The sequence below is a fragment of the Dermacentor albipictus genome, chromosome 2, assembly GCF_038994185.2.
Source record: "Dermacentor albipictus isolate Rhodes 1998 colony chromosome 2, USDA_Dalb.pri_finalv2, whole genome shotgun sequence".
Taxonomy (NCBI): Eukaryota; Metazoa; Arthropoda; class Arachnida; order Ixodida; family Ixodidae; genus Dermacentor; species Dermacentor albipictus.
The window spans coordinates 129,918,725-129,990,813 of record NC_091822.1 but is presented as its reverse complement, the minus strand read 5'-3'; the positions used below and the strand labels follow the sequence as shown (position 1 = coordinate 129,990,813).

Below are 72,089 nucleotides of genomic sequence, written 5' to 3'. Positions count from 1 at the left end.
AAAGCAGTGAAGAAGAAATTAGGAATTGGCAAGAATCAGATGTATGCATTAAGAGACAAATCCGGAAATATCATTACTAATATGGATGATATAGTTCAAGTGGCTGAGGAGTTCTATAGAGATTTATACAGTACTAGTGGCACCCACGACGATAATGGCAGAGAGAATAGTCTGGAGGAATTCGAAATCCCACAGGCAACGCCGGAAGAAGTACAGAAAGCCTTGGGAGCTTTGCAAAGGTGGAAGGCAGCTGGGGAGGATCAGGTAACAGCAGATTCGTTGAAGGATGGTGGGCACATTGTTCTAGAAAAACTGTCCACCCTGTATACGCAATGCCTCATGACTTCGAGCGTACCGCAATCTTGGAAGAACGCTAACATGATCCTAATCCATAAGAAAGGGCACGCCAAAGACTTGAAAAATTATAGACAGGTCAGCTTACTGTCAGTTGCCTACAAACAATTTACTGAGGTAATCGCAAATAGAATCAGGAACACCTTAGACTTCTGTCAAGCAAAGGACCAGGCAGGGTTCCATAAAGGCTACTCAACAATAGACTATATTCACACTATCAATCAGGTGATAAAGAAATGTGCGGAATATGACCAACCCTTATATATAGCTTTCATTGATTACGAGAAAGCGTTTGATTCTGTCGAAACCTCAGCAGTCATGGAAGCATTACGGAATCAGTGTGTAGACGAGCCGTATGTAAAAATAGTGAAAGATATCTATAGCGGCTCCGCAGCCACCGTAGTCCTCCATAAAGAAAGCAACAAAATCTCAATAAAGAAAGGCGTCAAGCAGGGAGATACGATCTCTGCAATGCTATTCACAGCATGTTTACAGGAGGTATTCACGGATCTGGATTGGGAAGAATTAGGGATAAAAGTTAATGGAGAATACCTTAGTAATTTGCGATTCGCTGACGATACTGCCCTCCTTAGTAACTCAGGGGACCAATTGCAATGCATGCTCAATGACCTGGAGAGGCAAAGCAGAAGAGTGGGTCTAAACATTAATGTGCAGAAAACTAAAGTAATGTTTAACAGTCTCGGAAGACAACAGCAATTTACAATAGGTAGCGAGGCACTGGAAGTGGTAAGGGAATACATCTATTTAGGGCAGGTAGGGACGGTGGATCCGTATCATGAGACGGAAATGATCAGAATAAGAATGGGCTGGGGTGCGTTTGGCAGGCATTCTCAGATCATGAACAGCAGGCTGCCATTATCCCTCAAGAGAAAAGTGTATAATGGCTGTGTCTTACCAATACCCACCTACGGGGCAGAAACCTGGAGGCTTACGAAAAAAGTTCTACGTAAATGGAGGACGACGCAACGAGCTATGGAAAGAAGAATGATGGGTGTAACGTTAAGGGATAAGAAAAGAGCAGACTGGGTGAGGGAACAAACGTGAGTTAAGGACATCTTAGTTGAAATCAAGAAAAAGAAATGGGCATGGGTAGGACATGTAATGAGGAGGGAGGATCACCGATTGTCATTAAGGGTTACAGAATGGATTCCAAGGGAAAGGAAGCGTAGCAGGGGACGGCAGAAAGTTAGGTGGGCGGATGAGATTAAGAAGTTTGCAGGGACGACGTGTTCACGAATAGTACATGACCGGGGTTCTTGGAGAAGTACGGGAGAGGCCTTTGCACTGCAGTGGGCGTAACCAGCTGATTATTATTATTATTATTATTATTATTATTATTATTATTATTATTATACAAGAGTGGAGGCGTGGAATTCCTAAAATGGTAAAAATAGATTATGCGGCTAAAATGTTACCTCAGCCAAACCCGGGTGCAGTATAACTACTATTTGGTGTACCATCCACAGGTGAATGCCCCGTGGAAGGAGCGAACCTTCAGCTCCAGCTGACGCATTTCATTAAAAAAAAACCCGGCCAGCCAAATCTATCATGGACGAGAAACTTGAATGACTAACTTTTTGTATTAACATTAAAACTTCATATATCCATAATACCGTGCCTTACAAGGAAGTGTGTGTAGGCTGTTGATGAAGCCAAAATTTGCGCGCACTCTGGTAAACCGCGCTCGGGGCCGGCATATGAGGCAGTGGTGAATTAACGTCTTCAGGACGACCCAAAAAGAAACGCATAGGAGAGGCTTGCCTGTGCACGCTGGGATAAATAACCCTTGCCATAGTCTTTATCAACGTACTCAACAATAAACATCTGTGAGGAGGTATTGGTACGTCATGCTACTATTTGAGCTCGAAAAACATTTTTCGTGGAATGTCAAGGACAATTCACTATCACACAGAACTCAGTCTAGTTACACTTCTGTTCCGAAAGCCGGCTTGGATAGAACCAAAGAAAAAAAACCCTTAAATTTGCCGTGTGCGTTTCATTCATCAAAGGACGCCATGGTGTTTGAACTGAGATCTGGCCTAGTTTTTTTTTTTACATACTCAGCATGCTCGCGTGAAAGTAGAGAATGAATACGGTAAATGAAGACGGAATCATGAATCAATTTCATCGATTTGCATAATACATGGCAAAAATATATATTTTTGTGCGCTATAGATAGGCGACCACTCGCGCCCACGCCTATTATTAACGATGTACGCAAACATACCTGATATTCATGTTTCCCTTTTTTCCAGTGCAATCCTTCTCAAAATAGAACGTGTTCTAGGGAATACTGCTTCTGCGTACTTTTGAACTACAATACCGAAGGGGAATGTTACACCTATTCATGGCCAGGTATGGAATACGGGCCGCCGCCTTCATACTAAGAGATAGAGGCGGCCGCACGAAGATTGCCGAATGCTGATAAATAAAGCACTTTTATCATTCACGACAGCAGCAAATAAGGTGCATGTAAGGGAAAAGTATTCCATTGGGAATTTATACCAAACTCCTGACGTCAAATTTACATAACTACTAACGACAGAATCGGACTGTAACCCACAGCGTTATTTGAATGAACCTATCAAGAGCTGTCCTCATTTATAGGAAGTAGCATTTATTTACCTTGTAAGCTATTAGCATTGCTTACTTTAACAGGTGTTTCTCCTCCAATTTAATAGGCAGTTTTAGTACTGCATACACTGCGTACGCAACGGCTCTGCGTCCATAAGATCGCTACGTCCTGCAAAGTGCGCAAGTGAAGAACGCAACACGAACTGTACATGCTGCGTACGCCACCGCTGCGTACTCGCGCATCCGATCCTTGCGTGCGTACGTGGGGATCCTTGCATGCTGCTCTCGTGGTTATCGTTTGTTCGGGAGAGCGCAACACAAGAGTTTGGCAAAACAGTGGCATAAAAGGAGACCAGCAGAAGGCTGTATCTTAATCGCCTAAGATTTGGCCTTGCTACACGAAGCGAACGCGCTGAAGCCATTCCCGGTTCTTGCACGGTGAGAATGCATAGCAAAAGATAGGAACTTTGTTTTTGAGAGAGTGTTCATTGTGCGCTGTTTGCGCGAAAGCCTCGACCTCTGTTGACGCCGTTCCGTGAATGGTCATGCCAGGCTCATAAAGCGAGTACACGGTTTTTATTTTTCTCGATATGATCCGTGTATTGCATTTGTTATAAATGTAGAGTCCTTGAAAGACCTAAATAACGTAGCATGAAGTGGCATACACGCCACATCATGTTGGCGAGATCAACAGCGTTTATAGGTCGACCGATGGTTCGACGCACTGGCGGACGCGACCAGCGCGCTCCGACGCGCCAGGCGTCTAACAACGCTCGCCCACTTACTAAAAAAAAAATGGCTGTGGCTTAGCTAAGGTTAAGCCCAGGATGCGAAGCATACTAGCCTTTATTTTAGTTGTTGAACCACTGTTTAGCCTGGTGAACTGCTGTTGCTTGGCTATATTTGGTTCGGCTAGACGAAGAAACAACTGCGTTACTCTGCTTCGCCTTCAAGAGTGGAAAGCGACAGCGTTCCCGTCGACCCGCCAGCGACTACGCGCCCCGCATTGGAAGCGGTGAGCGTCGAGCAACGCAGCGTTCGGCGCGGCAACGAAATGTGCGCCTGAGCAAGCGACGCACGCCTGAGCCTTAGAAACAGCTCGTTTCTAAGGCAACACCGCATTCACTAGAGGCGCTTTTGTACCGCTTTGAAGCATCGTACTCGTGGCTCAGTTGTAGCGTCTCCGTCTCACACTGCGGAGACCCTGGTTCGATTCCCACCCAGCCCATCTTGCGAGAGTTGAGCGACGCCGCGAGCGACGGCGCGAGTTGGAGCCCCGTTTCTCCTCTGTCGTGACGTCACGGTGTCACGTGGTATGGCATGGGGTCAAAGGTCATTGAAGGCGACACCGCCGCTCCTGAGGAGCTGGGTTGAGCTCTCGTAATATGCTTCGCATAAAAATGCTACGCTATAGTACTAAAAGCCCTGACGTGACACGCGCTCCTATGTTCCGCAATGCGCTTGTGTGCGGCGTACGTATCGTCGTGACGCAGTACTGACACTCTCTAATGACGTGAGATGAGCGCCACAAACAAGCATTGATTGTTTCGTTGTGGCTAGCTGAGCTAGCGCAGGTAAAGCATACAGGAAGTTCCAGCTATGATGCACCAATATTTAAAAGTGCGCCATTTACACGTAGTCAGAGAGTACCAAGTTACTGTTATGTCGCTTGGAGACATTCAGATGTTTTTCTGCATTGCGCCTAGTTACATTATTAGTCGGCATTGTATAATCGACTTGTCAAGTATATAAATCGAATAAATGTGTGAATGAGAAAATTACAGAGCACCACGACAAACTCCTGATATAGCTTTATATTGCTCAATACATGTTACATAAAGGTGTTTTTCCAAGGTTGAAAAAAGTTCGCCAATACACACAAGATTGCCGCGCTACTGGCCACGCCTAGAACTTTGTGGGTATTTAGGGGCTTGCGTCAAGCTCGGAAAAACAATTTATGCAGCACGTAATGAGCAACAGAAAGCTGTATCGGGAGTTCGTCTTGCTGTACAATTTTCTCATTTGCACTTCTTATCCAACAATAATACTTAAGATGATAAATTAATTACCATCCACTCTGTAATTAGGCGGCATGCAAAAATTACACTATCTCCTAGCGACGGCAGACAATATCAACTTGGTTCTGTCCAGCTACGTGGCCTTTGCATATTTGTAAATCTTGGTGCAATAAAGTTGGGGCACCTTGAATAAGCAGACGAGGACGGTGGCGTCGGCCTTTGCGATTGTTCAGCTTCCCCTTTCTTCGCTTGCGGAGGCTGGTCGAAAATCACGGTGGTGTTGAACGGTGTTCTATACGGAACATTTACCAACACCGCTAAAGTATCCGGGCACCACCCTTCGTCGACGTTGTCGAACTGTGACGCGCTGGAGTGCGCGGACCACAAGACAGGCTGGTTAGCTTGTTCAAGTTTGTCGCGTGGGAAGCTTTTGCATCTTCCCCTTCCCCTGAAGTGTACATGGAGGTCAGCACGTTTCGAGGTGGTTGACATTAGTCTCGAGAAAGAGTTGCTTTGGGGCACCGAAATGTCGTTCGGCGACGAATAAGCGAGGAGCAGTGAAGCACGGAGGCGGCTATCGGAGGGGAGATAGCCCAGCGAGTGTCCCCATTGGCCAGACATGACGACACCTGTACAGGCTCGTGAACTGGGCGAAAATGGCGTGTCCCCGAGGAACTGAAGGCGTTATAAGCCACCGAACCACCAGAAACGAAGAGGCATTCAGAGTCGTCTAGAGACGTGCTTCTTGCTGCGGACCGCAGTGGGCCGCGACGGACACTCGTGGACTTCACAAAAACGAGAAATGTGTAATTTAAGCTAAGCTTTTATAAACTAAGAATTGAATACCTTGTCTAGACAAAGGACGTGGCGTCCGCTTCGGTAGTTTCCTTACGCCAGTAGCATGGACCTAGCTTCGGAAAATGTGCATTTCAGAAAACACCCGATTCACCGTGTGCCTTCAAACCTATAGATATCATGGACCAACATCCGTATCATTCCTTCTAAATGCACTGAAATGTCTTCATACTTAGATGATTATGAATGCGACATAATGGCACTTACAGAAACATGGCTCACCTCTGAAATTACGGATGATGAATTTCTCTCTGATTCTGGCGATTTCATTATGTATCGCAGAAATAGGGACGATCGAGGAGGAAGGGATATTGCTGGTCACAAAATATAGCAAATTGAGGCGACCCTAGTCTTTGACTTAGGTTTGTCTTAGTGGCACTCGCACCTAGGAACTGGTGTTGTTTAGGTTAACTTTACGCGAGCGCTAGCAATGAACCGAACTTAGAGGCAACTGTTAGCCATTAATTAGCCGGTAAAATATCAAGCCACCTTATCGTGTGTGATGTCAATAGTTACGTCATTACTTGCTCTTTCTACTTCACGGTTTCTAGGAATTTCACCAAAGTCAGGCTTTCATGGCTGGTCCCAAAGTCTGCGATTCTGCGCTTTGGTGTGCGGTAATCAGTGATTTCTAATTATTTCTAATTGTTCCAGACACTTCAGTAACTCAACATCTAACTAAAGCTATGCTCTGATATCGTATAATAAAACGCATAAATCTTGTACTCATATTTTTTCTCTATTTTTTCTGATTTATTTTTAATGTCCTCGGTGGTGTGAGGAGGTGAACCGGAAGTGCTGCACAAGAACAAAAGTGTCACTCGTTGCTCGTGGCACTAAAAATACACCTGGTAATTTTCTGTGCCGATGCCCTCGGGTCTCGCAATTCTGTCGGTCTGCATATCATTGCCCCAATCGAATGGAATTTATGGTGTATGCTGCAGACCACCCGATAGCTGCTCTAATTTCCATTCCGAATAACACGATAACATGACATCTATTCGATCGAAATATTACACAGACGACATTTTTGTTCTAGGTGACATTAAATTTCTGCACATTAACTGGCAAAACATGCGAGGCCAATTCCGTGCATCTTGTGGGTTTGCTCAACAAAGACTTGCTTTTTAATTTGCACAATTATCCTACCAGCCATTGCGCATCAATAACCATTTGGGTCATATTCAAACGGCCGCACCTGCGAATGTTAACGCTGTAACTTTTGGGAATAAACTCAGTGACCACCGTTCATTAAAATTCACCGTTTATACGCTTTCATGCTTGCGCCACCTGAATACTGAACAGACAGACAGACAAGAAACTTTAATTGGTCCTAAGGAACTACCGTGTCGTAGTCGCGGGCCGCACCTGCGCCGGGGGCGGAAGACCGTGATCTTCAGCCCTGTCGCAGGCCCTTTGGACAGCCCGAAGCTGGACTTGAAGGTCGGTGCTCTTGACGGCTTCATCCCAGTCTTCTTGCCGGTTTAAAGGCGAGTGGCGCAAAGCAGAACATTGCCACAGCATGTGGTTCAAGGTCGACCGTTCCTCGCCGCAGTCTGGGCAGCGGGGATCCACACCTGGAGAGTAGTGGCTCAGCCTCGAGCGAGACGGAAAGGAGCCCGTCTGCAGCATTCTCAGCACCGAGGCCTGGGGTCTGCCCAGCTTCGGGTGAGGAGCCGGATACTGTCTGCGTCCCAGCTGGTAATGAGTAGTGATCTCGTGGAAAGTAAGCAGCGGGTCCGTGGTTCGGTCGATCCCCTGCGAAGCCGGGCTCCTCGGACTGGCGCGGTTGATGAGACCTCGCGCCTGGTCGTGGGCCAGCTCATTAGGGTTGATCGAGCCGGGGGAGACGTTCCGGCCCATGTGAGCCGGGAACCAAGTGATGACATGACCGGCCGTGCCTGTCTTACGGGTCCTCAGCACCGCCGCAGCCTCGGCCGAGACAGAGCCGGCGAGAAAGGCCATCGCCGCCGACCTGGAGTCCGTGAAGATATGCGTGCGCCCGGGTTCGCACAGAGCCAGCGCCACTGCGACTTGCTCTGCGACGGACGCCGTCGAACGTTGTATAGACGCCGCATTCAGGATCTTGCCCTGGGGGTCAACCACCGTGGCCACGTACGAGTTTGATCCGGGATACCGCGCCGCGTCGACAAAGGACGAGCGCTCTGGGGTTTGCAGGGCAGTCTTGATGAGTGCTCGGGCTCTGGCTGCGCGCCGGGCCTCGTTGTGTTGTGGATGAACATTCCTCGGGAAGGGGGAGACTCGAAAGGTTTCCCTTTCACTCTGGCAAAGCGGGACGGCGCACGACTCCTCGGCCATGGCTGCCAGACCCGCCATCTCGAGTATTCGGCGGCCGGCCTTGGTGGTAGAGAGGCGAACGATCTGTGCCGTTTTCTGCGCTTCGACGACTTCGCTCAGGGTGTTGTGGACCCCGAGTTGCATCAACTTCTCCGTGCTGGTCGTCATGGGGATGCCGAGGACTCGTTTGATACTCTTCCTCATGAGTGCGTCGACTGAAAAAAAATATTTGGTTAAAAAAAAGCAAACGTCAGCGTTATTAGCAATAATTTGGAAAGCTTCATGTCGTTATTCTTGGCAACTTTTTTCGAGCCTACAGTGAACAAGAATTGGTGTCTGTACAAAGAAAAATGGCTGTGGCTTAGGTAAGGTTAAGCCCAGGATGCGAAGCATACTAGCCTTTATTTTAGTTGTTGAACCACTGTTTAGCCTGGTGAACTGCTGTTGCTTGGCTATATTTGGTTCGGCTAGACGAAGAAACAACTCATGCATTACTTCTTCGCCTTCAAGAGTGGAACGCGACAGCGTTCCCGTCGACCCGCCAAGGGGTGTAAGACAATGGGCTACAGGGCAGCGACTACGCGCCCCGCATTGGACGCGGTGAGCGTCGAGCAAAGCAGCGTTCGGCGCGGCAACGAAATGTGCGCCTGAGCAAGAGACGCACGCCTTAGAAACAGCGCGTTTCTAAGGCAACACCGCATTCACTAGAGGCGCTTTTGTACCGCTTTGAAGCGTTGTACTCGTGGCTCAGTGGTAGCGTCTCCGTCCCACACTCCGGAGACCCTGGTTCGATTCCCACCCAGCCCGTCTTGCAAGAGTTGAGCCAAAGCCACTTCTCCTCTGTCGTGACGTCACGGTGTCACGTGATTTCATGGTCACCGCCGCGCCTGAGGAGCTGGGTTGAGCCCTCGTAATATGCTTCGCATAAAACAGCGTTAGCATCGGGATATGCAATCGAGGTCACCAGATTCTTCATAAAGAACATCGTTCTCCTGTCATGGTGCACCCGAGGTCCTTATTACGGACAGAGGTACGGCATTCACATCTGAACTTACGCAACAGATTCTGCCCTTGAGCTACACGAGCCATCGGCGCACTCCAGTGTACCACCCGCAGACAAACGGCCTTGTGGAGCATTTAAATAAAACCCTCGCCGACATGCTCGCTATGTATGTCGACGTCGGGCACAAGACTTGGGGCCAAGTCCTTACGTACGTGACGTTGGCTACAATACCGCGCCACAGGAGACAACGCAGATGACGTCATTCGAGCTTGTCTTCGGTCGCCAAGTGGCCACGATGCTTGATGCGATGTTGCCTCACGTTGAAGACGACAAGATCCATGCAGACGTTGCCGGCTTCCTTCAACGCGCCGAGGAAGCTCACCAGCTAGCCCGAATGCGTATTAAAGAGCAGCAAAACGTCGACGCCCGACTCTGCAACTTACGACGACGAGGCCGAAAGTACGCACTTGGTGACCGCGTTATGGTGCGGACACCGATTCGTCGCCACGGGCTTAGTGAGAAGCTCCTGCGCCGTTACTTCGGTCCCTACAAGATAACTCGACGACTTGGACCGCTGGTCTACGAGGTTGTGCCCGATGGAGTGACACAGTCACAGCGACGTCGCGCGCAACCTGAGATGGTGCACGTAGCGTGCCTCAAAAAGATTTTTGAGCGTAAGCGGACTAACAGACATTCTTTTTTTTCGTTTTCCATGGTTGATTGCATGCTTACAGGTTTCTGGTTTTCTTTAGCATCGGGGCGATGCTTTTTCACGAAGGGGGGGGGGGGGGGGTTATGCCATGTGCGTTTATTTCGGCTTGTAGCGGCGCGAGCTACGCAGCTCGCGTCACTGCGACACGTTTTGATCATAAACGCAAAACGTATAAATACAGGACCACCGCTAGCGTTGGCTCAGTCCGACGAACGCCCCAGACGCACTTGCTGCTTTCCCCGTCACCGCGTTGTTCACTTGCTTTAGGGAACAGTTCGCCAATTGAACTCTCTTTAAGTCTGCAGCCGACGCAGTGTCCCTTTCTTGCTACCTGACCAGTCACAAAGGAGGTTCCCCCCCACACACAGTGCTAACAACTTCAAAGGCTGTTCTTTCTGTGATAATGAACCAACTGGCCTGTCAGTCAATCCTTGAAAACCTGTAAACTCAACCTGAGCGCACCTAGCTTTTTGTGATGTCATCAATATTATGGCTCCGTGAGCATGTTCCATGTAGCAAGTCCGCTTTCGATATTTATCCACGTAGTTTTTTCGAAGGCAAGTAGTTTAAAGTTTTTAATGTCGAGATAGCACTGAACGTGTGCCGCCGGAAGCTTCCTTGGTCACAGAAACGATGCACGACGCAATGATGGTGCAGATCAATAGCGTCGTGGCATCATGTCAATGTGCTGCCGACAGGGGAAGGAAGATAACGAAAGTGAACAGCTTGCTAGCTGCTCATGGAGCGGTTCCAATGGTGAAGGTGCCATCGTGACGAAATCTGGGGTGCCGATATGGACGGCTATTGCGTTTTTTTTTTCTTTTACAGCGTAGCTGTTAAGGCATGCTTGCCCCGCTATCGTGTCGGCGGGTAGAACAAAATCCCGAAGATAGTGCAATGCCGGCCCGAGCCACGGCGGAGGTGACGAAGGCGTTAAGAACTCATACGTGGGCAGATCCCTGACATTGCGCAAGGCCGGGCCGACCCGCGGCAGAGGGGCAGCACGTTATTAAGGGGCCCACACACACAGCTTAATATTGCTACAGGGTATGCTCCCACTGACGAAGAGCTGAGCAGGAAGAAGACGAAGACGACGATTTAGAAGCTAGCGCGGGCTGTTGCCTCTTGGCTAAGCGCAGCGTATTTTCCTTGTAAATATATTTGTACATAGCTTGTCGTCTGCGTCTTTCTACGTAACATATTTGGTGGAGGTGGACGTTCCCTGTACCTCGTCACGGAGCTTCGCAGTGGCCGGTACGTCGAGCCTACCTTCATGGCTCCCGGCGACGCCAACCCGACTCCACCGGCTCCGACACCTGCTGCCACTTCGACGACCTACATCACCCTCTCCGCTCCCCGTGATCCTGGCGTATTCTCGGCAAAAGATGGGGAAGACGTCGAGGACTGGCTCAGCCTTTACGAACACGTCAGCCGCAATAACCGGTGGGACCCCACTATCATGCTCGCCAACGTAGTCTTTTACCTCGGTGGCACACCTCGAGTTTGGTTTCGGACGCACGAAGAGGAGCTCACCAGTTGGGATTCGTTCAAGCAAAAGCTCCGAGACTTGTTCGGCAACCCCTACGGTCACAAACTTGCCGCGCAGAAGGCGCTTTCCGGCCGTGTGCAGACGTCAACAGAGCCCTATGTCACGTACATTCAGGACGTCCTGGCTCTGTGCCGCAAAGTTGATGCACACATGCCTGAGTCGGACAAGGTATCCCACATCCTCAAAGGCATTGCCGATGACGCCTTCAACTTGCTCGTATTCAACAACGTCGCGACGGTGGATGCTGTTCTCAAAGAGTGCCGCCGACTGGAACTCGCTAAAAGCAGACGTATCGATCAGCAGTTTGCCCGTCTGCCCAACACCCCAGCGACTTCTTCCTGTGCCGACGCTCCTCGTCCCAACACCACCGGCGATATTACCAAGATCGTTCGGCGTGAGATTGAGGCCGCCTATCCGGCTGCCTTCGACTCCAGCCCCACCAACGCACCGGCAGTCACGGTTTCCCTGATCCAGGCAGTTGTCCGCCAGGAGTTCGAAAACATGGGCCTTCACACCATCTGCTCGGCCCATCACCCTGATACCCATCCGGCTTCTTCGATTCCGCCCCGTCCCGCATCGTCTTACCCACCACGTTTCCGCAACCCAGCTGAATGGCGCACTGCTGACGACAAGCCCATTTGTTTTCACTGCCGTCGCATCGGGCACATTTCTCGGCACTGTCGAAGTCGCTGGACTTCCCCGACCCGGTCTGCTTATACTGCCTATTCCCGCCCCTCGGGTGGCCCTTCTCGTCCTTATGCCGCACGCTCCGATAATGCCGCCACTGACTCTCCTGCGCCGAACCGCCCCTATTCTCGTTCACCTTCGCCCCAAGGACGACAATCTCGCTCTCCCCAGCCCCGTCGCTCCTTTTCGCCGACTCCCTTCGGACGCCGCTCCCAGCCGGAAAACTGAATGATGCAGCGCCTCGAGGTGACGCTGCATTGCTCCCTACGCCGCCAAATCCTCCACTGACGTTGCCCACTCATCTGAACCTTCTTGGCGTACAAGTCGACGGTGTTCCTGTATCTGCTCTTATAGACACTGGGGCGCATTTGTCGGTAATGAGCGCGGACTTTCGTACCCGCCTGAAAAAAATAATCACGCCCGCCACGACGCTTGTTGTCCGTGTCGCCGATGGCGGAACAGCCCCCGTAATTGGTATGTGTGCCGCCCGCGTCTCCTTCGCCGATCGCTCAACAGTCGTGCTATTCACAGTCATCGCCCACTGTCCCCACGACATCATCCTCGGCTTAGACTTCCTCTCCGCACATTCTGCTCTCATTGATTGTTCCGCCAGTACTCTCCGCCTCTGCCTGTTCTGGATCCCGCTGAACCACACCCCAGTCGCCTCAGTTCCGTCGACTTTGTTCGCTTGCCACCTACGGCACTGACTTACGTTGACCTAGTGTCATCCCCACCAGTGCCCGACGGTCACTATATCGCGGCTCCTCTACAAGACGTCCTCCTTACACACGGGATCACGGTACCTCATACCGTTTTATCTATTACGGCTAATTGCGTCTGCCTGCCAGTGGTCAATTTTGGCTTGACGACACAAGTGCTGCCACGCGGGATGTCTCTGGCCCAACTTTGCTCATTCGAAGATCACTCAATAGCATCTATTGAGGTAGACAGCAATTCAGCCGATCCTCCTCTACCATCTCAGTCGACAACTTGCACCATCGCCGACTTACAGAAAATGATTGCGCCCGACATGCCGTCCGAGCACGCTCGTGAGCTCTACCGCGTTCTGCTTTCCTACAACGATATTTTTGACTTTAACGATCGTCCTTTGGCCCAAACTACAACTGTTAAACATCGCATTAATACCGGCGATGCCCCTCCTATTCATCGCCGCCCGTATCGAGTGTCACCGGTTGAGCGTCAAGTTATTCACGCTGAAGTTCGCAAAATGCTTGCCAATAACATCATAGAACCGTCATGTAGTCCATGGGCGTCACCGGTTGTACTGGTAAAAAAGAAGGACGGTTCATGGCGCTTTTGCGTGGATTATCGGCACCTTAACAGGGTTACCAAAAAGGACGTGTATCCCCTACCTCGGATCGATGACGCCCTTGACTGCCTCCATGGTGCTCGCTACTTCTCTTCTATTGACCTCCGCTCCAGCTGCTGGCAGATTGCTGTGGACGATCTCGACCGCGAGAAGACTGCTTTTGTAACTCCGGACGGTCTTTATCAATTCAAAGTAATGCCGTTTGGTCTATGTAACGCTCCTGCCACTTTTGAACGCATGATGGACTCCCTTCTTCACGGTTTCAAATGGTCCACATGCCTGTGCTACTTGGACGACGTCATAGTATTATCCCCAACGTTCGCTACGCACCTCGAGCGCCTCTCGGCAGTCCTGGACGTTTTTCGTCGCGCCGGTCTGCAACTGAACGCATCGAAGTGCCAATTCGGCCGTCGCCAGATTACCGTCCTTGGGCATCTCGTTGACGCGAACGGAGTGCAACCGGACCCAGGCAAGATCCATGCTGTTACGCACTTTCCTGTTCCGAAGTGTGTCAAGGCTGTGCGCAGCTTCATCGGCCTTTGCTCCTACTTCCGCCGTTTCGTGAAAAATTTCGCGGCCATAGCACGACCACTAACCGAGCTTTTGAACAAAGACGCCCCTTTCCAGTGGGGCGTTAACGAGGCCTCTGCATTCTCGCATCTAATCGACGTTCTCACAACGCCTCCCGTTCTGGCCCATTTCGATCCGTCTGCGCCTACCGAAGTTCGTACTGATGCCAGCGGTCACGGAATTGGCGCAGTACTGGCACAACGCCAGCGCGGCAACGACCGTGTTATCGCTTACGCCAGCAGGCTCCTCTCACCCGCGGAGCGCAACTATTCCATCACTGAGCGTGAGTGTCTGGCCCTAGTTTGGGCGGTTGCGAAGTTCCGCCCATACTTATATGGCCGACCCTTTTCCGTTATCACAGACCATCACGCGCTTTGTTGGTTATGCTCATTGAAAGACCCTTCAGGAAGACTTGGTCGCTGGGCCCTACGCCTCCAAGAATATTCGTTCTCTGTCACCTACAAATCTGGCCGACTACACAAGGACGCTGACTGCCTGTCTCGCTACCCGGTAGACGAGCCTGACGACGCCGACAGTAGTACTGCCGACGGCATTTTCTCTGTGTCTGCCTTCGTTAACATCGCCGATGAGCAGTACCGAGACCTATCGCTGCGAGTACTCATCGAGCGTCTGCGCTCTACACCTACCGACGCATCCGTTCGCCGATATGTCCTCCAGGGCGGCATTCTGTACCGAAGGAACTTCCTCCCTGACGGATCTGATCTTCTTCTTGTCGTGCCAAAACATCTACGACAGACTGTGCTCTTTGAGATGCATGACGCACCTACTGCAGGACATCTTGGCGTAACCCGCACGTACGACCGCGTCCGCCGCCGCTTCTATTGGCCTGGTCTCGCTCGCTCTGTCCGACGCTATGTTGCTGCCTGTGATACCTGCCAGCGTCGGAAAACACCTCAGGTTCTACCTGCCGGTCATCTCCAGCCGATCACTGTCCCTGTGGAACCGTTCTTTCGTGTTGGATTAGACCTCCTCGGTCCCTTTCCCACGTCATCCTCTGGGAACAAATGGGTAGCCGTCGCAACTGACTACGCCACCCGATACGCTATCACGCGGGCTCTCCCTACCAGTTGCGCCACTGACGTCGCGGACTTTCTCTTGCGGGACATTATCTTACTTCATGGCGCTCCGCGACAGCTGCTCACTGACCGTGGTCGTAACTTCCTCTCGAAAGTTATCGCCGACATTGTACGTTCCTGCTCCACTCAACACAAGCGGACTACCTCATACCATCCTCAAACCAATGGCCTGACAGAGCGGTTAAACCGTACTCTTACCGATATGCTGTCAAAGTATGTTTCCAAGGACCACCGCGACTGGGACATTGCGCTTCCTTACGTCACATTCGCTTATAATTCTTCCCGGCACGACACCGCCGGATTTTCTCCCTTTTATCTGCTCTACGGTCGCGAACCGACCTTGCCCCTTGACACGGCACTTCCTCCTGCTTCGATCTCAACAAGCGAGTATGCGCGCGACGCCATCGCTCTCGCCGACCATGCACGCCAGCTTGCCCGTGCTCGACTGACGGACTCGCAAACCAGTACAGGGCGTTGTACCAGCAGCGTCAGTACAACGCCCGCCACCGTGACGTGCAGTTTTCGCCTGGTGCGCTCGTGCTCTTGTGGTCGCCCTCTCGTCACGTCGGACTTTCACAAAAGCTCGATCCTTTCGCGATACACAGGACCCTACCGCGTGCTGCGCCAGGTGACGCCTGTGACTTATGAAATTGCTCCTGTGAGCTCAACCTCGTCATCTACTCTGGCGTCTAGTGATGTCGTGCACGTCAGTAGGCTCAAGAGCTACTACACTGCTTCAGAGTCCAGCCTTTAGTCGCTCCGGGACGGCGCTTTTGCCGCCGGGAGTAGTGCTACGGGGTATGCTCCCACTGACGAAGAGCTGAGCAGGAAGAAGACGAAGACGACGATTTAGAAGCTAGCGCGGGCTGTTGCCTCTTGGCCAAGCGCAGCGTATTTTCCTTGTAAATATATTTGTACATAGCTTGTCGTCTGCGTCTTTCTACGTAACAATATAATAATATTTGGGGTTTTACGTGCCAAAACCACTGTCTGATTATGAGGCACGCCGTAGCGGAGGACTCCGGAAATTTTGACCACCTGGGGTTCTTTAACGTGCACCTAAATCTAAGCACACGGGTGTTTTCGCATTTAGCCCCCATCGAAATGCGGCCGCCGTGGCCGGGATTCGACACAGCTTCACTGGTCATGCTTCTTCACAGAGTGGAAGGGAACGTAGTTTATTTTTGCATTGATTTTGCTTTCCAAATGAGACAATGCTATAAATGCAGCGTCATTCACTCTCGTCATGCAGATTTTATATGGATTTAAACAAACTCTATATCCATTTATTCCCAAGAGTAGGTGTACGCGGGAAATGCTAGCTCGCTCACCCACACGCACACACACAGGCACACACGTTTGCACACACTCACACAAACGCACACACACAGAGATACGACATATGTTCGCCCACATTCCCATTTACGCGCGCCCACGCATGCACACACGCACAAAAATGTACGCACGCGCAGGGAACTGCTCGCACGCGCATACACGCGCTCATGCGCACGCACATTCAAATATGGAGACACAAACACGCGCGCACTCGCAAATGCAAGCACACACGCATGCACGCTCAAGGCGTGCACACCCATATACACTCTCTCGCCTTCCTTGCAAGCTCACAAAACCATGCTCACGCAAACAGATTGAATGACACTGGCTCTGCAATTGCCATTCAAGCTCCAGTTGTAATAGAAATTATTACGGTTTAAATGTGGCGCTTCACCAAGTCAATGGGCCTACTGCCGAGTTGGTAAAAACAATTTGCTTCTGTCCTGTGACAGAACCCCTGTCGCAACGTATACACTGCTTTAACACACCACCAATGTTCCGACTAAGTGCCATAAATGCATAGGTTATTACAAAGAATACCCTATTGGCACAGACAGGTGAAACTTGTTGATACTCGGCCATTATGTAGATATAAAATTCTTTAAAAATTTGCCCATTCAGTTACGCATGCGCATTGCCATGAAGTTCCACAGGATAGTGAAGGTGCAACGTCCAGAATTCCAGAGTATGTCCATGCTGCAAGGCACGATATGTTTTTTAACGTTACACAAATACATGCGCATGCCTGTTGTTAGGTTCTCCAAGGAAGAACATCTGATAATAAAAGCGATGACTTAAAATATAAACAACCCAATGCTACGTTCTAAGAAGAAAAAAATTGAAAATATAAGATTTGAAGGGCGCTCCTGAAAAAACCAAATCTTGAGTTTTGTGGTTCGGCCATCTGGTGGGAGACTATCGAACTGAGTCTTACGTAGCGTTAGAAAAAACATCGCGCGGCACTGTATCGAATGAGTGCCAGCATGACGCGGAAATCTGAGTGCGAGTGATTAAACAACTCGACCACGGCTTCCAACATTCCCGTGAGGCAAACGCTCTGTTTTTATTTTTTTTTGATACCACGTGAACTTGCACGATCGTTTTTTGAAAATTGCTTTTGGGAAAAGTGTTACACCATAGGTAGAGAGTCGAGGAAGAGATCAATCGAGAGCTGAGTCTCCGGACTACTTACGCTGAAGTGACTATTACGATAGGAGCCGTACTTTTATTGCAGCTACCGTTTTTGTCTCGGATATCGAGTACAAGTTTTCGTCGTTTCCATAAGCTTCAAATGCTGAATCTTCAGCCGCTGTGGGAAAACAATCATTGCTCGCCACAGATCACTGTCTTCTTTAATCGATGTCTTCTTTAATGTCTTTTAAATCACTGTCTTCATTGTCTTCTTTAATCTTTAACCGCTGTGGGAACAGAATTATTGCTTGCCACAGCGTGAGAACATGTCTGTCACATGCCTTTTTTCAATAATCGACCTGTAGCTTTAGTTATTCGCGAAAAACGCACTCGTTCCATTGAAAACGCACTAGTTTCGTGCCGGGGACACGTGAAGCGCTAGTTCGTACGTGTCCAGAAAACCTGGACACGGCTACGATACAAAACAGGTGCGTAGAACGCGTGCATGTGTGCTCTTACAGTGGCTGGCGAAGCCACTATAATGATGAAATCCTCCAGCTGCGCACAGGCGCACAGCTGTACAATGCAAGCCACGTGTGTGGGAGAGCATTGTTTGGTAAAATAATGTGGGGTTTAACGAGCCAAAGCCATCATGCACCTTCTGATTATGAGGCATGCCGTAGTGGGAGATTCCTGAAATTCGTACCAGCTGGATTCTTTACCATACACGTAAGTCTATGTACACGGGTGCTCTCGCATTTCACCCCCATGGAAATGCGGCCGCCGTGGACGGGACTCGATCCCGCGACGTTGTGCTTAGCAGCCCAACATCATAGCCACTAAGAAACCATGGTGCGTCATTGTTTGGAAAACGCGCGAACACCATGCATAAACAATGAAACAAACAGGTAGTATATCCTTTGCTGCCTTTGGCACTCGTTTAAATATGGTGGGATCTAAGACGATAAAAACAGATGACTGATGAGCCGGACCTTCAGCAAGCTACAAATACGCCTACCCACCGTGCTTGCTTAGTGGCTATGGTGTCGGGCTGCTAAGCATGAGGTTTCGGAACCGAATGTCGGCCGCGGCAGCCGCATTTCGATGGGGGCGAAATGCGAAATCAATTATGTGCTTAGGTTTGGGTGCACGCAAAAGCAATTGAGTTGGTCCAAATAATTGCGGAGTCCCTCGCTACGGTTGTGTTGGTTGGTAGCAAATTTTTGAAGTAGGCTGTAAACTATTTATCAACATTGTTGAAAATGTAAAATTTTCGAAAAGGAAACAATGAATTTTACATCTAATAGCACAGATGAAACGTACAAGATACATGTATTATACATAGCTGTTGAATGAACTACTAATACGTTAGTAGATCTTTTTCAAGACGTTTGTAAACAATTTAATAATTTCAGTTACAATAAAAAATTATACATCAAATTTATACGCTTTAGATGCTCTAACAGATGCATCAAGTTCACAGAAATGTGATACCTGTTCTTGGTGCGGAGTTGAAATTTTGTAGACTGCGTGCTTGTATATATTTCACTTACCAATTTTTGACAATTGCTTTTTAAAAATTCCGGCGTGAACAAAGAATGCCGCTTCCAGCACTCATCATCCCCTTCGGCCATTCTGCGCCCACTGCAGGGAAAGGCCTCTCCCATACTTCCCCAACTACCCCAATTGTGGCCATGTTGTTCCTGCAAACTTCTTAATCTCATCCGCCCATATAACTTTCTGTCGCCCACTGCTATACGCTTCCTTTTTCTTTGAATCCAGTCCACAACTCTTAATGTCCATCGGTTATCTTCCCTCCTCCCCCTGCCCATACCGATTTATTTTTGTTGATTTCAACTAAGATGGCATTAACTCACGTTTGTTCCCTCACCCAATCTGCTCTTTTCTTATCCCCCCTCCTTAACGTCACAACCCCCATTCTTCTTTCCATAGGTCGTTGCGTCGTCCTCAATTCAAGTAGAACCCTTTTCGTAAGCCTCCACATCTCTGCCTCGTAGGTGATTACTGGTAAGAAACAGCTGTCATACACTTTCCTCTTGAGGGATAATGGCAAGCTGCTCTGCATCATCTCAGAAAGCCTGCCAAACGCACTCCAGTCCATCCTTATTCGCCTGATTATTTCAGACTCTTGATCCGGATCCACGGTCACCACCTGCCCTAAGTAGCTGTATTCCCTTACCACTACCAGTGCCTCGCTAAAGTTTGAATTTTTCTCTCGGGCGCAACAACTTTTATTGAAGTCGAGCTAGTGGTTATCTCAGAAAAATGTTTATCCATTTTCCAAGTATCTTAATAGGCGGTATTGCCGTTGCTTGTGATTAAAAGCGTACTCCTAAAATCCATTTTGTTATCTCTATATTCCGAGCTTCTGTGAATGCTTACAAAAGTATTTGGAACGTTACTTATATGCTTTCATTTTATTGCATAGGGCAACTGCTTAGATTGGATCGCTAGACCCAATGGCTATCGGTGCAAACACGGCATTTTCCACTATCCTGGTGTTGTATGTGTGCTTGTGTGTTCCCAGGAAGAAGGCCACAATGAAGCGAGTGCTGGGACCGCAAGCTGCAGTGTGGTATCAGCCATCACTGCTGCGGAACGCAGAGGTCGCAATTGAACAGCGGTGCTTCTGGCGTGCTGACAACTGGACAGCGTCATGTTGGGTATCCCCACGGCATATGAGTCTATTGTGGTTAAAAATGGCAATACGCATTCGTGTGGTGCTTCCCACGCAGAAACAACACAGCCAGCACCCGCCAAAAATACGGCGGGGCCCGGAGGTAACTATTCACGCGGAAATAAGCTCTCTTCAAGTTGACAGCAACCGCCGCGTTGTGTGGCAGCGGTAAAAACCATCAAGGCCAAGCTCTTCAAATTGCTACAAGCTGACTGTAATGGAGAGCCCGCTAACTCCAGCAAAGAGCTCAAGTCGACGACTTTCGTTGTAGTAACTTGAATGCACGCCTCTCTTTTCCCTTGTAATTGCATCGTAGGGAGGTTCAAGCGTTGGACAACAGAGGCAGAGCTCTGCAGTACTCAATAACAGCATCGGTGGAGTGCTGTGAGCAGTGAAGCTAATCTGATTGGTCGGTACATGGTCACAAGGAAATGGGAGTTCCCGTAGTTCCTTGTGTAGGGAACTAAGGAAAAATAAATGCTTTAAAAGGACCTCTAGAGTGCGACTCTGAGTGCTTTGAGTAGAACCTGACCGCCTTCTTTCAATGTACAACTAAAACCTATTCGTTCACCCGTACTGCTGGATGTACTCCTCCCTACGCCTGATGGATTCCTTGCCTGAGCGCATCCTCGAGTCGCAAAAGTGCGAAGCTTCGTGGAATGCGGTCATGGAAGAGCGTCCTTCTTGTGGATCCGCCATTCTTCTGTATCTGTAATGGGACAAACTGTATTGTTCGTGCGTACGTCTGACGTAGCTTTACACACTTCTTAGATGAAAATAGTGCTGCGACACTTGGCACACCACAGAGCTCATCGACACGGTGAAAACAATTGTTCTGCCCTGTCTTGGCGTTTAAACAGTACGTGCTGCTTTGTTGAAACAAGGTCATGCATTCATACAGAATAAGCAAATAAAAACGACATTTTCATTTATTTATATGGCCCCCATATGATTGTGGCCCACAGGTAACACAGGCGTCCATCGGCGTAGTCAAGAGCGCCTATAATAGCATTAGTCTGCGATATAGTCAGTAGTAGGGTATGGAAGAACATTAGGCAGGTCGACGCTCATCTTCATGGGCTTACAACATAAGCTGGTCGCAGTAACAGAACTATCACTTTATAGGTAAACAATATATATATATATATATATATATATATATATATATATATATATATGAGAAAGTGCAGCTACTGTGGTAAGATGGCCGTCATGTCCGTTATTTCTTTTAAATCCCCTGTGACAATTTAATACAGGGGAATGAGTGTGGCTACGGCGCCATTGTAGGCTCGATGAGCTTGAGCTTAAGTTATAAAGTCACGCTCATCGGAGGTGTCGGCGTAGCCGCAGCAGCGGTTGCGGCTTTTGCATGGGAGGTCCTGTGACCGCGGTGGCGCTTCTGCCGCCGTAGTGCAGTGCCATATTAAAGAAAAAAAACGCACCATTTCATAATGTGTGCAGTCCACGTGAACAACTTTGCTGGTAATCCATCCCCATATAAGTGTTGCGGCCCCACTTTCTTCATGGATATTTAGTACCTTTCAGCTTTATCACAAGTACCAAGACACAGGTCGAACAAATATGGCAGATACATTTAAGACTGTGTCCGTGTGGGAATAGGAAATGAATATACGATTTTTAGGCCTATGAACGTCATGCACTCACGCATTTTGCACACTCATACATGATCACCATTGGCTCGGCCGACACGTGCCCAATGACGCACGCACTCGACCACGCGTTCTGTCAGCCAGATGGCTACGACGCGACGTGTGCAGTGACGCTGGCGCTTGGTAAAGCTTGAGTCACGCACAACCAGTGGATTCGCCGTGGCATCATCCCACCCCCCCCCCCCTCGGAACGAAAGGTGCCGAAATTTCTCCTCAAAGCCATTCATTCAATTCATTTCCAGGAACCTCTCTGCGAAACTTGACATCAATCCGATCATTTTCTGGTGTGTTCTTCCTGTTTGCGCCGTGGGCCATTTTCGGTACCATCTTTTAGATCCGCCAGCTACGAAGAATATTTCGCCTTACGGGGCATCTAATGCTTTCGCATTATTACAAAAAGTGCAGCTTGAGATATTTTCGTCGGACGATGTCTGCACCTGTTTTTCAAGAAGCTTCGTGTAATTCATTTCCTAGTTGGCCTATGCGAGTTATTGTATAGCATATTGTCTCGGATTTTTCTATACAGCATGTATAGCTGTCCCTCTCTCCTATATATGCATATATATATATATAGTAGGAACATAAATACCCAAGAAAGTGGACGGGAAAATGGCGCCGCTGTAGCTCCTTTGGTAGAGCATCGCACGCGTAATGTCAAGACGTGGGATCGTTCCCTATATGCGGCAAGGTGTGCGTTCCTCCACTTTCATTTCCATGAATTTATCATTTCTTTAACTCAAGTATTAGGTGCGAGTAATTTCCCCTATGTTGTCCTTGATGTCATGGTTTGTTGGCCATATATATGTGTATAGATATATATATATATATATATATATAACACTTATCTATTTAGAAAGCGAGAGGGTGCTGGGATCCGGTAGTTGAAGACACTCGTGTGGGTGGAGGAAGCCCGTACGAAAAAAATAAACGATCCTTTATTCGCTAAATTTCGGCTGGTGTCCATGACGAAGGACCGTGACCTAGGCCGACCCCAGCCATAACGTAGAAGATAGAGCATTGTTTTTTTTCATACGGGGGTCCTCAGCCTACAATTAGCTATATATATATATATATATATATATATATATATATATATATATAAACGAGAAGAAAGGGGGTTAACCGAGGGACCCGATATTTATTAGTCATATAATGAGAAGCCAACAAACACTGACACCAAGTACAACATAGGGGAAATTGCATGTGCTTAATAAATGAAATAAAGTAATGATAAATTAATGGAAATTAAAGTGGATGAAAAAACAACTTGCCGCAGGTGGGAACCGAACCCACAACCTTCGCATGTCGCGTGCGATGCTCTACCAATTGAGCTACCGCGGCGGCGTTTCTCCATCCACTTTCTTGGGTATTTATGTGTACTAGTAGAACCCTGGGAGTGTTAGCCAGCGCCCCCACTCACAGACCTAGGCGGCGGACGTGGAACGTCTTTTTTGCCGCAGGCGTCACGAGAACGTGATCTTTTCGGGGGAAGGCAACTGGTCAATAAACCCACATATGCTACCTGAAGGCATCAATGTTGCCGGATTCGAGACCCTCGTTAAGTAATAAACGAGAAGAAAGGGGTTAACCGAGGGACCCGATATTTATTAGTCATATAATGAGAAGCCAACAAACACTGACACCAAGTACAACATAGGGGAAATTGCATGTGCTTAATAAATGAAATAAAGTAATGATAAATTAATGGAAATTAAAGTGGATGAAAAAACAACTTGCCGCAGGTGGGAACCGAACCCACAACCTTCGCATGTCGCGTGCGATGCTCTACCAATTGAGCTACCGCGGCGGCGTTTCTCCATCCACTTTCTTGGATATTTATGTGTACTAGTAGAACCCTGGGAGTGTTAGCCAGCGCCCCCACTCACAGACCTAGGCGGCGGACGTGGAACGTCTTTTTTGCCGCAGGCGTCACGAGAACGTGATCTTTTCGGGGGAAGGCAACTAGTCAATAAACCCACATATGCTACCTGAAGGCATCAATGTTGCCGGATTCGAGACCCTCGTTAAGTAATAAACGAGAAGAAAGGGGGTTAACCGAGGGACCCGATATTTATTAGTCATATAATGAGAAGCCAACAAACACTGACACCAAGTACAACATAGGGGAAATTGCATGTGCTTAATAAATGAAATAAAGTAATGATAAATTAATGGAAATTAAAGTGGATGAAAAAACAACTTGCCGCAGGTGGGAACCGAACCCACAACCTTCGCATGTCGCGTGCGATGCTCTACCAATTGAGCTACCGCGGCGGCGTTTCTCCATCCACTTTCTTGGGTATTTATGTGTACTAGTAGAACCCTGGGAGTGTTAGCCAGCGCCCCCACTCACAGACCTAGGCGGCGGACGTGGAACGTCTTTTTTGCCGCAGGCGTCACGAGAACGTGATCTTTTCGGGGGAAGGCAACTGGTCAATAAACCCACATATGCTACCTGAAGGCATCAATGTTGCCGGATTCGAGACCCTCGTTAAGTAATAAACGAGAAGAAAGGGGGTTAACCGAGGGACCCGATATTTATTAGTCATATAATGAGAAGCCAACAAACACTGACACCAAGTACAACATAGGGGAAATTGCATGTGCTTAATAAATGAAATAAAGTAATGATAAATTATTGGAAATTAAAGTGGATGAAAAAACAACTTGCCGCAGGTGGGAACCGAACCCACAACCAACAACCCACAACTTTATTTCATTTATTAAGCACACGCAATTTCCCCTATGTTGTACTTGGTGTCAGTGTTTGTTGGCTTCTCATTATATGACTATATATATATATATATATATATATTTGCGAAAAATGACAAATGCGAGCTGCCCAGCGCTCAGCATGACGCCATCTGTGCCAGCCATCGTCGCTTCTTACCGCAGTATTACCGCAGATTTGTGAATATAATGATGGGTGCATGCGTGTATATTACGTATACAAGATATTGTTTTCCAGGAAGTTTTAAGGGTGTCAAAGCGTACAACACAAGTATATAAACTGTTTCCAGGTACCAGTGACAAAACGAACAAGCCTGACAATGTCTGCTTGTAGGATTGTGACTTTCGCCTTCCTAGTTGTTCTAGCCTTCAACATGTAAGTACATCAGAAAATGACTTTCCACTATAGCTTTCAAAAATGAGAGCTTGCTTGCCCATAGGGTCCTGTTTCTTGTTAAAGCAGTGCTTTCGGCATTGACTTGATATTTCTGTTGGCATTTTAGGACACTTGACTAGCATTCGGTATCTATCTATCTATCTATCTATCTATCTATCTATCTATCTATCTATCTATCTATCTATCTATCTATCTATCTATCTATCTATCTATCTATCTATCTATCTATCTATCTATCTATCTATCTATCTATCTATCTATCTATCTATCTATCTATCTATCTATCTATCTATCTATCTATCTATCTATCTATCTATCTATCTATCTATCTATCTATCTTACACCTAACTTAGGTCACAGAGTACTGCATGGTTCCATTGATAAAGAATCGGGTTATTGCAGCTTTGTCCTTCCAATTGATATGGTCACACCCGTTGGCTCGGACCTAGACATGGCGCATACCTTGTTCCGGTAATCATTCATTGCGCGGTTGTTCCCTTGCGCGAAGTGTGCAAGCAATGTCTGACTCATCGCAGGTGCTTTCGCTGTAGCTTAAAGGAGGCATACCATTACTGATTCACTAGCGATTCGGTCTCAAAAGGCTTCTGCGATGCATGCTGAAGCAAGACGCGCCAGTGAGCGGTTGAACGCGTTACCGCGCGTACGTGTCTCGCGTTCTTTCGGGTGAGCCACGTGGCCCGCTCCGCCATTTATTTGTTTTATTTCCCGTTTAAGTGCTGGTCAAACTCACTGAATTGTCTAGGGCACATAGCCGCTTTTAAGGTCGCTTGCTTGCGCGTGGCTGAGAACAACGATATTAGAACACATCCTAAATATTTTATCCCCTCATCTCTGTCCCTTTTTCATTACTAATTATTTTTCCTCGCGCACCGCTCGATGCGACCAGAGATTATGAAATGTATAGATAATATCTACCTACCTAGCGCAATAATTCGCGTTCCGTTAGCCTACCGCTGCTTTCTACCATAGATTAGTTACAGCTTTGTCCTTTCTCTCCACGTACGTCACGCCCGTAGGCTTGGACCTAACATGCCTTGTTCTGGTCATCATTCTTTGCACGATTGTTGCCCTGCGCGAAATGTACAAACCACATCAAACTGATCTCAGACTTGTTTCCTGTAGCATAAAGGAGGCATGCTATAAGGAGGCAGGTATAGCATAGCCTATCGATCGCGGATAATTCAGGTGAGTTTTTACACATGTAGGATCCTCTGGGCTGGTCTTCCACGCCATAAGCTGCCTTTGACGCTTACAAGCTTATCTGACTGAGCTATTGCCGTTGCTCTAGCCAGAAGCTCAAATCCTCAAGTTGATTTAGTACATGGGACGTCTAATCTGAAGGTTGTAATTTTGTATTCTCCTCCAGTGTACTACATCCCAGGCTTGGTGTGGCGCCTGATACGTTCAAGAAATGCCGAGAGCCAGTGGGGCTATACTAATCCTGCTGAAACCGCGTTAAGAAATCCCACTAAGCTTCAACAAGAGACATTCCTCTAGCAGAACTGCAATTTGCCTTCCTGGTGCAGTATTCGGCTACTGCATCCTTCATGGCTCCTTCAATCAACCCATGGCCCTCTTTCACCAGCTCCTATGGACCATCTGACGAAGGCGGCGGTCAGACCTGCGAAGCACCAGAGGGTGCTAGAAATCTCTGGACCCGTACATGCCGCCACTCTGAACTGAACCTTGCAACGTTCAACCCATGAACCCTCGAGTGAAGCCAGCTTAAAGGCTAAACCCCATGAGCGCGATTTTGTGCGCGACAGCGACGGGCGACGGCTTCGAGCGACGGATCGGGCCGTCGCGTGAACAGATCGCTCGGTCTTGTCGCGCGATCGCTCGGTTCTGCAAATCTAGAATTCGTCGCTCGTCACCCGGAAGTGCTGTGAGTGACTAGCCAATAGCGCGAAGCCGGAACTGAATGTACATAACTCAAGTACTTCCGATTGTTGCAGGGAACAAGCAAACGATTGAATTTTTATACGTGCAAGGATAAGAACCTACTGCAAGACTTTCAGAAATATTTTATGCTGCTTTTTACAGTAAAACACATCAACTTAAGGTAATAACACACGCGTCACGCTAGTTTCGGCGTCTATATTGCTGCCCTCATACCGGCAACAATAGGGAGACGTCGCTCGAAGTCATCGCTCGCATGGGGTGCAACTTGTAGGCGACGAGCGAACGTGACAGCCATCCATGTCCATCGCGTCGCTTGTCGCTGTCGCGTGCAAGATCGCTTGCCTGAAGTTTATACTTAACAGGACTCTTTGAGGAATTATCAGGCACTGCGTGGAATATTGTTGGCCTTACTGTGGCTAGAACATGTGAGGCATATACAGTGCTGACTAACGGCCACGTCCTCTGGCATAGAGGACTCCCAGATAAGAAGCAATATGGGGTAAGATTCCTAATACATGAGGTGACAGCAGGCAAGAATAATGTATTCTACAGAATCAGTGAAAGGGTAGCAGTTGTCGTCATAAAGCTAAATATGAGCTATAGAATAAAGGTATTACAAGCCTACGCTCTAACCTCCAGTCCCGATGATGAAGAAATAGAACAGTTTCATGAAGATATGAAGACGACGATAGTGCAAACTCAATATAATGTAGTCATGGGTGACTTCAATGCAAAATACCGCATCCATTCTAGGAATACTAGAGGAGAAATGTTGGTAGAATTTTCGGAAAGGAATAAGCTCCGTATAATGAATACCTCCTCCAGGAAGCACAGTAATACATATTGTACCTGGAAAACCCTAATATAGAACGAAGAAATGAAATAGATTTCGAACTTTCTGCCCATCGCATCACAGTGCAGAATCTAGAAGTGTTAGGAACGTAAAGTACAGTGATCAAAGGTCTAGGATTTACTTCAATGTGAAGAGAGAAAGAGTAAAACAAGTCAAGAAGAAAGAGGCCAACCTAGACTCAGCAAGTTTAAAAGCATACCAACTCAGGCTGGTGCTTTGAGGATGATGAAGCTGTCACGGTGGTAATGAATGAGACCGTAATTAGGCTTCAGCAGCAGCAATTGATGTAGGAGGTAAGGCACCAAGGCAACCAGTAGGCAAGTTCTGCCGTGTAAAGGACGACCCAATAAAGGAAAGACAAAGACTGAAAGTGTCCAACTCAAGAGATAATGTGGAATTCGCGGAACTGTCAAAACTAATCAAAAGGAAGAAATTAAGCGATATTCGAAATTACAACGTGAGAAAGAGTGAAACAGTAAAAATGGATGTCGCCTTATATCAGCGAGAAGAAATATTTGCATAGGACAACAAAGTTGTATGCCATGAAAGATAAGGAGGACAATATCACCAGCAATTTCGAAGATAGAGTAAAAGGAGCGGAAGAATTATGTGCTGATGTGTACAGTACGCAGAGAAACCACGCTACTTCCATTCGAAGTAATAATGAAGATGACGCAGAGGGTCTTTCTATAGGTAGCGATGAAGTCAGAGGGGCCTTGCAAGACATCAACCGGGGAAAAGCGGCCGGAGAAGTTGGAATAACAGTGAGTTTCCTCAATGGTGGAGGAGATATGCCTGCGACGTAGATGGCCCTTTATAGGAAACATCTCACCACTTCAAGCGTTCCAGAGAACTGCAACAATGACAAAATTATACTAATTCACAAAAAGGGAAGCGTTAAGAAGAACAGGCCCATTAGCTTGCTTCCAATACTGCACGAAATGTACTTTCTGCCGACCCAAGCAAATTAACAAAATAATGAGTACACTAGACTTCAGTCAACAAAGAAAGCAGGCTGGCTTCAGGAAGGGACACTCTACAATGGCTCGCATCCTTGTTATCGATCAGGTAAACGAAAAACATGCAGAGCACAATCAATCCTTCGATACTGCTTTTATGGATTATGAAAAGTCATATGCACAGGGTGTACAGGAGGCATACATGAATATATTGGAAAATATATTCCACAGCTACCTTGATTCTTCACAAGAAAAGTAGGAAGATACCTATAAAGAAAGGGGTCAGGCCAGCAGGCACAATCTATTCAATGCTGTTCACTACATACTTGCTAGAAGTGTTCAAACAATTAAACTGTGAAGGATTAGGAATGAGGATCAACAGCGAATATCTGAGCAACCTTCGGTTAGCAGACGAGATTGTCCTGTTTGGCAACACCCGTCGTAAAACACTTTGTTTTAAAAGTGTGAGGTGAGGTGCTCTTGTGAAGCGTGCTCTTGTATGCTGCAATGAAGTCCTGATTCAGCGGTGGTCGCTTGCATAGCCGAAGCTTTCATGTCTGCGGACTGATGTCATGGGACTGTAAGTGAAACTGCCAAAATATGTGGCTTGTAATTGGGGTGAGAGGACTCTGAGTTGAGGGTGCGAAGAATGACGCTCACCAAGCTTGTAAACTTCTCACGCTAGCGCCATCGTGGCTATTACATAGATAAAATTTTGCAAAATAAGACATCGGGCAGCAGCATAGGCACCCCTATAAAGATCAGGGAGGATGCTTTTTGCTATGATGGGCAAATATGAGTAAATGTTTATGTAAGCAGTCGCCAGCCAAATTCTAGGAACCGCTGAAGCTTAAGGAGAAAAAAAATATCACTCGCCGAGTGCGTGTGTAGGTTGAAATCAAGCACTAATGAACATATGTTCCTGTTCGATTTATCTAAGTTCTTTATAGAGTTCGAGGTTTCTTGACTATACCAGAATAACTTTTTTCCTGCGTTGAATATTTCGCCGTGGTTCTAGATATACGTTCGAGACTGCAGATATTAGTATACGCCTAAAGTGCCCTTGTACTTACGTGGATGTACTTGTCTTCCATACGGTTTCACTCTTGCAGCTAAGCTATGAATCATTTTACGCGCAAGCATAACTGGCCAGGAAGTGCAATCGGCGGCGTCGGTCTGATCTCGTGAAGCTAGAGAACGCGCAAAGTGCCAGGAGGTGAAAAAATCACGTGGCGGCGAAAGTATGAAGGAGCGCGAGCGCGCGGCAAAACAACACCACCTAGAGGAAAGTACAAGCAACGTTGAGCGAAGGGGCGGGAGGGTGAGAGACGAAACGTCGCGAAGGGCGAAGGCAGGCAGAGGCGTGTCGGGTTGGCCTCCTCTGGCAGTTGCTGCATGTTTTAATGCGACAGCGTTAAGGAGCTCGTGTCGCAGGAAAGCCGGTGTCGTCAGTGTCGGCGTCCGTGGCGTTGGGCCTGAGCGCAAAATCCCGGCAGGCAATTCATAAATAAAAACAACTTGCCACATCGGCTGCGTGGGAATCGAACCAGGGTCTCCGGAGTGTGAGGTGGACACGCTACCACTCAGCCATGAGTTTTTTTTATTTATTGTCTGTTTTGTACTTCTATATCAAACAACAAATGACATTTGAGAAAACAGGACAAATTTGCAAGTTTTCAGCACCAAGTGTCAGCCTTATAGGGCTGACTATTCTAGAATTCTTTGAGCGTGGTCAAGGGTTCCACCCTTGACAGCCACGCAGGTACACAATCTTGTGCTTTCTGAATTTCCACAAATCTCGACATGCATTCTCGGAAAAGCATTCGTGCAGGCCGAGCATCCGGATCGCAGTGATACCCCGCCATACGGGCGCGCCGTAGACAGTGAAGGCCAACTAGCATAATAAGGTCGAATGGCAGTCCATCATCGTTTTCTATAGATAAATATCTAATACCCTGTGGATCTAAAGGAAAGTCCTTTTTGAGTTCGATGCTCCAAAGCGGTACAAAAGCACCTCTAGTGAACGCGGTGTTGTCTTAGAAACGAGGCGTAGAAAGTTATACTGCGGTGTATATCAGTAATTATGAGCATGTAACTTACAGATGTTGCAGTTATAGGAGCCGCGAAGTACGTTTCCGCTACATTTCTTCTGCGCTTTCCGCACACGCAGAGCCATCTTGCGGCAAACACAGAAGACCCCCTCCTCTCAATGTACGGCGCTGCCCCGACAGGTGGCGCGCCACGCAAGCATTGGGGCTGTGCGGGGACAGGTGCGAGGCGCGTCGCGGCCCCGATCCCCTCTCCCCTGACGACGCTTCGCCGTGCTCTCTTACTGGTTGCAGAATCAAGCGTCCTTCCTTTCTTTAGATCACTATCCATATATCTCTCTGCCCGTGCCGATCACGACGTTTGGCTGGCGTAGATCGTTTCCCCCTCCGAGACACCGAGTTCTTTGGTTCGTTCCACTTGCCCAGGCGCACGTTTCGTTGTCGCGCCGAACGCTGCGTTTCTCGACGCTCACCGCGTGAGTGGTGGGTGCCAAGTCCGAGGCGGGGCGCCTCATAAGTTAGCGCTGCTCCGTAGCGCATTGTCTTACACCCCTTGGCGGGTCGACGGGAATCGCTCCGTGACGGGAACGCTATCGCGTTTCACTCTTGAAGGCGAAGCTTAAGCGTCCTCCAATTTTTGTATGCGATACTGGCGTATCGAGTTCCTTCGTCTTATTTTAAAATCGTACTCGCGCGCCAGATTCTCTGTGTGCGTGTGAAAGCGGGTGACAGTAAGGCGATGGTGGTGACTCAATCTCACGTGCGAAAGCGCACGCACACTTCCTCTCGCGTGCGAAAGCGCACGCGAGAGGAAGTGTGCCGTATTCCGTCACGTGCATGGTACCCGGAGGCGATGTACTTCGGCCGCGCGCGGTCGCACGGGCTTTATTTTGAAAGCGATCAGCTTTCTGGGCTGTCTAGGTGGGCCGACGACTCGTTCCTTCGCGTGCGCTGGGTTTTCACCACTCAGTTTGCGTTGAAGCGACACAAAGCTCGAAGGTGATTTCGCTCGCTGCTGCTGCCGGAATTCCTCTCGCCAGCGTTCTGACAGCAAGTGTACGCGCTCTTCGAATGTGAAATGTTCATGTTTGCCTATGCACGCTGACACTGTGCTAGTTTATTTAGTTACTAGAGGAATGTTTACAGGGGGAGCATTCTACTCCAGCGGCTGCTGCGCATGGCGCCGCCGCGCGATCCCTGTCTTGAATAGGATCTCCGATTATTTATTTATTTATTATTTATTTGGTACATACTGCTAGCCTTAACGAAGGCATTGGCAGGAAAGGGTACATTCATAAAAGGGAAAATACATCATTCACACAGGGTTCAACGATAATCGTTTGCAAGAGGCCTTGGCTTTGGTTTAGAAATAAGCTTATACATACACACGTACAGTGATATAGACAATGCACATTCATGGTGACAATAGAACATAATGTAAAAAGCACATTTCATCATGTAGCAACAAAGATATGACTAGACAGCTTAGACAAAAAAGAATCGAGGGTGGCACAATCGACAACTTCTTGTGGTAACATATTCCATTCTCTAATAGCTTGTGGGAAGTATGAATATCTGAAGGTGTCATTGTGAAACCTATACTCAGATAATTGTTTATTGTGTTTCGTTCTTGAAATTCTAGCGTTAGCGTGTACTAAAAACTTATTTTTGTCTATTTTTAGGGCATTGCTCTGGAGAATAAACAGGAATTTTAGTCGGAGATATCTAGCACGATCGCTAATTGTTGGGAGTCCGGCTAAGCGTAGAAGTTCGGTTGGGGAATCATGACGACGGTATTTATTATAAATGAATCTTACTGCTTTTCTTTGTACGTTCTCTAACTTCGCTATGGCACATTTAGTGTATGGAAACCAGCATATGGCACCGTATTCTATAACGGAGCGAATGAGTGACGTGTACGCGAGTAGTTTGGTATTGGGTGAAGCGTATCTGAGGGACCGTTTGAGGGAAAAACAAGGGCAAGGGCATGCGTTTAGGGGCACCGATGGCCGATAGCGTCCTGTGTGGACGCTATCGGCAGGACGATAGCGTCCTGTGACGCGCAAGCATACCCTTTCGCGTCACCCTCGTTCCCAAACTGAAACGTCACTGTCAACTTTTTTTTAAATTTTGCGTTGGGTCTCTAAGACTGAACTTGTGGCAGGCGAAGTATAGAGCCTGATCTGTAGTCTCAGTGACAGCGCTTGTGCACATTTTATTATAAAAACTAGAATCTTGAATTCTTAGCTGAAAGAGGATCTACCACCTCGTATTTCATTCAGTTTTATGCTTTGTTCCTAGAAGCAGCTGAGGGCATTCATAAGCATTAGCTACTTGGGCCGTACGTCGTGCAGCCCCATTCTAATCAAAGAAAAAGAATGCGTACAACATCCTATGTGAATCTTTCTTAAGCATCTGCAGATAAAGCAAATTCTTGCCCTGATTACAGTCATGCTTGAATGCAGTAGGGCTATCTCGTTTGAATATACAGGCGCATTCATTATGGGCAGACGAAAAGTATAAAGCATGCACATTGTGCCAAGAGAATAGTTTGTGCAACGCAACGAATGTTAAACTATTAGAGGCCATTCCACAGAATCAAACTACGCATGTCATTAAAGCCGTAGTTACTGCGTACATGGAAGGTGGCAGAAATTTAACGACGGAAATTTCATTGTTATAAGCCGCCCTGTATCTTTATTTGTTCTTTCTCCTATTTTGTCTCATTTAAAAGAGCCTTTGCTCCATTCCTCGGACTTCCTCGCATGCGTGTTTTCAGTTTATTTCTTCGACTTGATCACCTGGCAACTATTCACATTACGTGCTTACACCATTTCGTATGTAAATCTGGTCGTATCATAAACTTTCAGTGGATTGCGTGGCACTGCAGCGTACAAAGCAATGAAACGGCGGAGGTGCTGGTTGTAAGGACGATAACTACAGAACTTCAGGGAAAATACTTTTGCAAAAAAATAGCAGAGTCTCGTATCTCACGATAAATGACGGAAAAGTGGCGGTATGCCAGCTATCTCTCCAACGAATGTTACATATCTCGCCAATATATCAAGCGTGAACTCGCCTGAAGACTTTGAAGACGACTATACCCTGGGCTTTAGAGACAATACACTATAGGTTCGACTTAACGTGGCATACAAAAAGAGCCTGTGCTACCACCTTGGTCAAACTACAAGCCTCTCTTGCAAGCACTGTACCTCTCCGCAATCGACAAAACATAAGGAATTAGAGTGTGGAGTACGCAGTAATAGAAAACTTTTATACAAGATTATTATGAGGAAATCTTGTCGAAGCCATTCGGCAGTAATATGAATAATAAATACCCGACACTGGCCATCAATGCAACATCAAGCATTGGACTTTCCGAGTGATTAGCTTCAATCAATTGGCTTCTTCTCAACGTCTAGCTGTTATTTGATCTATTGCACTTCATATAAAATTTAAAGGGCAGCATTGATGCGAATACGGCACAAATATCCGGGAAACGTGACTGAAAATAAAAATGAAGTAATAAGAAGGTATTTTATTATTTAAAACGGAGACTTTCTGTGCCTCTCTTTTCGACTGTTCCACGATGCCTGCTGCTGCTGCCAATCATGCTGCGTGGGGGATGGACGGCGGGAGGGGGTTGACAATATCCAGGATGTAAATGACTGAGGCGTGGTAGTGGTGTCAATGAGATATTTGTAACGGGAATTGAATAGGCGCTCTTGAGCTTCCTGGCCGTTGGCACTATGCCTCCTATGGCCGTTGAAACGATGTCCTCAGGACGCCTGAAATCTTGCGTGAAGCCTCCGCAAAAGCACTGCAGAAGCTGCTGCGCTTACTTACCTTGGTATTTACGCGCAGCAGCCTAGAAAAGAGATGTGATTGTTGAAAGAGGAGAAAGACAATGCGCAAGAGCCAGTGCCTTGCCAGAACGGGGGAACAACAGCGCTGCTAGCCTTCTTTCGTGTGAGCGGGAATACATGGAAGGCTCGCGGGAGAAGAAAAAATTGCTGTCAGAAAGAAAGCATGTCCTTTATATCTGTGTTCTTTTAGATACAGAATTATGTCTCTCAAGTAATGGTCCTTTATTTCTCATTGTATGTCTAGTGTTCAAGCCACGTGGCCTCAATCCGATTGAGAACTTCAGCGAAAAAGAACATCTGTAGGTTCCCCGAGGCCGAGGCATCGAAAAAGAAAAAAAGGCTCAGGTTTGCGCGGAAGGTGTCGCAGGAAGTTCGAAGGATGAGGAGCACCGCAAACGGCGTTATATGAGTCGCAGAATGTTAGCGCGCGCAATGACACCGAAGAAACACCATCGGCAATCGTTTGCGTCGAAGGAATGTATCAGATTGTTTTAGCCTGATGTTTACTGGCCGTCCATTCAAACCAGTGTATGCGCTGTGGTTTGCTTTGCGTCCAACGCTCATCGCAATGGCGATAGCCTCAACGCTGTTCAGGCTTTAGCAGGATGCATTTAGCGTAACCTGATGGTGCGCTCACTAGTATTCGTTACTTTTGCAAATAAGTGCACCGAGCTTCTCCGGGGATCTGTAGACCGTCCACACACTGGCCGGGCATACACGCCAGTGCAAATACAGAACACCGGCTCCAACGGCGACGGTGCAAGCGCACTTCGATTGCCTGTATAGTTGAAAAGTTGTGATTCCGCGCAGAACCTATTACGAATTATTTGCCGTTGAACTCAGCTGTCATTGTGGAAATCGGAAGGGCAAGCGTGTATGACGAGGTGGCTGTACTAACGAGCATGTATCTTTCGTACCTCCCTATTCTCTATGGCAACGCTCCTCGCGAGTTGCTATACAGTCTCTTAGGGGAGTCCGCCAAATAAACAGGGAGTTATTTTGCAGAAACACTAATGAATTTGGAACGCAATTCCGCACACACTTTAACCGCTACGTATTGATTCGCCAAACGTCTTTTTTACTTATTTGCAGCTTTTCTCTGCTTTCAGGCGCGTTCTGAAATATCTCTTTGGTTTCTGGATTTTTTACGGCCAATTAAGTGCTCAGTCTGGATATCCTTTTCGGTTGCGTTTCTGCTTCGGTGCTGCATTCTGCGAGCCAATACCATAGAAAAAAACTATCTATATCTGCCAGGAAACTTCTACCATCTCACTGTGAATTGAGTTTTGTAGTTTATCGAAATGAAGATAGTTTCCCAAGTGACGACCATCTCAGTGTACCTTGAGATTACAGACAACTATTTTTACGTCGTAAAAAGATACTGTTCCTAAGCACTTTAGAGTGAGTGTTTTAAGCTCCTGGCTTGCGTAAAATGGTTGAATCCTATTAATTTCCCGCAGCGCGTTAAATTCAGTGAAATGTATATCTGTTTATACAGGGACAACATCTGCGCTAAACCAGAGAAACCCGGCAGTCACGGCGAAATGCTGTATTGTGGCGGCAGGGTAAGATTTCTTTTCTGCAATGTGAAACAGTATTAGCAAAAAAGAGGACTTGCCTGTGATATTTAGTGACCCCTCAGGCAAGACCGCCAGACAATCAACCTTCTTCAGCGACATTTAGCTCTGCTAATCCTCAGTGTGACTGCTGAGAAAAGTGACTTTGTGCAGGGTGGAAAAACTTTCTTGTGCAGCCGCTTCCCAAGTGGTGAATTGCTCAACAAAAAGAAGTGAATTGAAAGAAAGGCAATTGATAGTTCAAATGCAAGAGGGTACAGCAACATAACAAAGCGCATAAAAAGTTGAAAAGTTTGCTTCGTTACTCTACATCAGAAATGAGCCTGTTGTGATTGTGCAGACTCACCCTCAAATATTATTACAGTTTTGTTTAAAGTGTTCCGATTGAGTTCTGTTCCGGACTCACGTCACATCATTTACGTGAATTTTGCATACTAAGGCTAATTCAGCGGCTACAATATTGTATTGTAGAACACGGGGTGGTCTGTGGAATTTGTGGCGGTGGCGTCGTAGTTACCATGGCTGTTAAATTTAGTAAACCTCACTTAGTGGTGCGCCTTAAATAGGATAGGGTGCCAACGTACATGAGAGCTCTCCACAAGCGTTCCAATCAGAGTCCATGCAATGCAATTTGACTAAACACGAACCATCTGCGTTAATTCTATATCTATGAAGTTTACAACATACTTCCAAACCTTAATGTTACAATAAATGTGTATAATTACTGAATGCTTTCAGACTAGTCAAGTCTGCCTCGTAGAATTCGGACACTTCTTGCTTAAAGTATTTAGTTGTAAACTTGGTGTTGGTTTTACTGTAAATTGAAGATATTCAATTGAATGTACGACGGTGAAAGTACAAGTTCTGCATTGCAATTCTCACCTTGATGTTACCTTTCGTTTTGAAACGTCACAAATATTTTTTAAATTTTTATGTGATGAGAGTGCGTGCGCGTTTGCTTTAAACCAGCAAGTAGGCATATGACAGAACACGACGCTGACCTCAAGAAAACCCTGCTGGTATGGGATGTCGGTACTGACAACTGCCCTCTGCCTGAATACAGTCACTTTAAAGCCAGACCAACACGCGGGCAAGAAACCTTTCAGCAGGTATGATGGTCATAAATGGCGTCGGAAACAATTTGCAGCTTATATGGCGGTTCTTATGTCACCAGCGCATACGTATAAGGCAATTAGAACAACGCTTTATTTGTCTACGTCACTGAGATTTGGCGTGACGTAGTGGTCTGACTTGCAGAGTAAAGACTCTAAATAAAGAGTTATGTCCGCAGTGATTTGCGAACTGCGATCACATAGAGCAGTAGCTGAAGTTGGTTTGCTATACATGGAACTTATTTCTTGTCCCTCGTCACATGGGAATCCAAGTATCTCATATATATCGCGAGACGGCCTATGATGTGTATTTTTTTTATTTATTCGTGTAACAAATTAGTAACACACGCAAAAACCTAAAATATACACACATGCAGTTACCGGATATATCGGAAACGCCGACACAGTGTGGTGCATACGTGGAATGCCTTGTGAGTGCTTTTGTGTGTGTATGGGGACTAGGGCACGGAAATGATAGTAACAATTAGACAAGTGATAGTTGTTCCCGTATAACAGCCTTAACTTTTGATACAGGTAGTAAGGCATTAGGGTGTAATCTTGCAATTGTGAAGAACCCGGCCTAGTGAAAGGTAGTGGACGCGGATTGCCTTCCTTCTTCACTGCTTCCCGACACACCTCACACTCTTTCTGGACAATGCATATCGAATGTGGAGCACCATAACAGAGCCACGCGCACATTCTTGGAACAAATCGCACAATTTTATACCCTACAATTCTTCATGAGGATGCAAGAGGGTACAAGTTTGGAATTCATATATTATACTAGCTATGGCCAAAGGAGTTCTTTTAAACGTGACCACTACTGCAGGGATCGACAAATGTATTGCCGAGCTTCGCAAATCTGAATGACAAGTGAGAGGCTAAATTTAGCTCCTGATTGCGTCAAGCTTGGCGCAACAATGACGCCATCTTTGCATGCTGCACAGGAATGCTTCGGTAATGGCTTCTTTTGTATACATGTCAATGCCAAAGTAACATGTTTCGGTAGCCCGCTTGCCAAGATATAAGCAATGATATTATCACATGTTGTCTTTACATTTTGTCACCCGTTCATGTAACGTTACCCGCGGTTTCAGCCAGCGACACACTAGGCTGAGCAACACGAGAGACCTTTTACGTAATAAGAGTCATTTTTGTAGGAGTTATATTTGAGGATGTTGCACAAATAATGATACCCATGACGAACAACTTTGTATATTTATGCTATTGCCTGGCACCAGGATCATTCCATACCAAATCAACTATTGTTTTTTTTTTACCGTCACACATCTAGTTGTAAAAACTTCCATGTGTTTCTAGAAGTTCAAAAGTCATTGTCCCCGTTTATTCATCTTCCCCAATATTTTCTAGCGTTTTAGCGAAAACTTATTGTTCTTGCCGAGCTGAGCCTGAAGATATCGATCAAAATTTTCTTCTAAGGCATATTGTACGAGCCAGTCTTTAAAATGGTGTGTATGGCATAGCAATGAGATGATGTGACTGCCAAAATAACCAATATTTCCAATATTTGAACACAACGGGCACTTTTGGCACCGTAAAAAAAATTAGAATTCTGTCTAGGGGGAACGCGGAAAAATATAGAACTAACCAATTAAATGTACAATGGTAGCTCTGTTTTCATAGTATACCCGATAGAAAGCGTAAACTGGAAAATAACTGTCAAGTTAAATTTTTTGCAATAAGCTTCGTGTTCATGGTCGATGAAGTAGGTTTGGTGATCGGCTTCAAAAATATATGTGACATATTATTAAATAGCTCTACATGTCTATTGTACACGCGAACGGTTCACAAAAACGCGTGTTTTCTTTTAAACGCGAAAAATTATGTTTTGGCATGTTCATACGTGAATCGCACAGACAGCATCAATATATGGAGTCTTGTCGTCTAGCCAGGAGAAATAGTTAATCAAATCAGTCCTTGATTCTTTTCATAAAACTGTGAGTCGCTTTTTAGAGCCAAGCTGTATATGGCTAGCTGATTCGTCCGTCCGTCCGTCTGTTCGTCAGGCGCCTGCGCACGAAAGACTCCTGCGGCCCAACCTCATGCGCATGTGCGAAAAAAAAAAGAAAAACAGAGGCACGCGATTGGCTGCGCCAGTAGTGACGTCCTTTCTCTCCGGCTCCGAAAGGGTAGACCATGCGTCATATTTATTCCTTAGAAGCACACGACTTTGTATCAGTGACGCCGCGACAGAACCGGGAGCGAGCTCGTCTACGCGGTGCTGATGCTGCACCTGGGACATAAGAACAGTCTCGCGCAGCCGAGCGCAAACAGCAACTGCTTACCGAGAATCCGATAGCGTATACCAAGCCGTCGTTTAATGAACTGTTGGTATTAACCCAGTGATAAACATCGGGGCCGCGTGATTCAGCTTCGGTGGTCAACTGTCTGTATGAAGTGCTCGGGCGGTGATTTTCTTTATTATGTTAAGACAAGCGAATGATCAGATCTCCTGATCATATCCCTCAAGTCCTGGCTGTCCAGTACGCCCGTGATAGGGCTAGGAGGCTTGACCTCCCGGTCCCAACATGGAACTAGCCAGGCAGGTGGCAACACCTTGTACAGGACCAGATTAAAGTTTTTCCTCCTCCTCCTCCACAAGTGACGTCAAGCGCCGCAGCTTCGATTCGTATTTATGTTCTTTCCAAGAATGTGAAGAGTGTAGGTCAACCACGTCTGAGGGCATCGTCCTGAACAGGATATATGTGAATTTTATAGGCGGGCATGTTCATGCGGGCGAAGAGTAGTAACGCGCTGCACCAGATTTTGTTCACGTGCGTGTAGGCTTTCAGTTGTAATTATCAAGGTGTTCTCTAGCGACATCGACTTATGATATGCTTTGGGTACCAGGGAACACAGCAAAAAGTGTCCTGCTTCCGGTATGTCGCACTGCACTTCATGTCACAGCGCATGTTGACACGCCGCACTGTTCTGAAGGGCGTGATATCTTTTCAAATACTTTGCGTGAACGACAACGTGCTCTTTATAGATTTATTGGTTACCTAAGTGCAAATATTTTTTAAGAACGTACATTTTAACTCGGCTGGACTACCTGGCGTATTTAACACATCGTGATGTTCCATGTGCATTGGCTGTATGGTTCGCATGGCACACACTAAGGAGAAACCGCATCGCGTTAGAGCGTGCGCCTCTTGGCGATAAAACTCAGACCATGACACCGTTTCTCTGCCAGCTGTGTTGTACATGAAGCCAGCGTTGTCGCTTGCCAGTATGGCCGGCAAGCTGGCGCGCACGTCAGAGAGTAGCCAGTGCTGACACAAACATTCAAGAGAATAATTTTTCGTATATGAAAACACAACATTTTTGTAACTTCTCGAATGAATAGCTGAAATGGAGAGCTATCTATTGATACATATCATATAACATTAAGCCGATCCCCGGAGCTACTTTTTTGATCTGGAGCACGAAGCTTTTTGCAGAACGTTATAACCTTACATAACCTTATAACCTTACGTTACTTTTGAGATGATTGGCTGAACCTTCAAAGCTGCAAATAATTTTCGACTACACTTTGTCAACCTGGCTCCCGTTACACATTTAATTTGTGGCTTCAGGACTTTCGCGCGTACCCAGAAAAAAATGAAACCAATTTTACCGGCTTGTGCCGGTGCCGAAAGCACCCAACGTGTTTAAATATTTAATATATTACTTATTTCGCCAAGCACGTCACTGTACTGTCTTGCCATACACATCATTTGAGTGACTGGATTATACAATACGCCACTGAAAAAGAAAAAAAAATGGCTGATGCCTTCTGGCTCTGCAGCGTAAGAACAGTATATTTTTGCAAAAATCCTTGAAACATCTTGGGAAGAAAAATAAACGGGGAGAAGGGGTGTGGAGCACTCGACGGAGGCGGCGGTCAGATTTGTAACGCAGAAGAGAGTGCTAAGCATGTGCGGGACGAATGCGGCTAGTATAGCAGGACTTTTTCAAGAACTATCAGACATTGTTTGGGAAATCATCGGACAATGATATTAGAAGAACTGGTGATGATTATACGTTGCTGAGTAATGGCCATGTCCTCTGCTATAGAGGTCTCCACGATAAAAAAACAGTGCAGGATGGGGTTCCTGATCCATAAGGACACAGCGGGCAACATTGAAGAATTCGACAGCATTATTGAGAGGGTAGCAGTAGTCGTAATGAAACTTAATAACAGGTATAGATTAAAGGTAGTACAAGCCTACGCTCCCACACAGTAGCCACGATGATGAGGAAGTAGATCAGTTTTATGAAGATGTGGAATTAGCGATAAGAAAAGTGCAAACTCATTATACTGTAGTAATTGGCGATTCCAATGCAAAAGTGAAGTAAGAGCAGGCTGGTGAACAAGCAATTGGCAACTACGGCGTCGAATCAAGGAACGCTAGAGGAGAGATGCTGGTAGATTTCACAAAGGGACATGCTTCGAATATTGTGAACAGTTTTCAGGAAGCGTAGCAACAGAAAGTGTTCCTGGAAAAGCCCTAATGATGAAACAACAAATGAAATTGAGTTCATGCTTTCTGCCGATTCCAGTGTAGCGGAGGATGTAGGAGTGATAGGTAGGAAAAAGTGCAGTGATCATAAGCTAGTGAGGGCTAGGACTCACCTTAATTTGAATATAGAAATATTAAAATTGCTGAAGAAAAAGCCGGCCAACCTGAGGCAGTAAGGGTAAAAGTAGACGAATTCAGGCTGGTACTTGCAAAAAAATATGTAGCCTTAGAAGAGAGAGACGAAGAGGACACAGAGGTAATGAATGAAACCGCAACTAGGCTGACTTCAGAGGCAGCAACTAAAGTGGGAGGCAATGCACCAAGTCAACCTGTAGGCAAACTGTCCCAAGTAACAGAACACCTAATAAAGAAACGACAAACAATGAGTGTCCAACTCAAGAGATAAGATATAATTCGCATAACTGTCAAAACTGATCAACAAGGCTAAATAATTGATATTCGAAAATACAACTTGAGAAAGAGTGAAGAAGCCGTAAAGAACGGAAGCAGCCTGAAATCAGTGAGAAGGAAACTTAGCATAGGACAAATCAAGATGTATGCACTAAAATATAAGCAGGGTAATATCATGAGCAATCTCTAATATATAGTAAAACAGTGGAAGAATGTTGTACTGACCTGTACAGTACCAGGATGCCTCCAGGAATGGAGTCAGGATGCCTCCAATCGAAACAGTAACGAACAGCGTACAGAAACTGCTCCTATAACTAGTAATGAGGTCAAAAGGAACCTTCAAGACATGAAACGATGTAGAGTGGCAGCATAAAATGGAATAACAATCGATTTAATCAATGATCGAGGAGACAGAATGCTTCGAAAACTGGCGGTTCTTTCTACCAAGTGTTCATCGACTGCAAGGGTTCCCAAAAATTGGAAAAATGCGAAAATGATACTAATCGACAGAAAGGGAGACGTTAAAGAATCGAAAAACGATAGGCCCATGAGCTTACTCTCAGTATGATGCAAAATATTCCCGAAAATATTCTCCAATAGAATAAGGGCAACACTAGACGTCTGTCAACAAAGCGAACAGTTGAGCTTTAGGAAGGGATACTGTACAAAGAATCAGATCTATTTCATTAAACAGGTAATCGAGAAATCCGCAGAGTACAATTAACCTCTCTACATGACCTTCATAGATTACGAAAAGGCATTGATTCAGTAAAGATAGCAGCAGTGGTAGAGGCATAACGTAATCAAGGAGTACAGACCGTTCACGTAAAAACCTTGGAAATATATAGAGAAATTCTACAGCTGTCTTAATTCTGCAAAAGGATGGTAAAAAGAAACCTACAAATAAAAGGGTGAGACAATAAGGCACAATCTCTCCAATGCTATTCACTGCAAGCTTGAAGGAAATATTCGGGGTAATAAACTCGGAAGACATAGGAGTAAGAATCGAAAACGAATATCTCAGCAGCCTTCAGTTTGCCGATGAGATTGTTTTATTCGGCAGCACTGCATGCGAGTTACAACAAAGGATTGAGGACCTTAACGGACAGAGTGTAAGAGTGGGATTGAATATTAATATGTAGAAGACAAATATAATGACGAATATCTTGGAAAGGGAAGATTTCAGTATCGCCAATCAGCCTCTAGAGTCTGTGAAGGAGTATGTTTACCTAGGCCAACTAATTACAAGGGACCCTGATCATGTGTAGGAAATTCATAGAAGAATGAAAATGGGTTGTATCGCATACATCTGACATTGCTAGCTCCTGAATGGAAGCTTACAACTATCATTGAAAAGGAAGGTGTACAATCTGTACATATTACAGGTGCTGACATATGGTGCAGAGACTTGGGGACTCAAAAAGAAGCTTGAGACCAGGTTAAGGAGCTCGCAAAGACCGCTGGAACGATGAATAGTAGGCATAATGTTCAGACAAATAAGAGAGTGCTTTGTATCAGGAACAAACGAATATAGCCAGTATTCTAATTGACATGAAGAGAAAAAAATGGAGCTGTACAGGTCATGCAATGGGCAAGTTAGATAACCGTTGGACCATTAGGGTTACAGACGGAGTCGATACCTAATCGTCGATGGCCGAAGACTAGGTAGAGCGATCAAATTAGGAAATTCGCGGGTGTCAGTTCAATCGGTTTCCACAGGACATGGGTAATTGGGGATCGCAGGCAGAGGCCTTCGTCCTGCAGTGGACATAAAATGCTGCTGCTGCTGCTGCTGCTGCTGCTGCTGCTGCTGCTCATCACCACCACCAACACTAACACCACCATCTAGGTGATGATGATGATGATGATAATGCGTACTCCTAGTCGCGGGAAGCCAAATTTTTTTGAATGTAGAGGGGTGATGCAAAAGCTTTCCCGCCAACCACATAACTTCTGCTTACAGCTCTCCTTGTCCTTTCGCTCGTCTTCGGGCCTCTCAAAAGTGCCATAGCCGCTGTAGAAAAAATGTTCCCATTCATGCACGTCGCGTGCTGCAAAATGTGGTTGCTGACGTGTTCGTACCTAGCATGTGAATCTTTCACTTTCACCGTCAGGCTTGCTGAAGGCCACCTAACCATCCATTTAGGAAATGGCAACTGCTGATAAAAGCTGCGCGAAACGTACGTCTTCGTCATACATCGCGTCGCAACCAATTTTGTGCCCGCTGTAGAGATATATTACCTACAACGCGACTATATGGCAGCCCTGTGAGAAGTGTTCCTGAATTGCTGTATTTACAGGACAGTATTTACGAAACCGTGTGGAAACAACGGTGTTTTCTTTATGCGTATGAGCAATACAAGTACGCGCATCAGCCAATGGGTTGCCCCAGAACCCATTGTTGCTTCGGTCAATTAAGTGAAGTCCTTGCGTGCAATTTCACTCTAATGTTAGCCATGGCGCCAATAAGAATACTGCCATTTAGGAGTATCATATACTCGTACATTGTCGACTGTGCTGCCGCAGCAGTTCATTTTGCTCTTTCTGTGGACCATTTCAGTGCTTCATTAAGAGCGATCTCTCCTCGACTCCCTGCCCAGCTGGTTGCCGTTGCGTTAGCCTCCAATTTAAGCATGGGGAATATACTGGAGAAGGAAATTGCTTTCGAGAAAGTTGGACCAAATAGGTGCAATACGCCAGTTTTAACGGCTTTAAAACAAGGTAAGACGGCTAATTTTAGACACTGGTAATGTCTTATATTCTGAACTCCCGTATAATGTGGAATATGACACCAAGCCATGTAGAAGATTCCAAAAACATTTTGAAGAATGCAGACGCTTGACACACCTCCTCAGTGAGGTATCTTCGAAGCTCTTTCTCATTATTATTACGGGCATCCGAAGAGCGATTTTTTCATTCAATACAAACATTCTAAGAAAACAATATTTCAAAAAAAGAGTATTCGAGTATTGAATATTCCGAATTTCTATAATGTAAAATGAAAGGTTCTGCAGAATATGTTCTGAATAAAGAGGGTTATTTACTTATATAGTAGACTACACAAGTAACTAGGCATAGGCAACGGGTTCTGAAAACAGGCTTTTTGCAGTGCAATCTTACAAGTCATCAAAGACCACAAACGAGGCCGTCTGCGTCATTTGTGTTTTTTTATGCTCTGTATGCTTGCACTTAACTAACTCAGTTTTAAGAGCACTGTACGATGGGACACATGAATAAATACTTCTGGGTCAGTTCAGTTCGGTCAAGGCTTTTCGCCATTACTTCAGACTCAATAAACTAATTATTGCGAAAATTGAAACTACGGCCATATATCATACATTGTGACAATGTCAGTAATGAACACAAAAGAATAGGACGTGACCAGGCGCTGGTAGTATTGTTCGGTGTTCGTTGAATGAGCTAAAGGAAATATTACACCTATGCCCCTTGTTTAGAAGCAATCAAATCGTGTTGAGATTGTCCCAACAAATACACTGTTTTTCCAAATAAGCACTAAGAATTCGTAGGCTGCCTAACACAAGACATGTTTTCTCAACGGCTAGTAATATTTGTATAAAAGTGATCAGCTCCAACTTTTCGTTGAGAAATCGTAATATCTGCTCAACTATCGTAGGTTTCCTGCGCAATAATAATGCAGCATGATATTGACCAGCATCAACCTTTCTTCTTAAGCACTGCAGCAAATATCCGTTAAGTATTGTAGCGAAAGGAATATTGACAAAATATAATAGTTATTCTGTATTTGGATATCATTGCAATAGTAACGTGTACTTGATTTATGTTAGATGTTTGAATACTTGTGCAATTTTAATTATTATGTAAAATAACGTGACTTCCTTTTCAGTGCTCTTTTTTGCTTCGGAAATGGGCGGGGTTCGTAATTTCATCATAGCTTCGACAAGTTCTAACACATGAAACCTGACTTCAACCTGGCAGTTGTATCGTATGTGCTAAGCTTTGTCTGCCATCCACCTAGTGTATTTAACTTGAAAGAGGGACTTATTGGCGGTGGAGTAATGACGAGGCACCTTTGGATGACACTAAAATATAGTCAGCTGGATAAGTGCAAGTCTTAGATTTTGACAAAATGTTATAGACAAAATGTCATTCATTTGAAATAATACTTCAAAACTACCCCACATAGTGGCCCAATAGTAAGGGCTCTTTGCTGTGGAGCAAGTTATAAACAGAATTTAAACACAAATTCACTCATGTCTAACTGTGCAGCAAAATCAGGTATTTTTGCTTTGTAAACTACAGCTGTTAACGTGAAAGCACTTAAGCCAAAAATTGCTCTACGTGAACTTACAGTTCAACCAAACCTGTAGAATTTTTACACGAGTCCTTCGAAGAGCTCTGCACTGAATGGGTGGTATATTGCAGAACTGTGAAAATTGTATCAGTTTCCCTGCTGTTTACAATGTTTCAATGACGGCAAGCAAGCAAATCTTGAGGTTTCTTTTTTCTGCTTAGCTAAACAGGTCTAACCTATTACGCTTCATTAATATTGTCATTTCCAAGAAGTTGTTGAACTGTGCTAATGGCGTTAATTGCAATATGCTCTTGGCAGTCAGCCAATTTTAAATAAATCTGCCAAACGCAGCGCACGTCATCAAACTCGGTGCAGTGAATACCGAGCAAAACAGTCACTATTTTCTCATCTGCTAAACTAAAACACTTCGAGATAAATCGTCCTCTTAAAAGCGTACCGGTACGTTCGACACGTTGGCTCCAGGGATGGCGTGAGTACACTCGCGCATCAAGAAAGATGGACCCTGAATCGAGCACACCACATGGACCATGGCCGATCGTGTTTTGAGCACATTCATTCCATTGAAATATAAGACCGTAGCTTTCCAAGTAGATGTATCACAAACGAACTATGCGCGCTATTTAAGGCATCAGTATATGTCTATTGGATATTAAAGCAAATCTTTCTTTGTCCCTTCTCCCGCTTCTCTTCCTGGCTCGCGCCGCTAGGTTTCTTGTAACACCACCAGATGGCGCTCGCCTCCGCACAACTGGGGCGCCACCACCGCGTCAGCGTTTCACAGTTTATGCGTATGGCTAGAGCGGTGCTTGCTTTCCTATGAGACAAAAACGCAGCTGCTGGACTGTGGAGGTTGCGTCTTGGGCTGTGATAGTGTAAACATTACATTCGTCCATAACCTAAAGAGAACACTCGTAGTTAAGGTCTCAACAGCGCGCTGGGGATGTATGCAGAAGCAGCTCGTAAACAAGCGCCATCAAGATGGCCCCCAAGCGTGCACTCAGCGCTAATGACACACAGGCCCGGAAGAAGTGCGCGCGCAACAGAAGCGTTTTTATTTATCAGCTGCACCAGTGGTTTCATGCGTAAAATTGTGCTCATTCGCTTGCGTTATTGTTAAAAAATTAAATTATGGGATTTTACGTGCCAAAACCACTTTCTGATTATGAGGCACGCCGTAGTGGAGGACTCCGGAAATTTCGACCACCTGGGGTTCTTTAACGTGCACCTAAATCTAAGCACACGGGTGTTTTCGCATTTCGCCCCCATCGAAATACGGCCGCCGTGGCCGGGATTAGATCCCGCGGCCTCGTGCTCAGCAGCCCAACACCATAGCCACTGAGCAACCACGGCGGGTACGTTATTGTATGCTAGTAAACAAAAAGCACAAGCTGCATGCTTAGTGAGCGAAAATAATGCGCAATGTCACTTTTTGCATTGTAGATAACTGCTGTATAGAAGCTAGGTTCTGAGTTAAAAATGAATAAGATGAGGTAGCTAAGAAACTCTGGAGAACAAGCAAATCGCAGAAGGGGGGAGGGGGCTCAAAACCAGCATACTGCGCGAAATACTTTCGTGATCATCAATGAAATGAGGGGCTTTGGAATGAATGAATTACATAGATTGTGTAATACTTTGTATTATACGTTCATCTTCGTTGGCCTTTTCCTTGGTAAGCTGCGGTCCACATATGTGTACATGTGTGATTAAACATAAAATGTTCATTTTTTCCGCCAGTGTGTCTCTACATTCCCTCGTCTTTCCCTGCTTCTGAATCTTGCTAGATTATTGAATTCCATAGTTTAAGAACATGCCCAGTTCTATAACATGCCGGCATTTTTGGCGTGATGTTGCTTCGTAATCTTGGAACGAGCCATCGATGATCCAAACGAAAGAATTCATGAGTTTAAATGCGAAAATGACATTTGATGGCACTCAAAGGCACTAATTAGGCCAGAAAACGGGGCGAAGTGCGTATTTTAAAGGAAATTTCAACTGTAAGCAACGAACATTGCGCCTTCACTACAAGACCCTGTTTTTCCAAGAAATCGAGGTGCCTGGAGGACATTGAGGAGACAGTCCCACAAGCGGCGGGCTGCATACCTGCAGCCTCGCCGCCACCCCTGGTTCGACCTCCCTTCGCTGACCGCAGGCATCTCCCTCCGCCTCGAGTCCCGCGTTTTATGACCCTGGCGGTGTACAGTAGCCTGTGTCGTTCAGAGAGTAAAGTGGCATTTCAAAGAGAAAGGTTGTGTGTCTGCTTGCTCCCCCAAGTTCGCGAGGCGCCCTTGTTGCGTGGGAGCCGCTTGGGGCGAGTGTACGCCTGAGCTTTACTTTGCGTCGCGTTTTCTGGCACACAGTGGCACATTCGCGGGCCGCTCTCGGCCAGAGCTAGTTTTGTAACCAAGTGCGTGGTTAGCTAGCTGAGTCCGCGGTAGAGAACCCCTTTTTGTTTACACTCAGAAGTGGGATAATCCCAACAAGCCCGTCAAGATGAGCCAGGAAGGCGAACACCCGTACAACACACGTCTTGCTGCCCAGTCGCGCGCTGCTGAGGAGGTGACAAGCGCCACTGAGGTCCAACGAGACAGCAGGCAACGCAATGATCGCGGCGCATCAGACCAGCTCCAAGAAAAAGTCGCCCAGCTTTCTCGACTGCAGGAGGAGATTCGGGAGCTCGGCGGCTCTACTCCTGCTGCCTCAACACCGTCGTTCCAGCCGGATTCAGGCCCGAGCAACGCCATCTTGGGACAGCTCACCGAGGCCTTCACTGCAATGGCCCGCATGATGGAGAGGATGAATGCGCCCTCGACAGCGACAACTGTTCATGTGAGTCCGGACCCCTCTACCGCAATCCCGAGCTTTAACGGAGACAGCGACCAAATTAGTGCTGAAGATTGGCTGCAAACATTTTCGCGCGTTGCGGATTTAGCCAACTGGTCTGAACAACAACGCCTAACTGCAATTCACCTCAAGCTGCAGGGCCCCGCTAAGGATTGGCTAATCTCGTCAGCAACAAGGCATCAGTCATGGCAAGAGTTCGAAACTGCATTTAAATCAGCCTTCGTGACTGAAGAAAGCTTGCCGGACTTATGGAGGAGAATGGCCGAACGAATTCAGAGTCGTGACGAGGAGGTGACGAAGTACGTCAGAGAAAAGGAACGAATGTGCACCAGGGTCAAGCTAAGTCTGCCGGACACAATTACCGAGATTGTCAGATGCCTCTGGTCGACTGAAATGAGTTTCGCGCTGCGGGACAGAAGCTACAGAAGTGTGGACGAGTTGCTTCGAGCTATCAAAGCGTATGAAAATTTTACAGAAAGCCGTGAAAAGCAATTCCCATCGGCACAAAGATTCGGCAGCCGAAGCCGACCGAGCAGTGGCCACCAGCCATTTCCTTCGTCAACAGAAGTAGACGACGCTCTACGAAGCAGTACCGTGCGAGGGGGAGTGCGACACGCGGACAGAGTACGTTGTTACAACTGCCAAAATACGGGCCACCTGTCGCGTCAGTGTTCTGAGCCACGGCGCCCACTTCACTGCACGAAGTGCAATTACGATGGGCACAGCGCGAAATTTTGTCCGAATCAGAGCAGCTCAGAGAACGTGACCAATATTGTACGCACCACGCCTTCAAAGAGGGAGTACAAAAGCGTTTGTATTGACGGCGAATGGATGCCCGCTCTTCTCGATACGGGTGCCGATGTGAGCTTGATAAAGCTGACGCGTGCCGTGCAGCTGAGCAGGGAGCTTACGGCACCTCCGGGAGCGGCCATACGCGGTGTGGGTGGACAGCGGTCATCCCTCGGCGAACTATACTTAAGGGTGCGGGTCGATGATGTTGATCTTCCCGCCGTCCACTTTTACATAGTCAGCGACGACGCCTTTGTTGGACCGGACGTCATCATTGGAACGGACGTGATTGACTTGCCCGATTTGCTTCTGGTCCGTAGTGGTGGGTGTGCCCATTTACTAAACCAAAGGGAAGCACAACAGCTGGCAGGTCTTGTTCCAGAATTGGAAAGACCGAGAGAGGTCGTCAAGTGTCGCGAAAGAGTTGAGGCTGCCCCTCGGATGATTCTGTCTGTGTCGGGAACGCCTTCCCTTGATGAACCTGATGTTTTCAGTGACCCGGTTGCGAACTACAGCGACGTCAAGTTGCCCACGAAGCAAAGTCAAATACTCAAGTGTACACCCGCTCCTTGCAACATGCCAGAGCAAGTGTTAGTGACCACCAATGAGGAGGCCCATGCGCTGCAATTAATAAGCCGAAGTGATAATAATGTTGGCTCGATCGTCTATGAAGAGGAGAAAACACAGCCCTGCGTGTTGCTTAACAAGCATAATAATTGTTGTGCAGTGCAAATCGAAGAACTGGGGTGCACCGGCATCGCTGAAATGAAAACAATGGAGCTCCCTGGAAGCAAGCCGGTTTTCCAGCCACCATGCCGCAGCTCTTACTATGAAAGGCGGGTACTGAAGGACATTACTGATGAGCTGAAATCGTGTGGATTAATCCGTGACAGTAGTTTCCAGTACAGCAGCCCTGTTCTTCTCGCACAGAAGAAAGGATTGCGCATACAAGAGGGTGATCAACTACCGCCGCCTCCGTGGCCACAAACGGTTAAGGACACAGGACAGCCCACGAAGACGCGACCTAAACACAGAGGCCCGTGCATTGTTACAGAGGTGCTGCCTGCAGACAGATATCGCCTCTCGAACCTACCAATATCGAAGGTGTCGACGCGGCCAGACCATGTCACGAGCGCCCATGTAAGCCTGATGAAACAGTTTAAATTGGCGTCGGACAGCGAGTGCGGAAGCGAGTGAGAATGATGAGACTCTCTCGGGACGAGATCGTGCAGGATGGTCGAGTGTAAGCAACGAACATTGCGCCTTCACTACAAGACCCTGTTTTTCCAAGAAATCGAGGTGCCTGGAGGACATTGAGGAGACAGTCCCACAAGCGGCGGGCTGCATGCCTGCAGCCTCGCCGCCACCCCTGGTTCGACCTCCCTTCGCTGACCGCAGGCATCTCCCTCCGCCTCGAGTCCCGCGTTTTATGACCCTGGCGGTGTACAGTAGCCTGTGTCGTTCAGAGAGTAAAGTGGCATTTCAAAGAGAAAGGTTGTGTGTCTGCTTGCTCCCCCAAGTTCGCGAGGCGCCCTTGTTGCGTGGGAGCCGCTTGGGGCGAGTGTACGCCTGAGCTTTACTTTGCGTCGCGTTTTCTGGCACACAGTGGCACATTCGCGGGCCGCTCTCGGCCAGAGCTAGTTTTGTAACCAAGTGCGTGGTTAGCTAGCTGAGTCCGCGGTAGAGAACCCCTTTTTGTTTACACAACTAAGAAGTTATAGTGAAATATGTTCGTCGTTCATCGTGCAGAACTGACGAACACTAAGTGAGTGGCTCTGGACAGATGTCCTTTTTATTACACACGCTAAACCTACAAATGAAATTTTCATTTTTTTTCTTTCGCTCTCTGTATAGTCTTGATGTGTCGAGCATGATGTCTTCAGGCACCATGCTATCATCCGCACCGTACGGCGTACTATTATTGTTAGGTGAAGAAATAACTTTGCCCTTGACTCCCAAAATGATAAAGTAGTTTAACTACTTTTTGCAGATGGCTTTTGCATCAGTTGGCTTGCTTCGTGACAGCTAAGACACCCCGTATATATAGCCTCTCTCATCGAGTACCTTCCACCTACGTACACTAACATCCCCATAATCTTCAAAAACTACTGGTTCAGTGCAGGAATTCCTTTACAACGAACTCTGCGCGGCTGTTTTTAAAGAGCCTTTTTACAATGTTGACCATGACTTCAGCCACTGTTTGATTAACTGGATCTGGCATTCAGAATTCGATTAAGGCTTCGAAGACCTGAAGGCGTTTTACTCGTTAAGCTTGAAGCTTCACTTCGAGGTCCTGCATGACAACGTCATGGTGGCTGGGCTGTTTGGTTGGGAGTTGAGGGGGTAAGGTGTGTGAGGATAGGGGAGTCGCTGTGGTGTGCAGCAGGGCAGGTTGTTCTGATGTTTTTACGTCCATGTTATCATCTCGTTGATGGAAAGCCACCTGCTGTGCGTGTTTCTTGGGTTTCGGCTGGTTTGAAGCACTGCAGATTTCATCCGTCCGCAAAATACCTTTGTCAAGGTGTGGGTGCTTGGTTTCTTTACTCCTTATATTTATTGTATATATAGATGTGAGGTTCTCAGAAAAAATTCTTAAATGGGTGACAATCATGTCCGATGCTGAGGTATGTGCCGTAAAATCTGTCTAGGGGGGGGGGGGGGGGAGTGAGGAATGCATCGATACCCGCTTCCCACGCTCTTGCGTTCGCGCTTACATGTGAGCTTCGGAAAGTAGTCATGCCTGGGTTGCTGGCTCCTCCATTAGAGTAGGCAGGATTTTGACGTCTTTATTCCATAACGCCTACAGGATTTCTTAAGCTGTCGTATTCGTGGTAACGGTGTGGGTTACCCTCATGCGCAAATCTGGCAGTGGAGCTGTGTGTGATGCATGTTGGGTAGGTTTCGCTTTGGAAGGTGAACTTTTACGAGTAGGAATTTCTAGATGCCTGTCGTAAGCGTCAATATGTGAAGCTTAGGTTTACGCTTAGTGTCTCATGCAGGACTTCGATATCGTTCGATATCGGCGAGGTTCCCCTTTAGTGGCTGTGAGAAAATGAGGGAGGTGGCAGACTGATCGATGTTTGTACTTTTGTATTCGTTTGGTTGGTGGGTTTTCAATCCGTTGTTAACAGTGTTGATGCGTGGTGCACTATGTACCGCACTTGAGGCAGGCGGTAGCCGTACTCGTCTGCCCGCAGAGTAGTAGGAAGCCGTACTTCAGTGCACACTTAGCACGGTGGTGGTGTAGTTACGATAAAAAAATGCTTGCAAGGTGAAGTGTTCTCACTGAAAACACACCCAATCTGACCAGATAAATATTTAGATAAGGCGGACACGATTGATGAACGCAATCTGGCACAGTCACAATAAACATTTCGCAGTTCCACCCGAAAGGCGAAGCGCCGATTGCGATAGAAAATTATTATATCGCTTTACGAAGTAAGGACAGTAGCTTTATCGGCCTTATAAAATTGTCGAAATTCGCTTGCTAAATAAGTTAACACTAATAGAATGTATAGGCAAGACTCAACGAAGATGTAAAAGAAACAGACACACAGAGACAGCGCTGTCCTCGCCCGTCTGCTTCTTTCTACGACCTTGTTCAGTCGCGCTTACTTATCCTATCACGGATTCAAACGAACTAGCCCGTTAACGCGTTCTAACTAAATTAACCATCACGGTGTCACGCACGCGCAAGTACACATGAACACATCTCGCTCGATAACAGCGGAAGCTGTCTTTGGAAACGCTGGAGCGAGGAATTTCGGCAGCAGCCGCGGGCCAATTGACCTCTGTAACGCGAACGAAACGTCGAAAGCACAGCGCTTACGAAGCTATCGGCGCTACGCACACTCTGCAAACATTGCATTTCGCTTTGAAGACGAGGCCTGCGCGGGAGAGCACTTTAGCCACTTCGCAGACCGCTTTCAGGACCCAAGAGCGCCGGCGACGTGTCCATACGGCGTCCGCCAAAGGCCTCTACTAAGGCGTCTGCGATTCGCGTCGCCAACGCCGTAGTAGACACCGTGGTTGTGTCCAACTTGCATGTAGTGGCGGCTGAGGAGGACATCGAGGCACAATAGCTGTTGGTGTTGACCTTAGCAGTCGCCGCAGAAGAAGGCCTATCCACTCTTGCCTCACAGTTGCCTCGGCGGCCACTGGAGAGGGCAAGCATCTGAGCCGCGTTCATCGCTCACGCGCGCGAGATTGAACCGCGTTCGCCGACTCAGCCTCACACGCTTTCATTCATACGGAACTTCCCGGCGACGGCGACGGGGACTGCAGAAATGCGTCTGGAGTGTTTATATAATTGCTATTTCTATATAAATAATTGAAAGACTGTGATGTCGTTCTGGTGCTGAGAGGCAGAGAGAAAGTTTCATTAACCTAAACGGCTTACGTGCAGTGGTTGGAGACCTTTTAGTCCAAGGCCCCGCCGGCCTCGGCCACCTGCTTGATCTGTCTTATGAAGGAATGTTGTCCCGCCAGGTCTCAGCTGGTTAGCTGTGCCTCCCATCGCTCCATTGTGTGGTGTGTTTTATCAAACGGATGTGATTCACAATCCCAAGTAATGTGTTGTAGTGTTGGTATGCCTCCGCACCACGGGCAGTCGGGTCTGTAGCGAGTGGGGAACATGGCATTCTCTAATTTAAGGTGGGGGAACACGCCAGTCTGAATTTCGCGCCAGCTCGCGGCTTCCTCTCCACTGAGTTGTGGGTGAGGGAGATGGTATTTTTGTCTGGTTGCACGCTAATGAGCGAGAATCTCCCGGGCATTCATTGGATTGGGGTCATTACAGTGGCTACCTGGGACCGTCCCAGTCGAGTCGGCCCGGTTACTAATACCTCGCGCTGGCGAATCGGCCAGTTCGTTCCCCTAAAGGCCTGTATGACCTGGATACCATGCATAGGATCCGGTGATGATGGGCGAATTTCGTCGGTATTATTCAGTGACATGTTTTGGTCACGTGGTGCTGAGAAATTATCCGAATGCGACCCTGTGCATAGTGCTTCACATTGGACGTGAGAAGCCGCACAATTGTTTTCTCTCACTCGGCGCTAAGTCATGCAGCCTCGCGCGTGCAGCCTGAAGCAAAGAGCGCGCTATGGATAAAGGGGAATCTGTTGCATCCGTGTCACCCAATGTCCCGTGCGCGGAACCGAAGCTGCATGAACGGTTTCTGAGCGCAAAGACTTCAATCGGTCATATTGAAAGAAAACTGCCACGTAAGGCAGGAAGCGGTTATTGCGACTGAAAGTCCACTTGATTTGCCTTAGTATGCGTAGGCATTGTGTAACTTGCTCATCTCTACGCAGCCCGGCGTCATTGTGAATCTTATCAAATTTGACATAACCACTACAAACTCTTGTCAAGCCTTATCGACCGTTATCAACGTTATCGCAGTCGATCCTATCCTTATAAATTTTTATCTGTCCTTATCAACCTTATCAGGTACGACAAAACCCTTATCAACTCTTATCGTCCATGTCAACATTATCGGGCTATATCAGAGCTCATTAGAATTTATCTGACAACTTTAAGTCCTTGTCGTTATTTAGCACGTCATCCGTCCGGGTCGAACCGCAATCAACCGTAATGAAACCCATAAAGTTCCTCACTAATTATGAACCTTATCAATTCATTCACTGTTTATCTGTCTGTGTTGCATGGCGTGAATCGCGTGGGTCCTCTAAAATCGGAGGCATTTCGTTCAATGAAGGAACGCCTCAACGGAAGCAGCATCCCAAGACTATGTGGCGTGTTAATAGGCAATACATTTCAGGAAAATCTAGATTTTCCGAATGCCTAAAATACTCCTAGTCGGCTGTAGATGTGGTAATAAAGGTAAAAGACATCCATAGAGTTCGAATATATGTTCACCGTCTGCAAGCGTCGGCCTATGGCCCAGTGGTAAGACATTCGACATCTAAGCGTGGGACAGTAGGTTCTAAATTCACCACCACCCACGTTGCCTTTCGGGTTTATTCAGTTTTCTATACATTAGTTTCTTAAAGCGATTCGTCTTACGCGACAGACGGATGGGTGGACGGACGGATTTCTTCGTTGGGTAGGCGTTGTAATTCTTACGCAAATAAAGGTGCCGCGCACGACAGAGAAAACTCTGTTATTGAAAAATGAAGCATCGTATGACAGGATCAAACCTAGCGGCCTCAACGCAACATCTCGATGCTCTAATCGCACGCGCGCACTTCTTTCGCGTTAACGGGAACAAGCTACTTCAAGCAATTGAGGCGTGCTCCCGAGCCACTGTCCCGTCTTTCGTCGTTACAGATCGCGAACGCTGTTATACAACACCTTCTCTGAGAGCAACCCACATTCACCAGTAGTTAGCCAATGCTATGTACGAACTGTGAGACGCTGTGCGAACATTAATTTTGGTCAAGCTTATCATTTTTTACATTTTTGTTGAAGTACAAATGGCATCATCATTTTACCATGCACCGGATGTGGCATAGACAAGTACGTACGACTGTATAACACTAAGTGGCAGATCACATCAGTACCCATGTTTGTCTCGCTAAAGTCCGTTGAGTACCTTTGCAGAAACCGGCATTTGGCAATTATATGTCCGGGTCGAACGAGCGCGCTGGAAATCATGGCTGCCACACGATTGCCTTCAACTTGGCCGTCATCGTGTTGCTCTCGTTAGAAACTCGTGCACTCGTGTCAGGCACACAACTCCATTTACAAAAGCACGTTTGTACACCTGGTGACGCTCTAGGGAATCCCAAATAGCCAGGTACTTGCAAAACGTTGCACATCATATTCATTCCCACAGCGCTTGGGATATCCACAAGCAAGTATTATTAGTAATAGTCAATAATTATAATTAATAATGAGGTTGTTAGGTTATTTTTGTAAAATTTTATTTTTTTAGATGCTGTGTTACGCAGCGTTCACACATATGGTCACGCGTTGTTTTGTGAAGGCGAGCGTATGAAAGCTCAATCAGAGTTCATATTGACACACGTACACGGTTGGCTTTATCCGGGGAACGCTCTTCAGCAACTAACTACGGCTACAAAGGCACTGCTCGGCGCAAACGATGCCTTTTGTATCAAAGTATTTCGGAAAGTTGTCGCCAAACCTATATTGAAATAATGAATCGGGGAAGAATGTGAGGCCCGGTGGTGGTCCTGTTTTGTTGCTGTAATAAGTATGTTGCTAGTAACGAAGCCGAAATGTTTAACCGGTGTAGGTTGTCTATATATAGCCTTCGTGAAGACTTATTCAAGTGTTCCATATGTTCATACAGTCGTCATCGGCAACGTTTGCGGAGTCCTAAAGCAACTGTACGAGGCACCAAACTATGTGAAAAGAGCGGAATGTCAACGCCAAGGCGTGGCGAATATATAATGCTCCGGCATTAAATTGAAAAGTCGAAAATAATTAATCAGCCTGCGCATTTCCCTATTTGCTGTGCTCTATATTCGTGTTTGTTCACCTGTACAAGGCACTTTGTTTATATTTGATGAAAATAAAAGGAAGCTCATGTGGAACGTATAGGGAAAGTTTGAAGTCTTGTCGGCACCGTGAACTTTGCAATAAATTACGTAACCAAGAACGCCGGGCTAATATTAGTGTGTTGTAAATGCAACGGAAAATAAATTAGCCCGTAGCCCTTGCCTAACTAGAAGAGCCACCAAGGCAACATTTTGTGAACATACAGGAAATGTTTTGTCCGAAGTGTACGCGAAGTAATGTGGTTGTGGATTCAATACCGCATTTAACGAAATCCCTTCGTTCTGGGCTTGAGAAATTTAAGGGCTGATTCTACGCTGTTTCCTGTTGATTCTAGGAAACTAGACATTGCCTGTATATATAGCTAAATCGATGTGCAGTTTATGCGCTACGCATAAGCAAAACTCAAAGCGGTAGGGTAAATGAGGGTTTGTGCAATAAATTGCATATTGAATAGCTTCTGAGCATATGTTATAAAGTAGGCGATTTTATAACAAGGGAGAGAAAGTGTCATTGCGCCTGACCAAAATAAAGATATTTTCTCGAAACTGCAAATAAACTATCTATAGTCGCATAGGTCAGCAGTTACTTTTCTTGTAAGTTTTTTGCTGAACCCCAGCAACACACACTGATAAAATTCGCGAAGCTTTTGTTCCCAACATTTGTTTACAATTTGCTGCAGGGCTTCGCTAATAATGCGCAGAAGATCATCATTGCCTCGCACGTGCTCACTTCTGTTTCTTTCTACTTTTTTTTGCAAATTACAGGCCCTCCTTTCCACCACGAAAAAAGTGAAATTGAGCACCGGAAGCCACCTCTGCAGCACGAACAAACCGATGCACCCGAACACACGCATGCTGGGACATACATGCGCTCCCGCTTAAGCACACAAACAAAAGGAAAAGAAATATATGTTTCACCTAGACGCACTAGATCTTTCAAGAATTTCACCCTGCACACTTATCCACAGCGGTAAAGCATTCGTTTAAGGATGACGGGAGTCACACACGCAAATGCGAAGGAAGTCAGGGGAGTGCTCAACGCAGCGTGGTTTCTTAAAAACGCGCATAGAACTCGACCTTAGCTCAAACTAACATAAGTATTTTGGGGAACGAGCCTACTGCTAGACAATAACGTCTTCGAATCACAGCGTTCTTTTGCTTGTAGTACTCTCTGTTAAGGCGGAAACTGTTAAAACATTAAATTATGGGGTTTTACGTGCCAAAACCACGATTTGATTCTGAGCGACGCCGTAGTGGGGGACTCCGGAAAGGTGCATGACGTGGGGTTCTTTAACGTAAAGCTAAATAAGTACACGGGTGTTTTCACATTTCGCCCCCATCGAAATACGGCCGTCGTGGCCGGGATTCAATCCCGCGACCTCGTGCTTAGCGGCCGAAGACCACAGCCACTAAGCAACTACGGTGGGTTTACGGAAGACTTGAGTGGCTCGTTGCAATGGGTCATAGCCGAAAAAAGCGGAGTCTAGTCAAGTGATGCAAAAAATATGATGCAAAAATATCATCATAAGGAATGGCTCAGAGGCCCAGAGATGCAATGGCTGAATATGAATGAAGAAACGAAAGAAGGAATGACAGCAAGAACAAATGAGAGAACAAAGAAACAAAGAACGAAAAAAAGAGAAAAAGGAAGGAATAGAAGAAAGAACCAAAGAAAGAAATACGGAGAAAAAGAAAGAACGAACGAAAGAAGCTTTAGGTAGTGCATTAGGTGCTCGCACATGCCGTTGAGGAGATCGACCTACAGCGCCATACGTTTACTTCGCGCTAGGGCTTCTTATGTCTTGAGGGAAGTCGGACCCCTCCTATCGCTTGAGAGATAACCACGTGTGTAGCCGGCTTTCGTCTTCACGTGTTACAGGAGTGTAACACGCGACCGCAATTTCGAACTTCGGGCTATGAGCGAACAGTCAAAAAAACAATCACCAACGATTACTATACTCCCTAATGCGAATTTGAAGCGCTGCCATTTATGAGTATTCAATTAGTGGTTTTCAAAGAATGAATGACATGAGTCCTGTTTGCGGTCGCGCTGAGTATCTGCTCGGGTAGCTCGTTTAGAAACAGCTGCAGACGAAGAATTTCCGCCAGTTGCCCCACTTATTGTTGAGAAAGAAAGCGTGAACACCGGAACCGCGTGGCTCGCGCCGAGCTCACTCTCCAGCGACGACGACGCGCGCGAAGTAGCGCATGCGCTGTGGGTCCCCAGCCCCCGCAAGCGCATTGTTTCCATATACGGCGCAGGTGGACGCGCTCGCCATATGCCTGCTTCCCACCGTGGAGCACGTCTCCTGCAGCACCTCCTTTCGCCATACTCTCCGCCTCCGCTTTCCCACTCGTGCTATTTTCGTTCTCACCGTCTTGGATCCCCCACTGCGAACGGCGCTCGCGCTTTCGTCCTTCACTGCGCTTGTTTGCTCCGTTATGCCGAGGACGCCGAGGGACGCCGATGAACGCCTTTCATAGAGAGATTGTACTATTAAATATAGCACAACATCCGTATTAATCGCACTTGTAATTGCAGTACTGATTGTAATGTGTGTAGAAGGCTGAATATGTGCCATGTCTATAATGAGCCATGTCTAATACATGCGCAATTAAATTCTTTTTATTTCAGTAACCAAATCAAAGGAGACAAATCATTGCGTTTCCTGTACCTAATAACACTTGCAAAAAAAGAACATAGGCGAAATCATCAATTCATATATGCACAGTGTCAAGGAGCGAACAGAGACAACGCTCGTTCACTGCGCCGGCTGGTTTATTCTCTCCTTTGTCTTCTCATAAAGCGCCCACCTTGGGAGCACGAGAGGCAAAGTTCAGTTCATCTTCACACTCGGCAACGCTGCAAGTTTCCGGCACTGTTGGAACCGCCCAATTTGTCTCGGGAATGCGGTCGTCGTTGGTGAGCCGTGAAGCATAGAGAAAAAAAATTGAACAAGAGGGGACACTGGGCCAAAACTGGCAACAGGAAACACGTCACGGCTAGTGTTAATCCCATCCGTATGTTGACGCGAGCATCGGAAAAAAAAAAGTCAAAGGAAGTCACATACAACGTCTTACATTTACTTATTCTTTCCCGTTAAAGCTAAAACGTTTTGTGTATAAATGAACCTTCAATTTGCGATTTATTTCTCTTGCTTTCAACAAGCTAACGACACGCCAGGCGCGACAGATTCACGCATGTGCCATCCACGCCACCGAAGCCAGCGAGGCCGTTTGCGCATGCGAAGTTCGCCTGTTCAGAGACCCGTCTCTTTTGGGTGTAGGGCGTTTATTGGGCTCGCGTCGTTTTCTTGCGTTCCTTCTGCACTTCGACACGGTGCCACTACATAATTGGACTACGGCAAGGTGATAAACTTTTTCTCACAGGCTGCGACGTATTTGAAGCAATTTCGGCTTTTATGGCCCGGAACCATGACTTGTGACGCAGTTAGCAAAAAACAGCTCAGCCCTCGTGGCGTGACTAACATGAGTTAACTAGGTATAAACTTTTTTAAAACAGGGTTGAAGTGCCTCAGACAGGCTGGCCAACGTTTCGATAGGTGGACCTATCTTCGTCAAAGGCGGCCTCGTCATCCTCGGCGTGTTAGTTTTAAAGGGTTAGTGCAGTGACGTCACGTGCGGGTGTTGTCGCTGGCGGCTGGTTTTAAAGAGAGAGATTACAAGAGGGAACAGGCGTTGTCGTCCGACGTCTGTGAGCCTCATTCTCAAGACGAAGGGACAAGAGCGTTAGAGTGGGCACGCGGGGAGGAAAGAAAAGAAATAGAAGCAGAAAAAAGGGGGGAAAAAAGGAAAAAAAAAGCAGGGAGGAGCCATGGCCGTACCAAGACACAACAAAGGGGGGGGGTGAAAGAAAAAGAAAGAGAAAAATGAAATCTTTTAAGAAATACGGGGGCTTGGGAGCGTGTTGGGGATGTGAAAGGTTAGGAGGTATTCAGGGGAGTCGTTGGCGGCATGTTTTTGAGGCATTAGAACGGCCGGTCAAGCAATAGGTCGAGTAATTTTGAAATAGTTAAGGTGGCGGCGAGGAGTCTGCGGTGCAATGTGTGGGGGTGACTGAAAGGCAGCGGCATGGTCTTTCAAGGGGCACTGCCCCACGCGCTTAACGTAGGTGTCGTTACGGCGGCATCCAGAAGGCGATACTCCGGGTTGAGGCGCCGAAAAAGGCATATTGACTTCGGAATGTGTTGTCGAGGGGATTTCAAAAAAAAAAGACTAAAAAAGGGGGGCAGGGGGAAGGGGGGGGCGAAATCGGTATAGCAAACAGGAGGGTGACGCGTGCAGAAGCGGGCGCGGGCAAGTGTACATGGAAGAAGGGGATCGTACACTTGGTGTAGACGTAAAATCCTGAAAGAGTACATTAAATTGAGTAGTAGGCAGGAAATTTTTTTCCCTTTCTCCCCCTCTCCCTTTCCCTTCCCTTTTTCCTCCGAAATGAAAGAGTAGGTGAGGTTAAGAATTAAAGTTGGCTGGTGGCCTAATGTGTTTTGTGTATTGGTTGATGATATGAGAGTTTCAGATTTAAGTTACAGCTTTTAAAGATTCTAAGTTGCCGCGTGCCAAATTTATTCCTGTCGGGTGTAGGCAATTAAACTTGTGTATGAGGTATGATTCCGTGTACTTCCTTTCGCGAGGGGAACGGAAATTTGTTTGTAGTATATAGAGCCTTGCTTTGTCAAACACATGTCCATGTTCATTAAAGTGGCTGGCTACTGCTTTGGGTAAATTGTGTTTTGTGTCCGCGCGGTGACCATTGAGTCTTCTATTGATTTGTTGTCCGGTCTCACCTATGTATTGTTTGCTACAAGCGGCGCATTCTAGACAGTAGACTACATTGCTTGATGTGCAGGTAAAAGCCGAAGTTACCTTGTGTGTGTAATTCGACGCTGTACTTTTTACTGTAGTAGTGGATTGAATGTGTTTGCATGTAGAGCACCTGGGGCGACCACAGGGATTGGTTCCCAACTTCTTCTTTTTCTGTAGTTTGGCGTGCACAAGAACATCTTTAAAATTAGTGTTGCGTCTGTAGGCTACTCTGGGAGGGTCGGGAAAAATCTTCTTAAGTTTCTGGTTGCTGGTGAGAATCGGGTAGTATTTACTTAGGATGTTATTCACGTTTGGGAGTGCGTTTGAGAATTTAGTAGTAAGAAGAGGCGTTGTTGTTCTTGTGATCTTCGGGCGGGGCTTGAGGACCTCGGCTCGATCAAGTTTGGTTGCAGCGATGTAAGCTGTTTGAAGGTCACTGTTTGGGTGGTTCCTGTTTGATATCGTTTCTTTAAGGTGATCGAGTCTATCTATGTAGTCTTGGTTTTCAACGCAAATGCGACGTAGTCGTGTGGCTTGGCCTTTAAAGATGCCTTGTTTGCAATGTCTGGGATGGTGGCTGGTATATTCTAGGTACTGTTGTTTGTCGAAAGGTTTCCTATACAGCGTTGTCTTTAGTTCACCATTGTCAATGTATATTGTTGTGTCCAGAAAGTTTATGCGCTCAGTTGAGGATTCTGATGTGAATTTTATTGCTGGGTGAACAGAATTTAGAAAGGATACATATTTATCTAGACTGTCTTGGCCATGTCCCCAGATTATGAGTATGTCGTCTATGTATCGTAGGCATGTGTGGGGCTTGGTAGTGCAGCGCGATAGGAAATCTGTTTCTAGAAACCCCATAAATATGTTCGCGTAGGTTGGTGCAAAAGGCGTACCCATGCTTGTACCATGTATCTGTAGGTAGTAACTCTCTTCAAATTCGAAGTAGTTATGTGTGAGAACTAATTCAAGGAGAGACAGGTAAACTTCAGTAGAGTGTTGTGCACTGTGTTTAGACAGCGTTTGTTTTATCGATAAAACAAACGATATTCGATAATATAATTCGATAAAACAAACGCTGTCTAAACACAGTGCACAACACTCTACTGAAGTTTACCTGTCTCTCCTTGAATTAGTTCTCACACATAACTACTTCGAATTTGAAGAGAGTTACTACCTACAGATACATGGTACAAGAATGGGTACGCCTTTTGCACCAACCTACGCTAACATATTTATGGGGATTCTAGAAACAGATTTCCTATCGCGCTGCACTACCAAGCCCCACACATACCTACGATACATAGACGACATACTCATAATCTGGGGACATGGCCAAGACAGTCTAGATAAATATGTATCCTTTCTAAATTCTGTTCACCCAACAATAAAATTCACATCAGAATCCTCAACTGAGCGCATAAACTTTCTGGACACAACAATATACATTGACAATGGTGAACTAAAGACAACGCTGTATAGGAAACCTTTTGACAAACAACAGTACCTAGAATATACCAGCCACCATCCCAGACATTGCAAACAAGGCATCTTTAAAGGCCAAGCCACACGACTACGTCGCATTTGCGTTGAAAACCAAGACTACATAGATAGACTCGATCACCTTAAAGAAACGCTATCAAACAGGAACCACCCAAACAGTGACCTTCAAACAGCTTACATCGCTGCAACCAAACTTGATCGAGCCGAGGTCCTCAAGCCCCGCCCGAAGATCACAAGAACAACAACGCCTCTTCTTACTACTAAATTCTCAAACGCACTCCCAAACGTGAATAACATCCTAAGTAAATACTACCCGATTCTCACCAGCAACCAGAAACTTAAGAAGATTTTTCCCGACCCTCCCAGAGTAGCCTACAGACGCAACACTAATTTTAAAGATGTTCTTGTGCACGCCAAACTACAGAAAAAGAAGAAGTTGGGAACCAATCCCTGTGGTCGCCCCAGGTGCTCTACATGCAAACACATTCAATCCACTACTACAGTAAAAAGTACAGCGTCGAATTACACACACAAGGTAACTTCGGCTTTTACCTGCACATCAAGCAATGTAGTCTACTGTCTAGAATGCGCCGCTTGTAGCAAACAATACATAGGTGAGGCCGGACAACAAATCAATACAAGACTCAATGGTCACCGCGCGGACACAAAACACAATTTACCCAAAGCAGTAGCCAGCCACTTTAATGAACATGGACATGTGTTTGACAAAGCAAGGCTCTATATACTACAAACAAATTTCCGTTCCCCTCGCGAAAGGAAGTACACGGAATCATACCTCATACACAAGTTTAATTGCCTACACCCGACAGGAATTAATTTGGCACGCGGCAACTTAGAATCTTTAAAAGCTGTAACTTAAATCTGAAACTCTCATATCATCAACCAATACACAAAACACATTAGGCCACCAGCCAACTTTAATTCTTAACCTCACCTACTCTTTCATTTCGGAGGAAAAAGGGAAGGGAAAGGGAGAGGGGGAGAAAGGGAGAAAAAAAAAATTCCTGCCTACTACTCAATTTAATGTACTCTTTCAGGATTTTACGTCTACACCAAGTGTACGATCCCCTTCTTCCATGTACACTTGCCCGCGCCCGCTTCTGCACGCGTCACCCTCCTGTTTGCTATACCGATTTCGCCCCCCCCTTCCCCCTGCCCCCCTTTTTTAGTCTTTTTTTTTTGAAATCCCCTCGACAACACATTCCGAAGTCAATATGCCTTTTTCGGCGCCTCAACCCGGAGTATCGCCTTCTGGATGCCGCCGTAACGACACCTACGTTAAGCGCGTGGGGCAGTGCCCCTTGAAAGACCATGCCGCTGCCTTTCAGTCACCCCCACACATTGCACCGCAGACTCCTCGCCGCCACCTTAACTATTTCAAAATTACTCGACCTACTGCTTGACCGGCCGTTCTAATGCCTCAAAAACATGCCGCCAACGACTCCCCTGAATACCTCCTAACCTTTCACATCCCCAACACGCTCCCAAGCCCCCGTATTTCTTAAAAGATTTCATTTTTCTCTTTCTTTTTCTTTCACCCCCCCCCCCTTTGTTGTGTCTTGGTACGGCCATGGCTCCTCCCTGCTTTTTTTTTTCCTTTTTTCCCCCCTTTTTTCTGCTTCTATTTCTTTTCTTTCCTCCCCGCGTGCCCACTCTCACGCTCTTGTCCCTTCGTCTTGAGAATGAGGCTCACAGACGTCGGACGACAACGCCTGTTCCCTCTTGTAATCTCTCTCTTTAAAACCAGCCGCCAGCGACAACACCCGCACGTGACGTCACTGCACTAACCCTTTAAAAACTAACACGCCGAGGATGACGAGGCCGCCTTTGACGAAGATAGGTCCACCTATCGAAACGTTGGCCAGCCTGTCTGAGGCACTTCAACCCTGTTTTAAAAAAGTTTATACCACAGTGTGCCATTCCATCTGCCAGCCCCTTTCTTGTTTTTGGACTTCCATGAGTTAACTAGTGGTACTGGGAGATGTTTCCGACGCTTAGTATGAGCCCCAACAATATTATAACTTATTTCGGTAGTCTTTGGGCGCACTCGCCGCACCGGGCTTTGTGACCACGTTAACGAAAAGCACCTCGGCCGTGGGACGCAGTTTCGCATGTACTGCATCTTAGCGGGAAAGTTTTGGAGCTCTCTCTAACCCACAACATTATTGTACCTAATTTTGTTACTTTCTGGGGTGCTTTTCTTTTACAGTGGCCACGCCTGGCGTTGTGACGGAATTAGGGAAAAGCAGCTCGTCTGTGTGCCACAGTTAGCTTCGCGTATACTAACTGCCTCTAGGACAAGTTCGTGATTAATACTCACCCTCAAAATTATTGTAACTAGTTTCGTTCCTTTTTGGGATACTGTTGAGGCACACTCGCCGCGCCTGGGGTTGTGACGCTTTGGGGTGTGTTTTTTCTACACAACAATAATCGTCAACTGTCTTGTGCGTATTTCCTTTCTTTAACGCTGCGAGCCCGGCACTACGAAGTCACGAATGAAATGCTCGTTATTAGCATGACACAGCATTCTCGACAGGAAAGTAACGAGCGCAGCGTTTTAAAGAATGGAAATGCGGGCAAGACAGATGACGATTATTGTTGTGTGGTAAATATACACACCGAAAGGTGTAAATTAGAATGTAAGCAATTCTACACCCTTGGGGGTGTATATCTGCCACACAACAATAATCGCCATCTCTCTTGCTTGCGCTTCCTTTCTTGAAAGCGCTGCGCTCGCTACTTTCCTATCGAGAATGCTATGCCATGCTGATATCGGCCAAACCGTTCGTGACAAGGAAGTACTGGGCCCGCCCCGTTAAAGAAAAGAAATGCGGACAAGACAGATGAATATTGTTGCGCGGCAAAAGGTGTAATTTTGCTGAATAGTATAGAGTGTAGTTTGGTGTGTACTGGGAATCTTGTACAAATTTGTAATGCTTTCTATGGCCCAGCAGCATACGTGATATTTCGGTACTCTTGCTTGCCGAAGATGCGACCAATGATTGCCAAGAGTGAAAACACTGGAGTACGCTTCTTGCCCTTGCAGAACGCGCATAAGATAAGGCCGAGGAGCTCAAAAACCAAGAACTCTAAAATGCTGTCTCTTGAATGGCTGAAAACAGGACTTACACCTACGCATTCCTCTTTAGTGCAAGTAGAAGGCATTCTCCGAGCGTCTAGCATGATCTAGATGAGAGGCAGTGTTTCGGCCACTTCTGTATGTAACGTACTATCGCCATGTATGTCAAAGGCATTTGCTTTTTTTTGTAATGTCGCCTGTTCACCGCTTTCGCACGTTTCCTTTTTACGCGCAGTATTACTATAAGGTCTAAATACCAAAATGACACATGCTTCCAATTTACATTCTTCAGCTTATGTTATCCGCTGAAGCTTCATAGAAGAACTGCTGCTGCTTACCAGGTGCGACAACGCTGGATGAACCCACAAAAAGCCCGGGACGTCTATGTATATATATAGAGCGAAGTGAACATTTCCACGTTTACTAAGTGCATGGCGTCTACATTATGAAATTGCACGCGGTACAGATTCGATGGAAATTGAAAAGACTGTTCGAAATGAATTTAACTAAATTCGGAATCATTTAATACTGCGCGCGATTCAGCAGCCGTAGTAAAAAAAGAAGCGCTAGCGCAGCTGTCAAATCACGTGCCAGCTAGCGTTCAAAACGCGCGCGCCCAAACGTAAAACCGGAAGGAGTTAATTCCGTCTTGGTGCGTTAGTCGATTCGGTCGGTGGGCTCTATGGGAGTGTCCGCTCTTGTTGAACCACTTTCTCTATGCGTAAAATGCGAAACTAGCTTCTCTGAGTGTCGGCATTGACTGCAGTGCGCTGGTCGTATTTCCCGCCGACGATTATCCCGTAGCAGATGGCGTCCTGCCATAGTTGTCGTACGATCACCAGCTGCTCTGCTCAGCTGTCACTTGCGTCCTAGAGAAAGGACTACAACAAGACCGCAAACTCCCATAGAGCCCAGCGGCCCAATAGACTGCAGCGCACCAAACCGCCGGCGTTAATACCTGAACCACACTTGCGGTTTCGGTTGTTTGCGCGCGCGTTTTGAATGCTAGCTGGTCCGCGTCACGGCAGCTGTGGTGTTTTTTTTCTTGCTCCAACATATCGACTGCGCACGGTATTTGAGCGAAGTTGTTCAAGTAGAATTGATTGCCAACAGTCTGTACAAGCCTCCATCGAATATCTGCCACGTGCGGTTTCATAACGCTGCAAGGCGCCTTGTGAAATGAGCAAATGTTTTTTATACATATATATATGTTCGTTGCAGGATTTTTGTGCATTCATCCAGCGTTGTGGTACCAGGTAAGCAGAAGTAGTTCTCGTAGGATGCTCCACCAGACGACGTCAGCTGAAAAAAAATTAATAACAAGCACATGTAATTTTGGTATTAATATCAAAGAATGCGTACAAAGGCGAAGCGTGCCAAAGTAGTGAATGGGTGGCATTATAAACAAAAGCAGTTCGCTTTTACGTAGACGGCGTAGAAAATACCTGACTGATCCCAAACAATACAGTACATACCACGAAAATATATTTCCAAGCATTCCCCTCTTCCCAGGCCTTATTTCCTGCAGTTTAATAGCTCCACTACAAAGCACCAATACATTACAAAGTAGCTCATCATCGCCTGGTTCTATAGCTTTCATAGTTGAATATTTACCCTAACGTTCTACGATGGATAAAATGATTTCTTACTAAACGCTCACAGTTTGTGGAAATCAATAGTAGTGCGTCTAACCCGCTTCCTGTAACATCAGGCGTTGCACAGCGGCTCTCTGCTAGGACCATTCCTGTTCTTAATATATGTTAATGATCTACCACCTAAAGTCTCTAGACACATCCGCGTATTTGCTGACGATTGTGTTGTCTACCACACCATAATTAACATCAGTGACCAAGTATTGCTTCAGAATGACCTGAACAATATTCATAACTGGTGCGATGATTGGCTAATGCGACTAAGTCCTTCTAAATGCGAAGCAATGTGAGTAATCCACCGTCGAACTCCTCTCGTATAATCTTACGTAATAGAAAACAAGCCTATTGAACCCCTTAAGTATTTCTTATACTTAGGCATCCCTATTTCTCATTACCTTGACTGGTGTTCGCATGTGAATAACGTTATAACATCTGCTAATAAAAAGCTCCTTTTTTTAAATGCCACTTACAAAAAGCTCATCCCCACGTACAACTACTGGCATACAAATAGTTCATCAGACCTAAACTTCAATAGGCTTCTGCTGTCTTGCGCCCGCATGAAAGTTGCCTTATTAACGCCTTTGTAGCCGTACAGAATCGCGCTGCTAGGTTCAGTCGCTCAGGATCTTCTTAAGACATCAGCGCATCATCCTTAAAAGCAGACTCCAGTTTACCAATTCTTTCGTATCGCCGACGCATCACCAGCTTATTTTTATTTTACAAATTTCTTTGCAGTCCACTCATCATCGCACCATACATTTCACCGCCGGAACGAACATCACGTCATACTGGTCATTCATTAAGTGTTGCTCGCCCGAAAACGCGCACTTTCACTTTGTCGTCCTCGTTTTTCCCTCGTTTAGTTGTAGACTGGAATGGCCTTCTTTACGACATTGCTGTCATCACCAGTTCATGTGCATTCACGGAAGGAGTGTCATCGATTCCCTCACCTGAACTACTATTGTTGAAACTATTGTTGTAATCCCACCCCTTATGTAATACCCCCGCGTGGGGTCTTCAAGGAAATAAAGAACGAGAGAAAGAAATATACATAAAGCTGTGCAATAAAAAATACACTGTAAAGACATTCAATGAATCATAAACAGAAAACTGGCTCCATCAACATTACTAATCATACAGAGTAATACTTAGGATTATACTTATATGAGCATGAAAGCGAAACTAGAAACCATAAAGCTAATTGCCTCAGATACATCTTAAAAATTTTGTGCGCAAACAAACAGGGACGAAGAATAAGGGCAACACAAGGACGAGCGCTTTCGTCTTTAAGCACTCGTCCTTGTGTTGCCCCTATTCTTCGGCCCTGTTTGTTTGCGCACAAAAAGTTTTAAGATGAATCTGTTCCAACTAGGCCGACTCGCTGTTAAGCCTAAGATACTTACATTCTTAGCACTCCTCATGCGCATGCTTTCCGTGTTGAACAAAAGTTTCTGGCAAAATTTTAGTGTTTTGTATAACCCAACCTTGAGGTTAGCCTCTTCATCCAATTCAAAAGGTGCTATTCTTAGAGACAGTCGGAACAATCTGTCCGAAACGCAGTTTTTCTCGTGGCTGCACACAATAGCTTTGTACGAAGGGCCTGCGCAGAAGAACCATTGAACGATGTACATGGACACCGAGTCTTGTCGTTGACATCCTACTTGAACGATGCATGAATTGCAATACCATGTAGTCAGCGGTGGCCTCTTCGTCTGCTGTTGGCGGTTTTCTATTCATCGAAAACAATGTCTAGGAGTTCCGCTTCCAAATCTAGGACTGCCATTAAGCAGCACTGTTATACTCTCCCTTGGAGCAGGGGTATTATTAGCCCCGAGAATTAGGAGTGGCGCCCTCTCGCGAGTGACGTCACGGCCAGGACGCCGCTCGCTCCGGCTCACTCGGCTGCCGCGCGCGCTCGTTCCCTTCGTGTATGCTTGGGGTATGGGTGGCTCGAGCCGTACGTATTGAAGAATACGTCGGCTTCTTTCAGCTGCCATACCTTAACCACAGTTTCTTCTTCAAAATCGTGTGAGTCGAGAAACTTTGCGGCTTAGATATCGCAAGCTAAGTAGCGTTAAAGGGGTCTACTAGGTTTTGCAATGCATATATGCTCCGTGTCTATCCGTAAATTTTGACTAAAAAAAGAATATCTGCAAATTCAACGCGCGAAGTTGTGTATGATGTTTCGCTAAACATTTATCATTCCTTTAGTATTTAGCTATGAGAGGCATTGCATTTTACGTGGAAGAAAAATTTGGTAATTGGCGTCAACATGTTATCTGATTTCAGAAAGACACTGCCCAGGGAAGCTCTCATCATGATTCCTATTACTCTGGTGTGTTGTTCTATTCAAATATGGTCATTCATTAATGCGTAAAAAAATAGTTAGGCGCGTATTTCTTATGAAAAAGTTTGCTGCTACTTTCATCCCCCTCTGAAATAGGCCTCCAAAAAACGAATTGCTCATGGCTGCTAACACGACGGCGCGTCATGTAGAGTATTTACATAGTTAATTCACAAACACCATAGTAGCAATCACCTGAGAGAAAAGTTTCGTTGTTAAGATCGAGAGCCACTCAATTGAAAGTGATGAATAGTTTCATAATGGCCCTCAGTAGCCTTTATCGACAACATGGCACACCCCTGATCACGTAACGGTAGCAATCGACTGTCCGTATGGCGAGGCACGCTAGGTTCGCGAAACCCATCAGTTCACTACAACTTCGAATTAAAACCATAAAGCATGTTTTTTACAGCGCCAACTGGAATGGCTAAAGTATTCTCGAGCTACTACACCACAGCTTAGATTTCCTGTATACAAAAGGAAAATTCAAGCACCTTCTGTCTCACCATGTCTCGATCCAGCGTTATTCAATTATACAAACGGATAACTATTCGCTTCGTCGGTACATAAAAGAGAACCTTGCAGGCAAATTAAGTTTGCTCCAATCCAATCGCAAACATTCATAAAGAAAGCACCACAAGCCTTGCACATACTTTCACTTGATTTCTGACCCTCCACCGGGGGAATTTCGATATCTTCAATATGTCCCATACTACTAATCATTGACGCTGCGACTTCTTTCTGGCTGCAGCTATGCGGTCCAGCAGGCATACTTCACTAAAAAAATTGGGCCGAGCAGCCTGTGTCACTTCGCCAAACAGATTCGTCATGTATATTCCTCAAGCAGCAAGCACCAGTAAATTTCTCAAGTGAGCTTGATTTGATTTATTAATTTCCATTTACACACACACATGTACAGAGGAGTGGTAAGTGGAGGTGGATGAGGGAAAAAAA

General features: G+C 46.4%; 2 long non-coding RNA genes across 3 annotated transcripts in view; both read left to right on the top strand.

The window, feature by feature from the left end:
- Positions 1–2,827, top strand: part of LOC135912510 (uncharacterized) — a 34,705-nt gene extending 31,878 nt beyond the window's left edge. Inside the window, exon 4 of the long non-coding RNA XR_010567702.2 lies at positions 2,631–2,827. This is a non-coding gene — a long non-coding RNA (uncharacterized lncRNA). The remainder of the gene's footprint in view (positions 1–2,630) is intronic.
- Positions 2,828–18,160: 15,333 nt separating this feature from the next.
- On the top strand, positions 18,161–60,164 carry LOC135912509 (uncharacterized). 2 transcript variants are annotated; one of them, XR_010567701.1, is made up of 6 exons: positions 18,161–18,263; positions 24,923–25,008; positions 36,177–36,243; positions 44,862–45,022; positions 46,167–46,265; positions 58,475–60,164. It is a non-coding gene; the product is annotated as an uncharacterized lncRNA (long non-coding RNA). The 2 variants fall into 2 exon arrangements; XR_010567700.1 differs by lacking the exon at positions 46,167–46,265.
- The last annotated feature ends 11,925 nt before the right edge of the window (positions 60,165–72,089 follow it).